Source organism: Triticum aestivum, chromosome 1A, assembly GCF_018294505.1.
Source record: "Triticum aestivum cultivar Chinese Spring chromosome 1A, IWGSC CS RefSeq v2.1, whole genome shotgun sequence".
Taxonomy (NCBI): Eukaryota; Viridiplantae; Streptophyta; class Magnoliopsida; order Poales; family Poaceae; genus Triticum; species Triticum aestivum.
The window spans coordinates 302,266,836-302,338,924 of record NC_057794.1 but is presented as its reverse complement, the minus strand read 5'-3'; the positions used below and the strand labels follow the sequence as shown (position 1 = coordinate 302,338,924).

At 46.9% G+C, this 72,089-nt stretch overlaps 1 protein-coding gene and 1 long non-coding RNA gene across 2 annotated transcripts; one reads left to right on the top strand and one right to left on the bottom strand.

The window, feature by feature from the left end:
• Positions 1-13,521: 13,521 nt before the first annotated feature.
• Positions 13,522-17,193, top strand: LOC123047112 (uncharacterized). Its single transcript, XR_006422795.1, has 4 exons — positions 13,522-14,095; positions 14,189-14,285; positions 14,705-16,453; positions 16,832-17,193. It is a non-coding gene; the product is annotated as an uncharacterized lncRNA (long non-coding RNA).
• Positions 17,194-36,763: 19,570 nt separating this feature from the next.
• On the bottom strand, positions 36,764-37,524 carry LOC123121375 (kiwellin-1-like). The gene has a single exon (XM_044541365.1). It carries the CDS (start codon positions 37,502-37,504, stop codon positions 36,932-36,934), a length of 573 nt encoding a protein of 190 aa, XP_044397300.1. The 5' UTR covers positions 37,505-37,524; the 3' UTR covers positions 36,764-36,931.
• Positions 37,525-72,089: the final 34,565 nt, after the last annotated feature.

Below are 72,089 nucleotides of genomic sequence, written 5' to 3'. Positions count from 1 at the left end.
TAAGTATTTGAAAATCCTACCGAGTGGTGAGCCAGCTTCCCACTCGGGGGCTTAGCTGCAGTCCAGTACTCGCCTAAGTACGAAACACATCTCAATCCTCAAGGATGACGAGGTGCAGGTCGACTGCCACCTTCTCCTTGGGAGCTTTGCCACAAATACAATGTGCGCTCCATCCCGCTCCGCAAGGACGATGAGGTGCAGGTCAACTGCCACATTCTCCTTGGGAGCTTCACCATAAATACAATGTGCGCTCCATCCCACTCCGCAAGGATGACGAGGTGCAGGTCTACTGCCACCTTCTCCTTGGGAGCTTCGCCACAAATACAATGTGCACTCCATCACCGACACGCAAGGACGATGAGGTGCAGGTCGACTGCTACCTTCTCCTTCGGAGCTGCGCCACAAATACAAAAGTTGTCTCGAGTGAAGAACGAGTTCCACTCGACGGAGGATTCATGAAGATATTCAACGATAAACCAAGTTCAGATAAATCCTAAAGGTTCCAGACCACAGATCGAAGTGCTCGGGCATTCAGACCGAAAGAGTTTAACGGTTACAAAAACCACTCGGCATTCCGAGGTAAATTTAAGGTTGGGCATAAAAGTTTGTTCACTCCACGGGAGGAGGACTGGCAGGCTCGACGAACTCGTCCAGGTCAACGCTGTCGGCGATCCGAGTGGCTGCAGCGATGAAAGTCTCCATAAAAGTTCAGAAGTCATGCTTCTGGGTGTTGGAGACCTTGATTGCTGCCAGTTTATCTTGTCGCACCTCCTTGCAGTGGACACGAACCAAAGACAGAGCCACATCAGCACCACATCGGGCAGAAGATTTCGTCCACTCCTGCACTCGATTAGGGATCTCGTTAAGTCGAGTCATCAGGGACTCAAGATCATTCTGGAGCGTGGCCTCTGGCCAAAGTGCCGTGTCGATCTGTGACATGGCGACCTTCAGTCGAGCCAAGTAGTCCACAACACCGTCGATGCGGGATTCCAGTCGGAGCAGATTCATGGCCGTTTCATCTTTCACGGGAGAATTGATTGGGTCCAAACCTGGCTCAATCCGCCCAGTCTCCTCCTCGAAGTTCTGGCAAAACTCTGCATTCACGGTCCAAGGATAAGTCAATTTTTGTATGCTGAGTCGACAAAAAACATCAGTCGGAACAAAATGTGTACCTTCAAGCTTGATGAACAACTTCTTGGCAAGGCTCCTCAGATAGCTCTCCAGATCATCCCTCCTGCGAGCGATGCCTTCCATCTTCTCGTACAGGTTGAGATTGTCCTTCTTCAAGCGCATGCACTCCTTGTTGGCTTCGTTCAGAGCAGATTTCATCTTGGTGTTCTCTTCTTCCAACTGGCCGACCGAAGCCAGTTCCTGTTCAGCCAGAGCGGTTCTGTCGTCAGCTTCCTTTTGAGCAGCAGCCAAATCCTAATCCTTCTTCGCCAGAGCTTCTCTCAGTTTTTCTGCGAAGAAACGGTGCTTGATTCAGAAAGAGCAGAAGGGTACTCAAGCCTAAGACAAACTAGTCGACAAGCTCGTCTTACCATTGGCGTCGTCCTTGGCCTTTTGCAGCTCCGTCTTGGCCAATTCCAAGTCAAGGTTCAGTTGGATCTGCTGTTTCTCCAAGTCAGCAAAGCGAGCTCCAAGATCACAAGATTTCTGCAATCGGGGAGGAGAAGTTATTTTACAGCGAAAAACGACAAAGACAATAAATACTAAGACTACGGTCGACTGCCCGCAGTCCACCATAGTCTCGGGGACTACACCCAGTGGGTGCACTTTGCGTACCCCCACCGGTTATGACCCACTCGACCAGCCCACCGGAGTCGTGTGCAAGGAGTAAAAAAAGAAGGAGAGAAAGAAGAACTCAAACCATAGAACTCAGATCACAGTCGACTGCCAGCAGTCGACCGCGGTCTCGGGGACTACACCCAGTGGGTGCACTTGGCGTGCCCCCACCGGTTCTGATCCCACTCGCCCAGACCGAGCAGAAGAGACAAACTACTAGTTCGGTTTGCACTCGACGCGGCCAGACCACATCGAGCGAAGAATCAAAATACAAAGACTACAGTCGACTGCCAGCAGTCCACCGTAGTCTCGGGGACTACACCCAGTGGGTGCACTCAGCGTGCCCCCACTAGTTCAAAAATTCAATCGACGCACCCAGTGGGTGTATAGATGCAAAGGTTTTCAGAAAAAGAGTCTTCAGATAGCATATCCTAACAGAACAAGCGGCAACCAACTAACTTGAACGTTGCTCTGAAGAGCCAAGCTGGCGTCGTAGGCGGCCTGACTGGCGTCCCGCACCATCTTCATCTTCTCCATCATAATGCCCGCCTGGCGTATGGCTTCCTTGGCAGCATTCACTTCGTCCTCTGGGACATGATGGGTCGCAAAAACTGAAGGTGGGTCGACAGGGGCCTGAGCAGTCGACGAAGAAGGCAAGGCACTCGACAACGGCACGGTGAAGGTAACAGAACCCCGATTGGCATCACCAGCGTCCTGAACGACTGGTTCCTCCCTCGGCGTCGACTGTGGCACCTTGCTTGCAGGAGCTCGCCTATTTTTCCTCGTCAAAGGCCTCTCGGGCTCTTCATCATCATCATCGGGGAGGTCAATAATGTTAGGAGCTGTTCAAAGTTCAATCGACAAAATCACATCACCCAATGGTACACATTGCAGTTGAGTCGACCAAATAAAGACAGAATGGCAGAAATCATACCCAGATTAGAAGTGACTGCATCCTCCATTACCTCATCATCGTCCCTGTAAGCTGAGGTCCCGGAAGTAGCAGCGCTGCCAGTTCCAAAGTTCGTCCGGTTAAAACAAGAAAAACAAACAGCACGGGGCGTCGAGTGAATATAAAGGGAAACACTCACGCAGAAGCGACGGGGATGTCAATCTTAATCTTCGGCAACGCCTTCCGAAGCTTCGGCTTTGCAACTTTGGGATGCTTTGACACTTTTTTAGTTGGAGTTGGCAAAGAGGTCCAAGGACGCTTTGAAGACTGACCAGCTTGAGCAATCGCCTTTTCACGGGCGCTCGGTCGTTCTTGGTCAAGCTTGGACCGCCTGTCCCTGCGAGGAGGCGACTCGACTTCTTCTTCGTCACTTGGGTCGTCGCTTTCTTCGTCCCCTTCACTGTCAGAGTCCCATTCGCCACTGTCGCCACCACTCGCCTCTCCTTCCGGGTCCTGCTCTTGCTCTCCGTTGGGCATTGAATACATTTCGATAATGGCCTGAAAGAAAGCAGGGAGAACAAAGTCTGTCGATGCATTATAGGCAGCTGCACGAGTGAATTCAGATTACAATCAAAAGCTCATAATCGGACCTTCTCTGGTACATGGGACTGATCGAATAGAGGAACTCTCCTGGCTCCCCTGGGGTTGTCCTTGTTTCTAGTCATGCCCGACAGCCACTTCTCTAGTGTGTCGTCATCGACCTCCTCCGGGTGAATCCGAGTGGAGTCGTCAAGACCTGAATACATCCACATCGGATGGTATCGGGCTTGAAGAGGCTGGATGCACCGCTGAAGGAAAACCTCCAAGAGATCCATACCGGTGACCCCGTCACGGATAAGCTGGACCACTCGTTCGACCAGCACCCTAACCTGCGCCTTCTCCTCCAGGAGTACCTTCAAAGAGGAGGGTTTCCTCACTCGGTCCATGGTAAAAGGAGGGAGGCCAGTCGACTGGCCTGGCGTCGACTGGTCTTTGCAGTAAAACCAGGTCGACTGCCATCCGCGAACTGAGTCGGGAAGAATCATGGCTGGAAAGGAACTTTTTCCTCTCATCTGAACACCAAGACCCCCACACATCTGAATCACTTGTGTTCTCTCATCACTCGGATTGGCCTTTTTCACCGTCTGAGAACGACAGGTGAAAATGTGCTTGAAAAGACCCCAGTGAGGCTGACAACCAAAGAAATTCTCGCACAAAGACACGAAAGCAGCAAGATACACGATTGTGTTGGGAGTGAAGTGATGGAGTTGTGCCCCAAAGAAATTCAAAAAAACCCCGAAAGAAAGGGTGAGGAGGCAAGGAAAATCCACGGTCGACGTGGGTGGCAAGGAGAACGCGCTCACCCTCCCAAGGTTGCGGCTCGGTCTCCTTCCCCGGAAGCCGCGCTGATCCATGGGGGATCAGCCCTCCTTCGGCTAGGTCGTGGTCTTCCTGGCGGATCACCGAGCGGATCCAGTCGCCCTGGATCCAGCCCTTCGGCAGGCCAGCTCGCGAGGAAGATCCACCCCGACTGGTCGCCTTCCCCTTCGCCTTTGCCGTCGCCTTCTTCGCCCGCTCAGAGCCGCCGTCTTCTCCTTCCCCATCGTCGCCGGCGAGACGCGTATGGAGCAGAGGCGCTGGGGCAAGAGCGAGCGCGACGAAGAAGCTTGAAGAGGAGAAGAGGGAATGGGAACGCGCTGTTCAAGAAACCCCCGCCAGACACCTTATATGAGGTCGCTTCCGAGTGGCTGACTGGTAGGCCCGGGCGGTCCTGTCAAATCCCGTAACAATTGCGCGCGTGATACGTGGCGAAAAAGGTGGCGCGGAGATCGAGGCGGCTCCGCCCTATCCCATCCGATTACTGCGGCCTCCCCCGTCCCGCGTGCTTCCCAAAATCCGAATCCCGTGAAATCTGCGGGCAGCAGAACAACCTGTCAGACGGAAGATCTCCTCCATGCCGTCACTCAGGGCCTTTCAAGTAAAGAAACTCACTCGACAAAAAACTAAGAATGGATCAAGGCGACTGAAAAGGAAGTTGCTGTCATCACTCAGGTTCATTGGTCCAAAACCAGATATGCTCATGGCATGAAAAATGAGTCGGGGAAATTCTCAACTCCTTCCCCACTCAAACCTCGATCCATTCGGGGGCTAATGATGAAGCTATGTACCTAGGGTAGGGTCATGGACCTGTCCCAACTGCCCTACCCAAGGACATCTCTAGAAGAAATCACCTTTCAATCGACTTGGAGGTGCTCCACTCGATAGACTCGAAGACACTCGACCAAGAAGCAATCGCTCGACCAAGACCAAACCACTCGACGGCCAGGAGACCTAAAGGCACTCCGCACGCTAACGGTCGGTTATTAAGTAGATTTTATGGTCATCATAGCACTTTATTAGGGGCGTTACCAGTAACACCCGACCTTAATGTATTTAAAACCCTGCACAACTGAGGACCGGAGGGGTCCGGCGAACTCTATATAAGCCACCCCCTCCTCAGTGTAAAGGGTTCGCACCCCTGTAATTCATACACGCATAATCCAGTCGACCGCCTCCGGGCTCCGAGACTTAGGGCTATTACTTCCTCCGAGAAGGGCCTGAACTCGTAAACCTCGTGTGCTTACAACTTCTCCATAGCTAAGATCTTGCCTCTCCATACCTACCCCCCTACATTACTGTCAGACTTAGAACCACGACACCTACCCTTGAGCAACTGTTGAATGAACCTTGTCCGAAACACGACACCCGCGAGAAGCCGGCCACCCACCTATGGAAGTACTGCACGATCATGAAGGCGTTTAAAAATTCAAACATGTTTGATGGGGGACACGGACTAGGTGGTGGTTCAGGTGGTGGCGGCTTTCATGGCCCGGGCGCTGGTTCAAGTGGAGGAGGTTTTCACAGTCAAGGTCATCCTGGTCACCAAGGCGGATATAATCAGCAACCCAGCCAAGGGAATCAGCAGCAGCAATCCGGTTATCAGAGCAACCCAAAGCAGTTGAGTAGTGGACAGTATCATGTATTTACTACCAGTTTATGCAAGAGGGACCAGAAGCTTCACAAGAGGGCCATCACAGACAATGGCACTAATCTGTCCCAAGGGGTTATGAAGAGTTTTGTCAGCGAGAGCACATCCGGCTTGATGTTTCTTCTGTAGCTCATCCTCAATCCAATGGTCAAGCTGAGAGAGCCAATCAGGAAATTTTGAAAGGGCTAAAACCCCGGCTTATGGTTCCTTTACAGCGAACGCCGGGTTGTTGGGTAGAGGAGTTACCCTCAGTGTTATGGAGCATCAATACTACACCCAATAGGTCTACGGGTTACACACCCTTCTTCATGGTTTATGGAGCAGAAGCAGTGTTGCCTAGTGACATCCGTCATGACTCGCCTCGTGTGGCGGCTTATGTTGAAGCTAACAATGAAAAAGCCAGATAGGATGCGCTTGACTTGTTGGATGAAGAAAGAGACTTAGCAGCAGCGCGGTCAGCAATTTATCAACAGGACATGTGTCGTTATCATAGCCGTCGGGTTAAGTCCAGGACTTTTCAGGAAGGCGACTTGGTGCTCCGGCTCATCCAGGATCTGTCAGATGCACACAAGCTATCCCCACCTTGGGAAGGACCCTTTGTGGTCAGTAAGAATTTAAACAACGGGTCATATTACCTCATTGACATTCGAGAGCACAAAGACTCACGTAAGTCGGAGGAAGAGACCCGCCAACCATGGAACATTGCTCAATTTCGGCCATACTGCACCTGAGCCACCGACTCTCATCATGTACATACGTTCACGTTGTATATACTATGATAAGAAATAAAGTAAGACCATCAGTCTCTTTTCTTTTCAAAGACTATACATCTTTATTATTTTTATTCACAAAATGACTATTAAGGAGCTGATCATATTTGAGTCAAGTTTAACCTTTTTGGTCCAGCTCATGATCGTATCCGAATCTAGCTGCAAATCTCATGGTCACTTGGGGGATTCCTGTTCAAACATAGGTCGTATTCGAACCAAAGAGAACATAGCTGTCGTAACCCTCTTGATCGGCTCAAGGCCAAACTCACTTGGGGGCTTCTTGATCGTATCTGAATCATAGCTTAACCCCTTTTGAGTCTGACTTGGATCTTATTCGAATCAGGGTCGTTAAAAACCTCTCAGGTCATTTGGGGGCTTCCTGTTCAAACATAGGTCATATTCGAACCAAAGAGAACATAGCTGTCGGTACCCTCTTGATCGGTGCAACGCCAAAGCCACTGGGGGCTATATGGTCGTATTCAAACCTTAGCTTAACCCCTTTGGTTCGGTTTATTGATCGTATTCGAATAAGAAACCCCCAATCTTTTGAATACAAAGTTAAAACTATGTTGCTTGTCCTTTAGCTTTTGTTGTTTCAATATTACAAATAAGATAGCCTGGCTTTCTTCACCAGCTCAACTATTAGACAACACAGCTACCCGGGTTATTCAAGCCGGTGGTTCAAGGATCCAAAGGTATGAGCTACTAAGATATGATGATCATTGGGTATTCAAGAAGTATTAACTTTTCATACATATTGAATTATCAATTTCATCACCCGGGTTATTTAAACCGGCCATCTAAGGATCAACAAGGACAAGGAACAGAGTTCAAACATTGTAGAGACAAACATTAAAACAATGCATACATTGACATCTGAAACACATATTCACATTTAAGTATTTTGTGCACGATAGCAAAAGCAAGCAGGTGGTGTTTTAACAGCTAAGCTATTACAAGGCTTCATAAGCCCATGAAGATGATCATTGTCCCTCCCTCGCCGGTTCACCATCTTGAGTTTGCTGGAAGTTGGGTTTTGACCAATCAAAGCCGTTCATGGTGACAAATTCGGCTTCGTCGTCAATCAGGCCGACCGGGTCAACCTCCGGGGCAAATGTATCTTCTCTCACTAGTGGGATCAAGTATGTTACTTTATATGAGGAAGGGGCCATCTTCTTATTCTCACTATCAAAACCCGGCTGATACTTGTCCACATTGGTGTCATCTCCAAGGCTAGTCGCCTGAGGCCGGACTTCACGGACGCAGGCTATAAAGTCATCCTGATCAAAAGGAGACCCGTCCTCCTTCACGGTAGGATAGCCCCTTGCCACATCCGTCGGATCTAGGTCTGGCGCCCAAGCCTTGGAGCAGCTTAGGGCAGTCAAAGCTCCGACTCGCGCGCAGGAGTGTTTTACTTCTTGGAACCTGGCAGGAAGGATGGACAACTTCTTCAGGACATCACTGATCCGGTTAGATCCTTGATTAGCAGGAGAGATGGCAGCCAGAGCCCGTTGTGCGCCGATATACAATTATGCAACTAAAGTGTATACTGCCTTCAGCTTAATCAACGGGTCTTGGTTCAGATTCTTACTTTGCGGACCTGCATATATTTTTAACAGAGTCAGTTGGCAGATTATACTCCGGTTTGGCAAAAAATATACGAAAGGTCAAATTAGGTAGCTTACCAAAGATAGCAGTGACACTCTAGGACACCCGGCCCTTTAAACCGTTCAGCTCTGTTGAAATTTCTTTTAGAACTGTTTCGGCTGTCTCAGCTCGTCGGGTCAGAAGTGTTTTCTCATTTTCCCAAGTCTTCTCTTTGGAAGCAAAGTTGGTCTTCAAATTTTCCGTTGCAGAAAGGCTTATTTGCAGTTTGGAGGTGGAAGATTTGATTTCTGACTCCTGACTCGCTAGTCGGGTCTTTGCGTCAGTCAATTGAGAGTTCAGTTCAGACAATGCATTCCGTGAAATGTTCAGATAAGTCAAGACTTGGTTTCAAATTCTGGTATCCAAATTCAAGATTCAAGTCCCAAGTACTTTACAAATAAACCACTTGACACTTGGGGGCTAATGTATGCCAAATAAAAGTTTTACGACTCTACCAACATATTTGAAGTCCCAAGTCCTTTAAAAGTAACAACACTTGGCACTTGGGGGCTAATGTACGCAGTTCAGCAAGTTTATCAAGGTTAAACCGGAGTGTTAAGTACTTTGAAGACGGTTTTAAATTCTAAAGTAGTGATTCATTAATGATCAAAATAAACCGGTCCTTGGGGACTATGGGTGAAGTTTTGTTCTATCAATATCAGGCAAAGATTCAGAGGTAAAAGTCTCGGCCTATATTTTAAGTCTACAGGTTATTCCGTTTCTCTCATAATCTGAAGACTTGGGGGCTGAAGGAATATTGGTAAACCGGAAACAACGTACCTCATACTTCAACTGAAGCTGCTTGACCATCTCGATCTCAGACTCATGACTGGAGTGTACATGACTGAGATAGCCGGATAAGATATCACTGGCATTGAGACGGTCATAGTTGGCAACATCAAAGCGAACCTTCTGCCTCTCCAATGCTTCTTGCTTTGCTGTGAACCGAGCCAACACCGTTGGGTTCCCCGGCTCAACAAAGCGGCTCCCAATAATTTTAACATCTTGAGCACGTGGAGACGGCGGGTCAGTTGAGCTTGACGGTCCAGCTATAGAAGGATTCATAGTGGCTTCATCAAGGGACGGCTCTGGAGGATTTGCTTCATTGACGATAGGCGGGTCTTCTGGGGCATCAGTTAATGGAAAGGCGGCCTAGCCGGGTCAGATGCTAGCACTGGCGGGTCTTTCGCCGGTTTTGTTGCCTTCACCTTCTTGGATTTAGCATGTCCGCTAAGGAAAAAATATTGCAGGATTGTCAGCATCAAGATACAATTGAGCAACCCGGAAGAAAAGAGGATTTCTGATTACCCAGGTGCAGTCTTGAAAGCCGGGAATTGTGTTTGTGATGAGTCGCCTAAGGAACGAGACACCTCCTGAAAGAATAAAAGAAAAGAGTTAAAAGAAATATGAGGAGCATGATTCATTAAAGCGAGTTAAAGATAGCAATAAGTAAACCTCGTTTAGACGTTTCCGAGGGGTTTGTTGAAGGACGACAACCGGTTCGTCTTCAATCCCAGCTTCACGGCGGCTTTCATGTTGCTGCTTTTTTCAAATGAAAGTTGGGATCCAAGTGAGATAAGGGGTTAGAAAACCTTACTTTACGGACCACTCGTCGAACTTTGTGTCTTGGTAAGGGCTCTGAGTCGGAGGAAATGATAGTTACCTCTGCTTCCCCGGCCTGACTGGCCCCAGTGTCATCCTGGTAAGGATCGGTGTCAATAAGATTGTTAAAAAATTGGCCAAGGGAATCAAGGGCTACCTCTGAGTCAGACGTGTCATCAAGTTTCATTAAATTTTCAACAATGGTTTTCTTCTTCTTCTTCGATCTCCAGGTCAATTTCTTGGCGTTCATGGTGGCGAGTTTCGCCTTCTTGGCAGCTTTGTGATCGTATTTCACTTTCCAAAAGTCAGAGTTGTCCTACAAAGACAAGAGGAAGGATCAGTAATAAACAAATACGGCTGGACAAAATACAAAGGAAAAAAGATCAGAATATCCTTACTTCTGGTACTGGGTTAAGTCTACAGAAGGGATCTAACCCAACAACACTGCAATCTTCATACTTCGCATTCACCAGAAGGTTTGACATTGCGACAATGTCCTCCTCGGTTAGTTGAACCAGGGTATGACGGAGAGAATCGTCCGGGTCTCCACCATATTCATACATCAATTTTGAACGACGGCCTAATGGAATAATCCTCCATGAGATCCAGCAGCGGGTTAGATCGACTCTGGTTAAACCGTTCCCCAACAAACCGTTGATTCTTTTGATAGATGGAAGCAGCTTCTTGCGTTTAGCAACGGTAAGTTTATCTGGCAGAGCGAACTTGGAGTCAAGACGATTGGGGCGGTAACCCGGCAGTGGCTTCTCGTTGGCAGGTGAGATGTCCTGATAGTAAAACCAAGTTTGGTTCCAGTCCTTTGGGTGACTTGGTAAAACTATAAGAGGGAAGACAGCACCCTGCCGGCGCTGAATTGAGATGCCTCCAAGCTCTAAGCTACGACCATTGGTGCACTCGTTCTGCTGGTTCAGATAGAAGTACTCTCTAAATAGTTCCACAGTCGGCTCTTGCTGAAGATATACCTCACAGAGCACTTGGAAGTTACAAATATTGGATATGGAATTGGGCCCGATATCCTGAGGATGGAGTTTGAAAAGGTGAAGAACTTCTCTAAAAAACTTTGAACCGGGCGGTGAGAAGCCCTGGTTCATGTGGTCAGTAAAGACGATCACTTTGCCGTCTTTTGGATTGGGTCATTCTTCTTCCGGGTCAGGAGCACGATAAGACATGATGTTTTTTGAGGGCAGAAACCCAATGAGGAAGAACTCTTTTAAACGCTCCTCGGTTATGGTTGAGGGGACCCAATTGCAGATGGTGGGTGTCTTTGACGGCATGACGTGCAAGGGACTGAAAGAGGAAAAATAACATGCTGGTTCAATTTACGGCAAAACTAACAGTTAAAGGTTGAAGTTGTAAAACAAGTAACAGCGGCTTAACTAAGGGCTAATGACATATAAGGAAAAGAAAGCCGAAGTGATAAGCCGCCATGACTACATACTTTCTCAGAAAGCAGATTCAGCTAAGTGTTGGCATAAACAAGTTTCACCAAGCTATCATAATTACTTTGGATCAAATGGCTGTCCCGAAAAGAAAAAATTCCAGACCTAAAAGTCCAATACAGATGAGTTCATCAGCTAACAAAGCATCTATACAGGAAAAAGGGATCTACTGCTATAAAAAATGAATGCAAAACAGCTACCGCAGCAGTTCTACACTATCTGACGATCAGAAAAGGGCATCGGAGGTGAAATCTATCAACAGTCTGTAATGGGCAGCGACGAACACCGACGGACTCGAGAAGCCATAATGCAGATCTAAGGCAGAGAAGGAAAGGGACTTACAGATGCAGAGCTACTACAGAGGTTCGTCGAGTTTCTCTGGCCAAATCAGGTCGATGCAGCGGCCTGAGGTGGAGAAGACGAGGAGATCTGCGGCGGCGGCGGTAGAGCTCGAGCGACAGCGAAACAGTGAGAGGAGGAAGACGACCGAAGGGGGAAAATGAAAAAGACCTAGGTCGTGCCTATTTATAAGGGAGTAAGCGAAAAGGCGGGCGTGAAAATCAAGGAGACCCGAATAATGATTATCCAACTAAATGGATGCCTCGATTCTCGGAAGGCATTAAAAAATAAAAGTTCCGTTGGAAGATGACGTCATGAAAGTTGTTTTGTATTTTCAAAAGATGACGTCACGGCGGGTTACAGAAGTTTTCAGACAGATGATGGATTCCATCTAAGTATTGAAGATTGACAAAGAACAAAGTTCAAAGTCAACCTAGGGCCTAATGTTGGGGATATTGCTACCAGTATGACCCGCCCAGGAGGGGCCGGGTCAGCCCTAATGGCGGATTACATAAGAAGCCCAATAAACATTCAAGATGATAGTTTACTAAACGTATAGAAGGCCCAAAGGCCTGGGGCTGGCTTAAGGCCTGATATTGTAAACCGCCGTATGTAAGGAAAGACTTGTAAAGAAAGGCATGTAAAGGAAGTCACCAAGCCGGACACGATTATGAGCCGGCCGGGACTCTGTAGGCCACCAGGCGTCATCCCGTGTAATAAGGGGACGACCCGGTGGCGGTTTAAGGGCAAGAAACAATAGATCGATAACGAAGCCGACGAGTTGAGCCTCTTGGAGATCGAAACCTCAGCAATACCAATCCCAACTAGACGTAGGCTTTTACCTTCATCGTAAGGGGCCGAACTAGTATAAAAACCCTCTCGTGTCCTTTGTCCCGATTAACCCCTTTAAACTTCCTAGTGCGATGGCCCTACGACTAACTCCTTGCTCTAGGACATCTGTCGTGACAATTCCATGACAGTTTGATATTCCTTTTCTTCGAAACCCTAAAACAGGCAAAAAACAGCAATTCTGGGTTGGGCCTTCGGTTAATAGGTTAGTCCAAAAAATAATATAAAAGTGGAAAATAAAGCCCAATAATGTCTAAAACAGTAGATAATATAGTATAGAGCAATCAAAAATTATAGATACGTTGGAGATGTATCAACAAGTTTATTATTTTTCCTGGAAACTTGGTCACATATAATGACACAATGCGAAGGTTTTCCAATTTTTTTGATTTTTTTTGAATTTTTTATGTCCGTTTCAAAATGCGGTCAAACGGCGGGCTTGACCGTTCCTAGCTAGTGGTTGAATCTTGGAAACTTTTGATATTTCTCTGATTAAATAGATACTTATGTACCTAGAAATGATTTTTGGAAAAAATAAAGAGCAAACTATGAGGCAGCTACAGTTCAAATTTGTCCTGCTTCCTACTGAATCAGCGGGAATTTGTCTTTTTCATCACAGGTGGATCAAAACTTTTGACACCCAACCATTTTGTCAATTGTGCATTAAACATGGCCTAGTATTTTAGAAAATTGATTTGGTCCAATTTTGTAACAAATATATGGTAGGTCCATCACACAAAAAACTCATTTCAGGCACTCGGAAAATGAAAAATGAATTTTTAGTCAACTACGACCAATTTTTCATTCAACTAGAAGCAATTGAGATGGTCATAACATCGTATGCGTATACTGCATTTTGATTGGTCCGTGGGCGTTTCACGCGGACCGTGCATGGAACACCGTCGGATGCTCGCGGATCCAACGGCAGTCCTCACCCCAAGCTCACCTAAGCTGAAACCCTAGTCCTCGTGAACATTTTCCATCCACCACCCCTCCCCCCGTCTCCATTCTTTCTCCCCTCGCTCTCTTCTCCGTCCGCGCACGCCTTCCCTCTCCTCCTCCCCTCCACGCTCCCTCCCATGGCGAACCCCGTCGCCTCCCCTCCCCGACCTTCCCACCCCGCTGCCTCAACCCCCCCACCACCAGGCCTCCACCACCAATCCTCCATGCCGCCCTTGCTCCCCCTGCCGCCGCCACCTCCATTGCCATCTCCCTCTCCCTCCCTCTCCCCGACCTCTGACCCAGCCAGCACCCATGGCACCAGCCAGAGCAGCCACCAGCTATGGCGACGGCGAAGCTAGAGGCTGTCGGATCCGGGATCAGGGCGGCGCATAGCCCCTCCTCCCGTGAGATCCTCTGCATCGAGCAGCTCCTCCACCCGCTGCACTGTCTCCCCATCTGGATCGAGCAGTTCCTCTTCACCCGCTCTACCGACCCCCTCCATCAGTCGTCGCTATGCAGTACACTTCCACCGCTTCCGCCACCTCCCAAGTCGTCGTCCTCCCGATCCCCTCCCCTCCCTTTCCTCTGCTCCGGACACACCGTCTCCGTCGAGCCGGGCGCCCCATCCACCTCTACGGGCGTCGGCGGCATCGGTGTATGAGCATACATGCGGATCATGGCCGGCACCATCCTCGGCAGCGGCCACGGCTTCTACGTCATGCACCGCATCGAGACCTCCTACAAGGTACGGCGACTCCCGTCGCACCAACCTGCTGCGATGTGTGGACCATTTTGTCGAAGCCGCGGTACTCACTCTCGCTTTTTTTGTCGTGTGCAGGCAAGGGTGGAGGAGAGGCTGTGTCGATGGCAAGCTGGAGTGCCTCTACCATGGCTGGCAGTTCGATGGCCAGGGCAAGTGCGTCAAGATCCCACAGGTCCCACCATCCCACACTTCTTTCTAATCAAGTTCTGAAATCGTGTTAGTTGTTTAGCTTCGCGAGGTTAACTGTCTACATCCGATCCATCATTCATACTCAAGTTGACTGTATGACATTGCATTAGCCTAGCTCTTATTTTTTTGGCTAGGAATAGAATTGACATGCATAGCTGATCTGATTGGAAAGGGATGGCAGTATATAGTTTCTATCGTGTAGTAGCATCGGCTCTTTATCTGGAAAAAGAATACTATCAAGTCTTTAGCTAGCTAGCTACTAGTACAAGTTGCAACCCAATAAGAACAGTAGCTTTCCTGCACATATCTAGCTAGCTAATGACACTAGTATTCAGAAACAACTTCACTTTGAAACTCTGAATCACTTCTCCCTGACAGACACAACATGCACACATCTTGCAGGTTAATGGAGCAATGATGTGGTGGTATAACATATCTGCGGCGGTTCTTCAAGCAGCTCTGCCAGTGGAGGATCGCGTCCAGGGTAGAGGGATCACAAGGACTGACAGGGAATGTGCCAACTTCCTTTGGCAAAATCTTGCTACCTTGCCATAGATGGCTACTACCTTATAGCCCAGTATTCTACTGCTTTCTTCTATAATTTTTCACCCTCCACTTCCTTAGGCAAAATTGAAAATTAAGTTGTAGCATTAATTAGGTACCGCTATAGTCTTTTTTAGACATTTCTGCCTCCTTTTTCCCCTGTTTGCGCGAAAGATCATGTGTCCTTTCCATTTGGAGTCTATGTACGAAACACCAATTATCCAGTCCATTTTTCACAAAAAGATTAGTGTTCTTATTTAGTCGTGATGTTTTGGTTTATGGAGTTGTTGATTATTTGGTCAGATTTCCTTAGTTGCTTTATGCATGAGAATAAGCTGATAAGAACAGAACATTGATACTTTGCATGCTATTAGTAAAATGATTTATTTTCTTTTGTCACCTTGTATGAATGAGTACCTCATTTTAACTAGCTGGAGAACGAAGCATTGTCATAGCTGAATTTGTGTTATCATTCTAATGAACTTGTTCGTTTTCTGAATGAAATGTTCATAATATATTGGCTCCACATTTTGACCTTACCTTCCATTCCCTTCCCTGATGTGCAGGAGCAGTTGCACGGCTGCAACATCACCAACTCGACTCGGATGCAGGGAGAGGAGACGCCTAGCTGTAGGGAAGCTGCAACTCTAGGTTAAGGCCTCCCTCTGCATCTCCTTGTTTTGGTTTCCTAGGCTTGGTCCCTGATTTGGTGCTGCTCCAAATTTGCTTACATGCTTGATTTCATTGTTTGCCAATTAAGTTGCTTGCTTGATGCCCCAAAATTCAGTAGAATTTTGTTTATCAATTGGTTTGGTTGGATTTCTCCCAAGTTAACTGAAGTTGTTACAAAATAGGTGGTTGTTGTCCAATTTGTTCAGTAGAATAAAAATTGATGGTTGGCATGTTTTGTTTGCTATCTTTCATCTCACCTTGTGTTGTCAAAGTTTATCTTCTCTTGTCAAGGTTTTCACTGTGGTAACTATTAATTTGGAAGATAAAGTGATGGCCAATTATATGTATATATCCACACAACAAATATACCGTGTTGTATTATGCTTATGCTACTTGTATCACCAGTGTTTTCTAACTCTAGCACCTATGTATTTCTTTACTGTCTTGCCTAACCCTGTATTGATATGTATGTTTGCTCAAAATTAAGTACAAGTTAGGCCGCCATGTTAAGGCTAACCTGAGAACACTTACTCTCTCTCTCTCTCTCTATGTCTTTATTAAGCTCGGCTAACGTTATAGATGTTGTCCTTCTTTCATCTGCAGGACAATATCATGCATATGTTTATTTGGTTTGATCTTTGTATGTGTTTATTCAGTACGAACTCTACATGACATGAAGTAATTATTTTCTGTGTTTTTCTCAACTTGTTTTCGTTGTTACTTGATACATACTTAGTTTGTAGTTAAAGTTGTGGGTTAACGATGGTGATTTTGTTCTACTTGAATGCATTGGTACCCTCCCCCCTCATCTAGCGCACGGATGCAACGGTGGCAAGAAGATCATGGCTGTGTGCATCATCAAGCACACCATGGCGATAATTCACCTCCTCACAGATGCTAACTCAATCCAAATCATCGCGATGCTATCATCCTTAGGTATCTCTCTTGGTTCCCTTTATTCTCTCGTGCATTTGTGATGTTAGTGATGTTAGCCTACGTACTCTGACTAGTAATATTTGATCTTGCATGTTGAATGGATGGCTGTGGTAGTAGAATGGTATTATTGTTTAGGTGCAATTTGGTGTAGTGAAGTTTTTTGCACGACTCGCACTTGTGCAATACAAATTCATATTTTTTTTCTCTGTTTTCTTGTATGAATGAGTATCTCATTTTAACTAGCTGGAGAACAAAAATCATGGTACTAGCAGAATTTGTGTCGTCATTCTAATATAAATAGCTGTCATTTTTTGAATGGTCTCTTCTTGCTATATTGCTCCAGTTTTCCTAATTCTTGTCTGTTGATTCATGTATCAGGGTGACCGTGGAAGGCATATCACTGTTCTGTTGGCCCAGTCCTGACAAGAGTAGGTGCCTACTTTGTGATTGTTATCGAAGGAGCTCCATGCTGAAGAACATAGCTTGTAATTGTATCTAGTTATTACACATGTGGAGCTTGTAACTGCGATTGCCATACTTGTAGAGCTTGTAGCTACTTATTACACTTGTAGAGCTTCTGGAGAATGTTTGGAGTATCACGTGTAGAGCTTGTATATGTTAGAGCTTATTATGTGTAGAGCTTGTAAAGTATATGTTATTTGTACAATAGGAGCTTTGTACTGAATCTGGCTGATAATATTTGGAGTATTATGTGTGTGTTTTGTTTGTGCCAATTTAAATACTGGTTATTTATTTACTGTTAAATTGAAATATGAATAATATGAACTTGCTAGCTGGGACCCACGTACCTGAACTTGACATCTGGGACCCATTTGACTAATGGACCCTTTTATATTACAAAAAACTAAAAAAAACTAAAACTTTCTAGCAGAAAAGGCCACGGCCCAAAAAATGAGAAGGCTTAATTGTTGGGCTTGGCCCATCTACCTAGCCAAAATTAATATGAGAAAAAAAACACAAATGGGCTGAATTTTTGGGCTTGGCCCATGTAAAACACCGAATTGGACCGGGCTGATTCTTATCCACGTCAGCTTGTCATGTTGGATTCCTACGTGGCCTGGGGAGGTCGCTAGTGACCAAAAATTTGGTCGTGGAACCAATGACCTTTTACATATCACAAAGAAGGTTCCTAATTTTAGTTTACGACCGCCAGCTTTTGACCATCTGTTTTTTGTCACAAAAAGGTCGCAAATGAAAAACAATGACCTTTCAACGACTAATAGTGATGGTCACAAGTTGACATATTTCTTGTAGTGCTAGACTTGAAGACTCCATTGTATGATGGTTGCAGTCCCGAGGTGACCCACTGGAGTTTCATGCTCTAACTTCTAAAGACGAAGGCAAAAAACAAATGGACCAACGCAAGGCTCGATGAGCATTTGAAGTATCTATAGAAAGTTCTTCTCGTGGGGAACCAGTGTCCTACTAGTGTTGAGGATGCCATGGAAATCGTGTGTCCTCTTGATGTCTCGCACATTAGATACCACACATGCATCAACGATTGCATCATTTATCGGAACGAGCATGCGGACAAAACTAGTTGTCCAGTGTGCAATGCTTCTTGATACAAGAGGGCTGGAAAGAAAGCTCCTCTGAAAGTTGTATGGTACTTTCCGATCACTCCCCATATGTAGCGGTATTTTGTAGATCCTAAGGAAGCAAAGCTCATGCGCTAGCACGCGGAGAGGATGAAGCCAGACGATGGAGATGATCCGAAGCTGAGACACCTCACATACGTTAGCCAGTGGAGAGCATTAAACGCCGAATATCGATATTTCGCACATGATCCAAGGAACATCGTGCTTGGCGCAAGTGCTGATGGCATGAATCTGTTTCGCAACCAGAACACCAACCATAGCACATGGCCCATGTTTGTATGGATGTACAACCTCCCCCTTGAAGTGCATGAAGACCAAGTACATACACGTAAGTATGCTGATTCAAGGGCTGAAACAACCGGGAGAAATGATATTAATCTGTATCTCGGACTACTGAAAGAGCAGCTACACACGTTATGGATAGCACCGGTCAAGACATGGGATGCCAGCGCAGGAGGGTATTTCGATATGAGAGTCACGCTGATCATGATACTGCATGACTTTCTTGGTTATGGATATGTCTCGAGACAGGTGTGCCACGGATATTGCAGATGCACCAGGTGCAGGATGAAGCAACATCTCAGCAGCTACCGAAAGATGGTGAGTCTTCAAAAATCGTGTACATGCGACATCAAAGATGGCTTGAGAAGGATGGCCTATGGAGAAAGCGTGGAGATCTATTTAATGGTAAGGCCGAGCATCGAGGACCTCCACATAATAGGAGCGACATCAAAATCGATGAGTTGTTGAAATGGAAAGAGTGCCTCATTCCCGAAAAGAATAAAAAGGCATCGGAGCAGCTGCTGAAGGTATGAAAAACGAGGTCTATTTTCCGAAACTTGGAGTACTGGCCCAAACTCAACACGCATCATAGCCTTGATAGCATGGTTTTGGAACTTAACAGTTTCAGTTGGTAGTTAAAACACTTGAGATGGTTCTGTAACTTTAAAGTTTTAGTTAAGTTAATTGAATTTTTTGGACAATTTTAGTTAATTAAATAAATGATAGATATAGTTAACGATGGCTAGTTAACTTGGGCACATCATGGTCATTAAATCATGGTCATTTTCAGACTGAGATTTTCAGACATGTACATCATGGTCATTTTTAGACTAAGATCTTTAGTCATTTTCAAACTGAGATAACCAACTTTGGCACACAAAAAAATGCATATGAAAAATCTATACTTAACGATGGACAAAATTTGAGTTAAAAAGTAATTTGCTTACTATGACAAAGCTTGAAAAGTTCAAACATGACATAATATAAAATAGGTCATAGCTAGGATTTTTTTTCTCAAATTTGTGTGTGTACAATTGTTTCAGTGAGAATATGTGATAATATAATATATTTGGACAGTATATCAAGTTTGAAATTTTCTATATTAAAAAGAACTTTACTCTGCTGATGTGATGATGATGCTGCTTTGAATGCTCATGTGGTGCAATGTAGATCACCGACGAGCCACTCGACGACGCCCGTAAGATAATCGACGACGCCCGCATCCTCGACAACTATCTAGTGAGTAAAGATGGTCTATTTGGACATGTGATATGTGGACTAGCGTTGTGTAGTACTAGTGTTGTCACACATTGATATTTGGACATGTGATAATGTGGATATTTGGAAATATGATGGATATGTCTTCTACTTGTGTATGTGCTTGCCCAAGTGCTATCTTGGCCTTCGTTGTTTGCAGGGAAACTCCGATGGCCTATGCTTTGCTGGCATATTCATTCATTTCCATTTGGAAAATTTTAAGGTCTCGACATGTCCTATTTTTAGCAAAGGTCATGCCAAAAATTTTCATGAATTTTGGCATGACTTGTGCTAGAAAGTAGGACATATCGAGTGCCCGGGATTTGCTGCAATGTGAATGAAACGACATTCCGGCAAAACATAGGCCATTTTTATGTCATTATTCATTTTATTAGTTCTATAATTAAACAAGCAAATTGAACCTTAGAAAACATGACGCACAACGACGAAGTCGGGGGTTCTTGTGCAAATAGAAAAGTTTAGCATCCAGTGCGTGAATTATTTCTCTTTCCTGGAACGTGATACATTGCTGAAACTTTTATACAGTACTGCTATGCAAAGTTTTTACGATGTAGTAATTTATTAGAATTTTTGTAGTTATAGAAGTATGGCTAAAAATTCTGACATTACATATTATTCTGTTTTAGACATATTCTGTTTTTATTGCATAGTGTGCTTGTTTTGATGTTTCTATGGATTGTATCGGGAGGTATAAGTAATGGAGACGATAGAATACAGTAGGTATTATGCAAGAACAGTTATGAATTTATTTATGATAGTACTTAAGCTAATGATTATTTTTATTATACTAATGGATCTCATGAGGTTTTGTTGATTTTTGTGTGATTGAAGTTTTCATGTTTTGGGTGAGATGACGATGGATGAAAGAATAAGAAGTAACAAGACCCTATGCTTGGGGATGCCCAAGGCACCCCAAGATAATATTCAAGAAATATCCAAGCATCTAAGCTTGGGGATGCGCCGGAAGGCATCCCCTCTTTCGTCTCCAATCGTTTGGTAATATCACTTGGAGCTATATTTTTATTCATCACATGATATGCGTTTTGCTTGGAGCATCGTGTATTATAGTTTTATTTTTTGCTTGTTTCCACAATCATTGTTTCCTGTTCACCAATTATGAGAGGAACACACCTTCATCACAATTTATAGAATGCTCATTGAACTTCACTTATATCTTTTGAGTTGAGGCAATTGCTCATGTGCTTCACTTATATCTTTAGAGCACGATGATACTTATATTTTATAGAAATCAATTGCACTCCCATGCTTCACTTATATCTTTTTCAGAGTTGAATAGATAGTGGTAATTTGCATGAGTTATATATTTGGTCCAAAAATGATAGGTATACAAGGGTGATATAATAAAAACTAGCATGTAGATAACTAAATATAATGCATTTATAAACGATATTGAGGTTATGATATGAAGGTTTACTAGGGGATAATCATCAGTTAGTAAAAATATTGATGCTAAGGTTCGTGATGTCCTATTCATTAAAGTGTTGGTCATGTCATGACATCCATGATAAATTTCATTCAGTTCTGACATTTTAGGCATTTTGAGGGGTTTTCCACGTGAAAAGGCCCTAAAACACTAGGCGAACATGACGCAACATGTGTTTGGTTTCTAAAGTCCTTCAAATTTTGCATGGAGGCACGCCATGAGTATGCCCACGTGCTGGCAAAATTTGGTGTCATTTCATGAATGGCAAGAAGCACACCATGTTCAAAGGTGGTGGTTCTGGTAGGCCGACATGGCAAGGCTGGATGCACTTTTTCACATCACTAAAGTGGACCCAATTTTTTCCACACACTGGCATCACCATGCCAATCATCCATGATAAATTTCATTGAGTTTTGACATTTTATTCATTTTCTAGGGTTTTCCCGGTGAAAAACCATAAAACACTAGCCGAGCGTAACACAACGTGCATTCAGTGTCCGAATTCCTTCAAATTTTGCATGGAGGCCTCCATGAGCATGCCCACATGCTTGCAAAATTTGGTGTCATTTCATGCATGGCAAAGACGCACAACATGTTCAAAGGTGGTTGCTCGGGTAGGCCAGTGGGGCAAGTCTGGATGCACTTTTTCTCACATCAGTAAAATGAACCCAAATTTTTCCACGCACTAGAATCACCATGCCAAGCATCCATGATAAATTCACCGAGTTCTGACATTTTATGCATTTTGAGGGGTTTTCCAGGTGAAAAGCCATAAAACACTAACCGAACGTGACACAATGTGTGTTCGGTTTCTGAGTTCCCTCAAATTTTGCATGGAGGCCTGCAATGAGTATGCCCACGTGCTGGCAAAATTTGGTGTCATTTCATGCATGGCAAGAAGCGCACCATGCTCAAAGGTGGTGGTTTGGGTAGACCGGTAAGTTAAGTCTGGATGCACTTTTTTCCACAACAATAAAATGGACCCAAATTTTTTCTACAGACTAGCATCACCATGCCAAGCATCCATGATATATTTCATTTAGTTTTGACAGTTTATGCATTTTCTCGGGTTTTCCGAGTGAAAAAACCCTAAAATTCTAGCCGAACGTGACACGAAGTGCGGTGTTAGAATTCCTTCAATTTTTCCATGGAGGCCTGCCAGGAGCATGCCCACATGCTGAAAAAAATATGGTGTCTTTTAAAGCATGGCAAGAAGCACATGATGTTTCAAAGGTGGTGGTTCTTGTAGGCCCGCAGGGCAAGGCTGGATGCACTTTTATTTCACATCAATAAAATGGACCCAATTTTTTCACACACAAGCATCACCATTCCAAGTATCCTTGATAAGTTTCATTGAGTTCTGACATTTTATACATTTTCTAGGGTTTTCATGGCGAAAAAACCATAAAACACTAGCCGAACGTGACGCAACATGCATTCAGTGTGCGAATTTCTTCAAATTTTGCATGGAAGCTTGCCCACATTGTCGGTGTACTAAAGTTTGGGTACTTTAGTACCCTAGACTTGTGCATAGGCAGTGGCAGCCTTTCCCGAGGGCAAGGCTTGCTGGAGGATAATTCATATCAAACTCAAGACTAATAGATGAAGAGATAAAGAAGACATGCAAGCCAACAATCACAAGCACTGAAGGTCAAGCTTGGAGTTGCCGGCAAGATTCCTGGCCACCAAGGTAATGAAGACCTGGTAAGCTCCGAGCCCGACAAGATCTGACTACCTTGCCACCGCTCTACCTTAGTGACTAGCTTGTCACTTGTCGTATGGGTGTCGAGCGGGCGGGTAGTTAGGTGAGTCTTGTCTGGGCACGTGGCAGATCACTGCCGAAGAGTACAACATTAATGACACCCGTCCCAGGAGCGTGTCAAGGAAATATGAGGTAGATGGGCAAATAGCACAGAACGAGAGACGATCCATGCCGCGGAGCTCCATCAAGGTGACACCCGACGACGCAATTAATGTGTTTGTCCTAACCTGTCAAAGTTAGGTATTTGACACTGTAGCAACTATTTACCTTATGTAAAGACCATTTTGTCACCGTGGTAGCCCATTCTCTATAAAAGGAGGCCCATGGCTGCCTTTACAAGGGTCGACACTTTGCCCAATTACACATGTAGCTGCACTTGTACTTTTGCACAAACATCAAATACACAAAAGTAGGAGTAGGGTTTTACGCTTCACAGTGGCCTAAACCTGGGTAAACTACTGTGTTGATTGCTAGATCTGCTTTTTGTGCTTGATGATCCCTCTAGTCGAACCGCAAAGGTATCACCATGATCCCATAGATGGTCATACGCATGAGATATATGCTGGCCAAATTTTGTGTCATTTCATGCATGGCAAGAAGCACACCATGTTCAAAGATGGTGGTTCGGTAGGCCGGTGGGACGCGACAAGTCTGGATGCACTTTTATTCACATCAATGAAATTAACCCAAATTTTTTCCACACACTAGCATTACCATGCCAAGCATCCATGATAAATTTCACTGAGTTCTGACATTTTATGCATTTTCTAGGGTTTTCCCATGAAAAAGCTCTAAAACACTAGCCGAACATGACGCAACATGTGTTCGGTGTCCGAATTCCTTCAAATTGGCATGGAAAGCCTGCGATGAGCATTCCCACATGCTGGCAAAATTTGGTGTCATTTCATACATGGCAAGAAGCACACCATGTTCAAAGGTGGTGGTTCGGGTAGGCCGGTAAGGCAAGTCTGGATGCACTTTTTCACATCAATAAAAATGGATCCAATTTTTTTGCACGCACTAGCATCACGATGCCAAGCATACATGGTAAATTTTATTGATTTATGACATTTTATGCATTTTAGGGTTTTCCCGGCGAAAAAACCCAAAAACACTAACCGAACGTGACGCAACGTGTGTTCGGGCTCCGAATTCCTTCAAATTTTGTATGGAGGCCTACCATTAGCATGCCCACATGCTGGCAAAATTTGGTGTCATCCCATGCATGTCAATAGGCACATCATGTTCAAAGGTGATGGTTCTTGTAGGCCGGTAGGGCAAGTCTTGATGCACTTTTTTCACATCAATAAAACGGACCCAAATTTTTTCCACACACTAGCATTACCATGCCAAGTATCCATGATAAATTTCATTGAGTTATGACGTTTGATGCATTTTTAGGGTTTTCTCGGTGAAAACCCTCAAAAATAGTAGCCGAATGTGACGCGTGTCTCTAGTGTTCGGATTCCTTCAAATTTTGTATGGAGGCTTGCCATGAGCATGGCAAAATTTAGTGTCATTTCATGCATGTCAAGAAGCACATCATGTTCAAAGGTGATGGTTCGGGTACGCCGGTAGGGCAAGCTTTTGTTATTTGCATTTCTGTCATTATAAATCAACATGAACATTTCTTATATCCGAATTATTTCCTAAAATTTGTCAACAATTTCGGAATTTCAAATTGTGTATGAAAATTCTATAAACCTAAAGCCTTTTTCCAAATTTGTTAATAAATTCCCAAATATTGATCTTGTACAGAAATTGCAAACCACATACTATTTTTAAAAATTATCAACATTTTTGAAACACAAATATTTATTAAATATATGAACAATTTTTTTTTAAAATGGGAATATTTTTGAAATTCCAGACCATTTTTATAATTTGTTTTAAATATTTGAATACAATTATATTTTTTGGTATTCCAAAAATATTTCAAATTTTAAAACAGGTTTTAAAATAAATAATAAAGTTCAAAAAGAAAAGGTTGAAATTAATGAAAAAACATAAAAAATGAACAAATAGAATAGAAAAAATACGCCCAGGCCTTGCCCAACCGGGCGACGGCATTATTTCCATTGGGGGACTATTAGGCCGGCCCAAACATTCGCCGATTTGAAAAAAGTTCATCCATTTTGAAAAAGAATGTTTATGAAATCAAAAAAATTATGGGCTTTTATAAAACATTTGTAAAAGTTGAAATAGTTCCTGGATACCGAAAAAAGTTCATGACTTTGAAAACAAAATTTGCGAATTTAAGAAAATGTTCACTAATTTAAATGGAAAAAAGTTCGGGTGGGGCGTTCAGGTTGGCGGGAAGGTTCCATCTCAGAGTACCTCTTTTCTACATCATTCAAATGGACCAAATTTTTTCTAGAGCCTTGTATCACCATTCCAAGGCACCATGCCAAGTTTTTGTCATTTCGACAATTCTGCATTTTCAAATAATGTTTGTGCTTTCAAAATCTATTTGGAATTTAAGAAATAATCCTGTATTCAAATTTTTACTATAAAAACAAAAAATACTCGTGGAAATTCAGAATAAATTGTTTTAGTTTTTTTTCGTATTTTTTTATTTTTGCTTGAAATTTCAAATTTCAGTGTATTTAAAAAAATGTTCGTGTTCAAAATTTTCTCCGCTCTTTTTAAAATATATTTGTGTTATCATTCTGAGGTATTTTAAAAGGCACGAACAATTTTTTGACATATCTGAACTTTTTTTAAAATGTGAATATTTGTACTTTATGAACAACATTTTAAAAAGGAACTTTTTTAAAAAAATTGAAAAAAATATAATAAGGGTGAGCATTTTCTTAAAAAAGGAAGAAAACTAATAGACAAACGAAAAATATATCTTTACCTAATAATAAAGGTAGGATTGCTTCCGGCTGTCGTTCGTGGAATTGCCCCTAGAGTTCGTATGAATTACCCCCCCTATGCCATGGGTAAGTGGGAAAATGATTCTTTTTCTCTTTATAAGTTGGCCGTTGCTTTTGATTCAACACGCAGCGATCCCCATGTATGACAAGTGCCTGGCCACCCCAACTGGTTGGAGGCTTGCTCTTCCACCCTGGAGACCCAGTTCAATCTCACATTAGTCCCTTATTTCTCCTCCTTTTCTCTCTTTGGAGAGGTGGGCATAGGATATTGGGCACACCGTCTCGCCAGCTGACTGATTGGGTCGGCCCAACGCGGCCTTCAACACTTATTTTTTTCACTTTTTTACATTCGTTTTTTTATTTTGCTTTATTTTGATATACTCTGAATCTTTCAATTATAAGAATCATTTATATGCAAACTTTGAAAAAATGTTAATCATGCATTTAAAAATGTCAACCTTGTATAGAAAAACAGTTTCCATCATATACAAAAAATATACAGTGCGTATGGAAAAATAATAATATAATTTTCATCTTTTTTTGAAATTCTTTTGTCATGCATTTAAAAAAATTAAATGTGCATCGGTTTTTTTACGTATAAGAAAATTGTATACAAATACAATGTGTTAACAAAGTAGACATAAAAATATAAGTTTTCAAATCATGTATTTGGACAATGTCAAGCTTGTATATAAAAATGTGCCTGATGTATATAAAAAATGTAGCATGTGTATAGATATGTAGACATCAAAACTAAATATGTTCTGAAAAGTGTTGACCGAGAAATTGAGAAATATTAAACGTGTATATATTACAGTGTTGCTTTTTTTGCGGGATATATTACAATGTTGTTGATACAAGCTGTACGTAAACCAATGCCTTAACTTTGATTTTTCATATTGTTTTAAATTGTTTTCATAATGAATTTTTAGAATATCAATGTTGATATGCAACCTTAAACATTTGGTATGCACGTCCTTACAAATTGATTGTTTTCGATGAAGTTTCTAATATGTTTGCAACCAAATTAAGACTTCACTTGGATTACAAATACAAACACATATATCAGCAAGACAAAAATAATGCTCTTATGCATATGCAATCATTAATTAATAGAGTGTACTTTGCTATTTTCATCGTAATGAAAATATTTATTGCACATCACCGAGGAGGAACGACAACAAATGCGTAAAGAGATACCTACAACTAGGTATCATGTTGTTTTCATCTGGCGTCATGCAAGATTTCAAGAGATTTATCGATGTCTCGAGAGTATGTATGAGAGGTATTTTTTTCTTCCATTGCAACGCACGGGCATGTTTGCTAGTAGTGATAAAAGAACCGATTCAACAATGGGCTTGCCCAGTCGCGAAGTGAAGTAGAAGAAAAAAGAAGTAAAGACGCACACGCATTAGGATGTCCTAATTGGTTAGTGTGGTCCACCTTAGACCAAGAGGCCTTGAGTTCGATTCATGCGCAGGCTGCGTATCGGCACGGGTGAAATGACCATTCTACCCTTTATTATGAGACGGTATATAGAGATTTCAGCCGTCAATGTGTTTAGGGGGTGTTTGATTCAGAAGTCCTAGAACTTTTTCTAGTCATAGAGACTAATCAAAAAAGACTCTCTAGTAGAGTCTTTTTCTAGTCCCTGTAGAAAAAGTTCCTCCTGTTTGGTTTCTAGGGACTTTTTAAGGATTTTTTCTAGTATCTGGGACTAAAAAGTCTCTGAACCAAACACCCCCTTAGAAGGGTACATCAAAGCAAAAGTTTTATTCCTAATACGAGAGTAGTATGATTATACTCCTAGTACAATTACAGCATAGTATGATTATATCATATATTCCCACAATAGAAAACAGCGATAGTAAACTTAGACTGACACCGACACGTACACACGCGTGGATATTAGTAGTGCAAGATAAATCCGCACTACCATCCACAGAGGTAGTAGTTTTATTCTGCAACGAAGTAACTACTCGACAAGCTCGCACTACCCATCGAGATTGACAACGACACTCGCACTTCAAACGTATACATACGTACGTACCCAGGTCCAGGAAGCAGCTAGAGACCTTTTCCACGCACACCGTACGTGACTGGCTTCGTGCAACCTGGAACCCATGGCCGGCGGATATGGCCTCAGGCGTCGGACCATGTCACCGGCACCTCGCCGATGTTGCTGTCGAGCCCGAGCGCCTTCCACACGGCCTCGGAGGTGTCCACGATGTTGGTCTTGCAGCCGTGGTTGGAGTCGCACTCGTCCACCACCTTGGCCTGCACGGTGCGCCCGTTGTGCTTGCTGGTGATGCGGATCATCTTGCCGCACCGGCGTCCGCCCGCGTACCAGCGCGTCGACAGCGCCACGATCATGTCGCCGTTGCTGTGGTACTTGCCGTCGCACTCCGACGGCCCGCCGCCGTCCTGGCCCTTCTGGAAGCCGTTCACCGTCATCACGCCTGGGGTGCCGCCGCCGCCGCCGCCGCTGCGGCCCGGCGAGGTGCAGTGGGGCTTCTTGTGCTTGTGCAGCATGCCCGGCACGGAGTCGTCCTCGCTGGCGCACGGGTCCGGCTTGGCGTGGTGCCGGGCCACCGCGCACGTCGACACCTGCAGCAGGATTACAAGGATGGCCACGCCCACGACTACAAGCTTGGTGTTTGCCATTGCTAAACCTCCTGCCTGCTCAAGTATTTGCTAGCCTAGCTTTGCACTTGACTTGGCCTGCGTACTTGGTTCTGATCACGCTGCTTCCAAGAGTATATATAGGCGCACGTACGAGAACCAGCTGCAGGCTAAGCACGGGATGCACCGTACTTTGTCACACGTGTGCTGGCAGCATTTGTGTGGTTCCTGACCTTCCGGGCAAGAGCCTCCTTTTTTTCAGATGAGTACAAGGAATTTTACTGAGTATGATACTCTCTCGGTGTGCTCGATACAGACCCGAAATGGCTGCGTTAAAAGACAACTGAATTGTAGAGATGAGTTCGTTTGGATTACGTGGTGTCGCTAATGTTACAGCGGGAATAACCGAGGACAGAACGCAGCAGGTCGCTCTTGGCAGAGAGATCGTACCAAATTTTACATCTCCCGGCAAAGGAAATTCCAAAGACCCAAGCGGATTAATCGTGATGTACTACGATATGACTGGATAAGAGTAGGTGTATCGTATCTCGTTGGTGAGTCCAATGCGTAACTGTTGTTTAATAACGGTTAACGGAGATGATAACTTTCCCCGCAAAAAGGAAAAACCGAGATGATAACTTGGCTGACGTTTCCCAGAAAAGTTTTTCCAGCAAACGCAGTTTTTTTGTTGTTGCGAGAAGCAAACGCTGTTTTAACCGTTCGATCTTGCTGCCCGGATCAGGGCGGAACTCTGGTGCCCGGTCATCTTCTCGAAATCGTTCGAGCAGTCACCACTTAAAGCATCTCCAACGGCCACACAAAAATATCGCGCCTAATAAAAGTTATAGCGCGTCACTTTAGCATTTTTAATACGTCGGGATCAACATTGCTTTAGTAGACGACCAAGGACACGTGTCCAAAAAACAGACAGTGCAAATTGTGAAGCGCACACAATCCGGAGCCCAAAATATGATGCACGCGATAGCGTTTTTCAGCGCGCGCCCAAAACTTTTTAGCGCTACAGCATCTGCTGGAGCTGTTCGGCGCCTCAAAAAAACAATTTTTTAGTGCGCAGAGCTCTTTTTGGGCGTCTGTTGGAGATGCTCTTAGCGAATGAGCTCCTCATTCAACACGCTCGCTATTCCCCTTATCCCCTCTCTTATCTCGTTCGCTCTCATCATCCATGTCCAGAGTGAGAGAGGGAGATGACGGGATGCTCGATGGTGATGGCCATGACGGCAAGGATGAGGTGGAGCCATAGCAGCAGGGAGAACTGGGGATGTGGGAGATGGTGGTGGCAGTGAACTGGTCGGCGACAACGTCCCTGTCTACCATTGTGAGCGTAGTGTCGCGCGGTGCGGCGTGGCGCAGCATGCAACAGCGCGTCCATGGAGCTCGTGCCAGAGCCAACCTCCCGCTCCTCCCGGAGCTGCCTCATGTCGCTTGGATCCCCACCGATGCCCCGCCATCGCCTTCCGTCGGATGTTGCGTCGGTGAGCCCTACACCGCCTCCTCCTTCCCTCCTCTCCTCCCCCGCTCTCTCTCTCTCTCTCTCTCTCTCTCTCACCCGTCCCGTTGTCGTTGATGATGATGGATCTATGGTAAAAGTGATTCTAGGGTCGTCGAGTTGTGGAGCGATGACTCTAAGGACAAGTTATTCTAGGGTCATCGAGTCGTTGACGATTATGAATCTAGGGTCATTGAGTCATCGTCGATAATGAATTTAGGGTAAAAGTGATTCTAAGATCAGCAAGTCATCGACTACTATGAATCTAGGGTAAACATGATTCTAAGATCATCAAGTCGTCAACAACGACGAATCTAGGGTCAAATTGATTCTAGGATCATCTAGTCGTCGATGATGACGGATCTAATGTCAAAGTGATTCTATGGTCATCGACTCGTTGACGATGATGAACTTAGGGTAAAATCTAGGGTCATTGAGTCGTCAACAACGATGAATCTAGGGTAAAAGTGATTCTAGGGTCATCGAGTCATTGACAATGATGAATCTAGGGTAAACGTTCTAGGTTCACTGAGTTTCGACGGCGATGAATCTAGGCTATAAGCGATTGTAGGGTCATCAAGTCGTCGACGATGATGAATCTAGATTAAAAGTGATTGTAGGGTCATCAAGTCATCAATGATGATGAATCTAGGGTAAACAAGATTCTAGGGTCATCGAGTCGTCGATGACGATGAATCTAGGGTAAAAGTGGTTGTAGGGTCATCGAGTCATCAACGACGAGGAATATGAATCCAGGGTCATCACATCATATAACATCACTTTCGTGCTCTAATATATAATAGAAACTAGCACCACAGTTTCATCAAAGTGTAAACAAATACCTCAAAAATATATAACACAAACTTTCAAACCCTCTTGTATCATAGTTTCATGAGAGCATAGCACAAATATATGTAGATAGCATAGTGTGATCACATCATAGGTAACATATTACATAACATCAGTCCACAATCATATAGTTCAGGATAGGATCAGTCTCAGCAACATAGTAGATAGCATAATCTCATAAACATAGTCTTAAGGTAGATATCAACATGGATATAGATAGGGTAAAATGTCACGATCCAACTAACTCTCAGCCACTCAGCTGAATGACATCAGCCTTAGCACAAACCCCAGATTTTCTTCAGCTTGCCCCTATGAAGTCTGCCCAATGTTAGTAGGTCAACAATTGCATACTCCAACTTCTTCATATCCTTTTTAGCTCATCCCTCCCCTGATTCCGCTCATAATTATTAATGGCTCTATTTTACACCTATTTTAAAGCTCATTTGTTGCTTAATAAGTCCATATATCATGTCCCATTGAGCCAATTGCATGCCAATTACGCATGATTTCCAGCTTGCACTCTTTTCACTGCGAGCATTGCATAGTTTTATTTTTTATTAGTTTTCTTTGTTTTGGTACGTCTATAGGTGTTTATGACCATCCATGGACCTAGCAAGATGAAAGGTAAAATGTTGGGATCAAATACAACGAATATACCAGCACCAGATAAAGGTTGTTTATGGGTTTTGCAAAAAAAAGATTTCCCAACAAGCCCAAATTGAAGATCCAATACCACAGGTGTATCAGGGTCATTCATCATAATCAAACAAGCCAGGGAACGTAAAAATCAGAGTTCTTATGAGAAAATGGCGATCAAAATACAAAACTCCATGTGCGCGGTTCAGAGAAGAAGGTGGTGTGTAGTACGACCTTGCATGGTCGTACCGCCGCTTGTACCAGGTGTCAGGAGCTGCGGAAACAACTCCAATCCTCATGATTCTTTGTGGATTCCATCCCCTTTTGTTCTCAAGACTTCCTTGGAAAACAAGTGAGGTATTGGGAGAGGATTAGACTCATCTAGAGCCCTTGGAATAAAGGAGAGAAGCTACATCCATGGAGGAGGCACAAGGAGGTCTCATGTATATACACCTCCAACCCTAGCCATCGGCTATGAGCGAACGCCATCTCCATCATCTCCTGTGCTGCTCCAAGATCAACTCCACCATAGAAGAAGGGCCTATCAAGAAGAAGGAAGAATAGGCTTCGCCAATTCTACATCGGCCTTCGGGACAGTGGCATCTCCGGTGACGCCGCCATGTTCTTCTCCTTCCCCAACTTAGCGTTGACTTGTATAGTGTCTGTCCCTTTTATGTTTAGCCCTTTCATGTTTGAGTAGTTGTACTAGTTTTATGTGATATGGATGAACCCTTGCATGATTAGAACTGGATTCCTATAAAAGATTTGATATTCTCTTTTGATGTGCCGAATTAATTATTCCTTTTGATGTTGTGTAAGACCGGTCACTCCGCATTTTCCCATTTGGAATTGAGAGATTTAGTACCTTTTGTGATGGTGGGTTGAGGACGTATTTAGTGACAATACGTATCTCCCTCCTTCTCTAATGATGTCTTGCAAGTGCACATGATTTAGTTGTACCATTTTCGAAGTAAGAGTATCAATCCCATAGGGAGCACATAAATTAGGTGTTGCCTCATGTAGTGAATTATGGATTTGTACCTACAAGTAATTGTAGACTCCGGACAAAGTGAGGCAGAGATAAATCGTTGTTTTGGTGCAGAGCAAAAAATAAAATAAAAGTAAATAACATAAAAGTAATAAGAAAACAACACCTTTAGTAACCAGTGGAATTGACAGAGGACTAAGGCATTCTCAGGGAGTCCAGATTCTCATTGGTATGTTTGTAATGCAACCTCTGCATTGGCATAGTATAGTATGGATACTTGAGCCACTCTTGACGATTATGCTGGACGGAGCCGGGTATAGTACACGTTCTATTTTAGATAGACTTCGTTCCACGAATGCGAGCACCATATAGCCTCCCCTGCAGGTTATGATTATGATAATTAAGGGTTACCTCATTGATGCATCATCTCTAATGGTTCATACTTTTTAATAAATGTTCATTTTCCCAATAAATGTTCACGTTTTCAAAAAATGTTTAATTTTTGGAAAACATGCTTGTTTTTTAAATGAACATGTTTTTAAAATATGTTTCGAATTCAAAATGTGCATGTTTCCAAAAATTGTTCTCAAAATTTTAATGTGTTCCGGACAGTAATAGATTCTCATGCTCGCTTCGTTGGCGTCAAATAGGAGCTCTCTTTAGTGGGTGCTGAAATATCACTAATGTCTGTCGCTCTACAGTGAGACACACATAACCTAAGGATGTATACAATCAGAGACCTCAAAAATCCCTAAACATCCGGGCAGACAACCCGGTCACAAAATCGCCAACTAACTGGACCTTCCAAAGCTCAAAGCTACACCATCTGTGAGGCAGATTTGGGGTCGCCTGGACGCCGTCGGGAGCCTCTGGCACATCGGATCCGACAGGTCAGACCTACCACAATCTACTCCAAACTAACCATGTCCACCAAATCAATCGCCCTCCTCCAACATGCGTCCACCCTTTCACGTGTCTGAGCCATTGCCTTGCTCCACCCATGCTCCCCGTCTGCGCCATCGTCCTAGATGTCGACGCAGAGTATCCCATTTCCCACCACCACCATGGACAATGTCTCAGCGGAGGCCGTCGTGGGGTCCCGACCGTCGACTCTTGCAAGGCAGAGAACGTGGCCTGAAGTGATCAGTGTGCCCGGTAGCGCGTACGAGAAGCCGTGGAGAAGGCCGGTGACATGGACTAGGGCAAGTCCGATCTGGAGGTCGCCTCCACACCGTCTACCGTGACCGTGAGAAGGAACAAGTCGTCTTCCTAGCTCATAGGAGGATCTACAGGGTTGGACCGAGGGCAATTGGCCCGATAACCTTGGCCCAAGCCCTTGTACACACACACACACACACACACACACACACACACACACACACACACACACACACACACACACACACACACACACACACACACATATATATATATATAGGCCAAGAAGGAAGAAGGACCCCAGCCAAAAAAAATGCCCTGAGTCCACAGCCCCATGTTCAGTGTAAACCCTTCCCACTACTTTGTGCAAGCCCAAAAAGTAGTAGCAGAATTCCATGGGTAGCTCGATCATCTTCCTCCAAAAACGTTTTGTCGCCCTCTGTTCGCTTCATCGCCTGAACCGCTGCCAAAATTCCTCACTCCTCTCCTCCATAAAAAATTGATGCTTCCATCTGTAGAACCGATCTGTAAGTGGTATTAAAGTTTATTTATTCATTTAATTGGTATGAAGACCAATAGATTTAATATCTTAAATTTGCATCCTCCTATTATATTAGGGTTTGTTTGATGTGTTGATTTTTCTTATAATTTCTTGAAGATCTGGGTGGGTAATCACATGGATTAGGCCTCGAGTAGCATCCACATGATAATATGTCAAGAAAAATAGGGGTAGCCGCTTGTAACCAGAGCTTATTTTGTTACGATACATTGGTAACTATAATTTATTATTTAAGTGAGCTTACAAAAAAAATATTGTGGACATCTTAGATAAAAGGTCACATCCCCATGGATTTTTAGTCATATATTATTGCTACTTCGTTTTCGAGGGGATACATTAATGCTACTTATTTGTGTTGACACCGGCAACCTTTTTTTCTTGCTTCGCGCTTGGCCCAACCTCTCTATTCTGGCCTTCCAATAGGTGGGCATACCTAATGGCTGACAGCGTTGGGAACACAGTGTACACCTCGCCACAACTACAACGGGAGCGGACAACGTCGGGAAATTCCGACAATGGGCATGCCTAGTTGTTGTCGACGAACTGGCAAACCAGAACAATGCACATTCTTGCCCCATAACCATTGTATCGCTTGTCAACGTTCAAGGCTTTGGCAAGGATTGATGTTATATGATGGACGTGCATGACTTTGCATGAATTTGAAGGTTTACATATGAGGGGGGAGGGGGGGTGTGGAGGCGAACAAATGAGGGGTGATTGGGCATTGTCTGCGGACATTTAGGGTTTCAAACTAGACAAGTCTGTTTGGGGCTGCTCTAAGCTTAGGGTTTACATGAGACCGAAGAAAAACATCCATCGTCAAAATCTGCTCGGTTCCCTCGCCTCCAGCCACCACTTGGCAATGTGAGGTATGAAGGGCACCTCAGATACCCGTACATCTTTCAACATAAGTACATTTATCCTCAACAACAACAACCTTTTGGCGATGGGCGCCATGTCATTGAAACTAAAACTCATCTGGTTCTTCCCCTATTGTGATGATGCTTTACTGAGCACGCCACAGACCCAGAGTTATGTTTCCTTGCAAAACTGATTTTGTTGAGTAAGATTTGTGTCCTTGCAGACCCGATTCTTGGATCTGTCAAGCTTTTGTCAATGTGTGCCTTGGTGCTTTTTTTTATTCGGTTTTGTTTGAAACTAGAGTATTTCCTTTTACCACGACTTCGGTATTTTACTCCATAAATAAATAAATAATCTATCTCCGAGACCGATGAAAAGGGACACTTCAACAAAAAGAAATTCTCCATACATAGTAAAACTACCATATGCCTTGGAAGTGGTATGAGGTGCTTGGAAAATGGTTGAAGTAATTGAATAGGAGGATCACTATGACTGTAGCCCTTGGGGCTTAGGGTTTGGCATTATGGTAAAAATCTTGTGTTATGGTAAAGATCTTGTTGGTCAAAAACCTACACTTCTAGAGGATCATCTTAAGTCTGTTCATCGCTCATGGTTTCCTATCTTTTGGATGGACGAATCAATGGTCTATTTTAAAACTTTATTGGTAATCAAGCTCGTGTATTTGTACGAGTGGCTGTGTACTGTTGTTCCGGTCTAATTGCAGTGTCTTTGTTGAAGCCTTGGGAGAATTTTGTTTTCCAAAATATATTAGCACGTAGAAGGTATATTTGTTGTAACTCTTAGTTTAGAACTTGCTTTGTAATTAAGTCTTTGATCCAAAGCAATGTACATGTATTGGTTATTGTGCTTGAATAAGGTTGCAAGTATTTGTAAAAAAATGGATGTTGAAATATTTATGATGTAGCCACGTTGCGGTGCCATTTTATATTATTTTTATGCACTAACTATTTACTTAGCCACCAGGGCAGGCCTAGGCAAGCCATAGGTCACATACTTGCTACAATACTCAACAATACTTACTCCGTCCGATAATGTAGTACATATAGATTTTTGGAAAAGTCAAGCCTCATAAATTTTGACCAAGTTTGCGGAGAAAAATATTTACATTTAAAATGCCAAACATAAACCCTTAAATTAATCATAAGATGTAGTTTCTTATTTTATATTTTTTGTATTGTAGATATAAATAATTTTCCATATAAACTTGATGAAAATTTCTAAAGTTTGACTTTTAAAAAATTCTATACGGTCTACATTATGGAACGAAGAGAGTATAAATTTTGCTACAGTACATGAAAGAACTCACACTATTTGGGGCAGCCACGGATGGAGTTAGGAATTTAGCGAGCAAATTCATTAAACCCACACCGAGTAGTCCTTTGTAAGTTTGGGGGTGGTCTCGGGCGAAGTCCGAATGTAAATAATCATGTAACTGTGGACTTGTGGATTCGGGGCTCTTTCTCCTTTTTTCTTTAATGAATGATATGCACACTCGTGCGTATTCAAGAAAAAAATTCATTAAATCCACATACTATTTGGGGCTAGTTTGAGACCTTTTTACAGCATGGAGGGAGCCATGCCCCATCCCGGCCCCTGCTGGCTCCGTCTCTGGATGTAGCTAGAGAGAGCATAAAAGTGGCTCCTAGATTTGGGCGAGACTCAGGCACGAACAGAATCAGTATTATGTTCGCGAAATTTGTGAAATCTTGGTTGGATTTGAGTGATTTTTAATTTAATTTGGTTCCTTGGGCTGAAATGAAGACGATAAGCGAAACTATCGAATTACAGTATTGGTGGCCGAAAACTGAATGAACTGATGTTTGTAATAACCGTGAACAGCGAGAACATTACATATATTGATCGGCAAGGATTTACACAGTTGCATGCATGCATGGGCATGCTTAGTTATTCTTCTGACATACTAATACGTGATGAAATGCACGGACGACAGTGATATAGCACGGATGACGGATCCGAGTGCGTGTGTCGCGTTTGGCAGCTCGTGTACCTAGGTCACGTGTCTGACCACGTGACCGGCACCACCCCGTCGTCCGTGTCGAGCCCGAGCGCCTTCCACACGGCCGGCGACCCGTCGACGATGTTGTTCGCGCACGGGGGCTCGAAGTTGTGCTCCTCGTCGCAGCCATGCTTCGAGTCGCACTCGTCCACCACCGTGGCCGTGGCGGTCCTCCCGTTGGCGGCCCGGATCACGATACGCTTCCCGCACCGCCCCCCGCCGGAGAACCACCCGGTCGACAGCGCCACGACCATCTGGGAGTCTGGGTGGAACTTCTCGTCGCACTCGGACCTCCCTCCGCCGTCCCCGCCGTCGGCGAAGCTGTTGAGCGTGAGCGAGGCGCGGGTCCTTCCCGTGACGCGTGGGGAGCACGCGAACGTTCTGTAGCGCTGCCCGTCTTCGCAGCACTCGGAGTCGTTCTCCGTGCTACAGCTGCCGGACTCGCCGGCGATGGTGCCGCTCGGCTGGCATGTCTGGAGTAGAGCGCGGTGTGGGAAGCTGGTGGCGAGGGCTAGGGGAAGGGTCGTGAGCACGAGGAGGAGCGCGTAGGACGCGGGACGAGTAGCCATGCTTGGTTCACTTTGTCCTAGTGCTGTGCTGCTGTGCGGCTGTTCTGTGTGTGGGCGCAAACTTATATAGCCACGGGCTAGAGACGGCGGGGTAAGCAACTTGAGGGTTTTGAAGGGTAAGTTGACTGTTCAATCGTCTCCCTGCTAGCTGAACTTTCAGTCTGTCCATGTGCATGTACACATTTGCAGTCAGGAAGGAGCGCTACATTATCCATTTGTGTACTCAAATTTCATTCTTTTTTTAAGAATTAAAAAAGATTGGTATGACATTTTTTAACACAGCACAGATGCGGATGCTCATACATACACAACAACGTATAGTCATATCTATGAACACACACACGAATATCTTATCCCTATGAACTCTTTTGAAAGACTGAGCCGGTACATCATCTTAAGATTCATGAAGTCGCCACAGACGTCTTGATAGTCGACGGGAACATCTCCTCCCACTGAGCGCACATCATCAAAAAGTCTGAAATAAATTCAGAAAAATCAGCAATCTCAAGTCTAAAAATTAAACTTTATTAGGCTGGAAGCACTGTCCTCCTAACTATCCAATCACAGTGCCGCAAAATAAAAACTGTCCAATCACAGATTAATTCAATTTACATAATAGGTATGACTTGAAACTGCAGAGACAATACAATTTGTTTGAATAGATTTTATTTATTTATTTTGAAACAAAGAAGGTGGCTAACTGCCGACCTTATATTTCGAAATAGGCCAAGGCCTGATGAAAGTTACAAATACAAGCAAGGCTTGTCCAGTGCACTTGGGTGCAAAGGCACAGCAGTGTTTCACGCAATCTAGATAACATTACTCCTCGAAACTAATTATGACTAGAGAAAAATGATGGGATATCTATGCTTTACCAAAAAAAACTTTCGCCCCGCTTTATATATAAAGTAAATATCATTAATAACCCGGTATAAACGCATGCCAACACAACACACACATCCAAGACAGGATACAAAGATGCTGAGCGCAACAACATCACCCTTACTACTACAAGAGCAACTGGAGATCTCGGCCGTGAACACGCCACCGTCAAGAGGTGAAGCCGCATATGGCGAACTGTGTGCTCCAAGGCGGCGCCTTCAGGAAGGGAACGACACCGGAGCGCCGTCACCGCCCGACACGAGGGTCAGGGTTTTCCCTGAAGCAACACGACGGGCAATGAAGGCCGCGACGACGCCTTCAAGAAGGGAATGATTCGCCGCCGCCGATCCGTCCGAAGATAGAGCAGGTTTTCACCCAGGCCGACAATCACCACCACCGAACGCCACACCCCGGCAACCATGCCACCCACACGCCCATGGTTACCAGGCAGCACCAAGCCACGAGCTCTGCACATGAGCATCGCGCTCCCACCACCAGGGCCGCCGCCTTGGCATCCAAGACCTTGATACCACCTCACCTGAGACCAGCCGCAACTCCAACCAAAGAGACGAGTGGAAAGACCCTGTCTTTCGCACCCCTGGGCGACCCCCAGCGCCGAGACCCAAGAGGCCGGCCGAGACTGGCCTCCATCGTCATGTCCTGCTGCACCGGGCGCGAGACGGGCTTAGTCCTGCTGCCGGGCGCGAGACAAGGTAGGTCCTGCTGCCGGGCGCGAGACGAGCTCGGTCCCGCTGCCGGGCGCGAGACGAGATCAGTCTCGCAGCACCGGGCGCGAGACAGGCGATGGACCGCAGCTGGGAGAGGGCCAGCCCTTTGACGAAGGTAGCGTCCGAACGCCGAGGAGAGGAATCAAAGGCCAAAACAGGCCGCTTCCCGACGGGCCGACGCCGGAGATGTTCGGCCGCTGCCGTGAAACGACCCAAACCACCGCCATGAGGCACCAGCACGCCGTGGCAGCCCACATCCATGCTGGGACCCCGAGGGGCAGCTCTGAGCTGCCCTACAGCGGTTGTGGTGCGCCGCCGAGGTCGCAGCCCGCACCCGCGCCGCCCGTCTGCGCCAGATCCCAAACCGAGAACCGCCGCCGCCACGAACACGCCAGCCACTGCGTAGCCTGCACCCCAGCCCTGCCGCCACCTCTCGCACCGCGCCGGAGCAGACCGGAGTCAGGTCCGGCCGGACCTGACCAAGAACACCCCACCGCAACCAACGGAAGAAAGCCCACCTCCCGCGCCGCCTGGATCCCGCGAACACAGCGCGCTCCACCGCCCCCGTGCAGCCCTCCGCACCATCAGGAGACGCCCAGCACCGCTGCCAGTCGCCGCCACAGCGCCGCCGCGCCGTCCCACACCACGACGCGCCCCGGCCTGATTGGATCTGCCAGCGGCAACCCCACCACGCGAGGGGGAGAAATCGACCCGCCGCCGCCTAGTCCGGTCAGGCTTTGCCCGCCGGCGCGAGCAGGCGGTGACGAGGAGGGAGGATGAGAAGGAGGGCTGCTGGTAGGAGGCGGCTAGGGTTCCTTCCCTGCCGCCCACGGGAGCGACAGAGGGAGGAGCGGGGAGGAGTTCACTTCACATCCTTAGAGCATCTCTAGTGGCTTGTGCAAATGATGGTCTATACCAAATTTAGACTACCACATGCCAAAAAACGTCTTCAGTGGCTTGTCTATTGCGTCGTCTAAAATTTAGACAATGTCCAAACTAGCTACCCGTCGTCCACATTTGGACAACCAAGCCACAATGTCTAAACCAAAAATGTTGGCTCATGAGCTCAGCCATTCACCAATTCGGAGCAATTGGAGGACGTCGGCAGGGAGGCGGCCGCGCCGGCGCTGGACACGGAGGTCGTTGCGCCTGGACCGCCGCCTCATCAGGGTTGAACCTGTTGCTATTGTTTATTTCTCGTAAATTATATAGGGTGCTGCTAGTGTTGAACCTAAAATAATTTCGCGGCTGGTTTATTTTCTCTTTTATATGTCTTGCGGATGAAAAAAATAAATGAGAACAACTCAGAAATGACCAACATAAGATTTTTAGAAAATATAGCTGCTATAAGATACTATTAAAATATATGAAAGAGAATATAGACATCATGTATATAGACAATCCGCTGGAAAACTTAGGTTGTCTAAAAGAAAATCTTTTTACACCATTGTGTATATGTAGATATAAACTATCAAATTTAGACAAGCCACTAGGGATGCTCTTACTATTTGTTTTGCATCATACCTGTGCTTTTGAGGGGAAATGATGGGATAAGTGAAAGGCTCTGTACTTTGAATATCTTCCGGACAAATGAAGGCCCAAAGGCCGGAGGTAGGCCCTGATCACGTGATGAACACGACGAAATAGGCGGGGTCCGTAGCGGATTTTCATTTAGCAACATGTTATGTGTGGCCCGTGTATGAGACAAAAGCCGACCGGGCCTAAGTAGAAAACTGAATCGTAAAAAATGTCCATACATAGACATGCCTGTACGAACCGAAATATCTTATGTGAGGAAGCCGGCCGGCCAGTCCACATTAAGGCAGCGCTCTCTGTGATGTGACAACTAAAAGTTCTATATGCAGGATCTTGCCCTAGCATAGGATCTATATACAGACTATATTGTTGTTGCGTGCGACTGTAATACAGTTGTGGAGAAAATTAAGAAAGGGTCAGAAGGAAAATACAGCAATATCATCAAGGAGATTCAGGCCCAGGCGAGACTATTTGTTCAATGTGACTTCATCTTTGAAGGTCGATAAAGGAATGTTGATGCTCATAATTTAGTAAAATTTTGTACTTCTTTAGTTCAAAGGTGCCACATGTGGCTGGGAGTACTCCATGATCCCTTCGTTATTCCTGTAAACCAAAACAATAATCAATAAAGTCGAGTTTACCACTAAAAAATCAAAAAGATGTAAACGTCTCAAAAAAGAAAGAAAGATGTAAACGTCTCAACAAAAAAACTATAAGATGTAAAGGGAAAATTGCGCGGTACCGGTATCCGCCAACTATACGCTCTAGCCAATCAGTTAGTGCCATGTAACATCGTATATTCTCTTCTCATGTTGTTTTTTCTTTCTATGTTTAAAGAATATTGGTATTTGAGAAGCTAGCCCCCACAACTGTATTCTACGTGCATGTATGATAGCAATGTGGCATAACACTCTCTCTCTTCTCTCACATAATAAATTCAACCGTTTCTTTCACTTTGTCTAATTTAAAACATTCATATAATTTAAACTATATATTAGTTTTTGAAACCTTTTTTATATTTAAACTCCTGCGTGAAAACCTTTAAAATGAGATCAATCTTGGATATTTTGTAATCGTGTTTAAGTTCGAATGCATATTTCAAATATTGAAAATAATCAATTTCACAATGACACATACAATTTCACTTTCTGTAGTTACTATTTCACAATTCAGAACATATATTTCACTTTTCACCGGTTTGTTTCATAAAAATTAAATCTATTTCACTTGCACATTTTTCAAAAAGATATTTCACTCTTTTGAAATAAACTGTTACACACTTCCAAATAATCAGTTTCACAATGATACATTTTCACTTTATAGAGTGACTCTTTTACAATTAAGAACCTACATTTCACTTTTCACTAGCTTGTTTTACAAAAATCACATCTATTTCAATTACACATTGCTGAAATAACATATTTCACTCTTTTGAAATAAATTGATACACATTTATAAAAAGTCAGTTTCATAAAAACCATATCTATTTCAATTGCACATTTTCAAAAATCTATTTCACATTTAAAATATAATCAGTTTCACAATGATACATTACAATTTCACTTTGTGTGGTTACTATTTAATACTTTCAAAACCTACATTGCAATTACATTTTGTATGATACATTTAAATGTCACATCTATTTCAATTGCACATTTTTAGTGTGTGTGAAACAAGTTTTTTTTCACGTATCTGAGATATAATTGGGTTAAATAGATTTCTAATGAAATGGGGGTTGTTTCACATATTTCTAGTGAAAAAGGTTTGTTTCACAATTTTTCTAGTAAAATAGGTTTGTTCAACATATGAAATGTGAAACATTGAAAATTAAACATGCCGCAAATGTGTCCAATATTGGACTAGTTCTAAAGGTATTGGTGTGAGGAGTTCAAATATATAAATTATTTCAAAAACAAACTGTCGGATTTCGGGTTCCGGCAGACCCTTGAGGTTCGAACACTGGGGTGCGTGCGGAGATTTCGCCTCCTACCTTCCTGCACCCCTCCGCCACGCTAGGATCAAAGCTATGAAAAGAACAACACAAGGGACACAGGATTTATACTGGTTCGGGCCACCGTTGTGGTGTAATACCCTACTCCAGTGTGTGGTGTGGTGGATTGCCTCTTGGGCTGATGATGGTGAAGAGTACAAGGAAGAACAGCCTCGCGAGGGTCTGTTCTTGGCTGGGGCGATGAACTGCTGGGAGGAGTTCAGCCACCTTTTTCTATCTCACTCCCTCTCTCTGCTTACCACCTCTCTACTTGTCGAGCCCTTGGAGGAGACTGAGCCGAACCTTAGAGGAGACTGAGCCCAACCCTTAGCTACGTGGGTGGCCGGTCCTATTTATAGTGGCCCTGGTCCTCTCCCCAAATATTGAGCGGGAAGGGAGCCAACAATGGCGGGCTAATTTGAAAGGGGACAGCAAGTATCAACTATCCTGACAAAAATAGTCTTCGCCTGCGCAAAGCTCTGGTGATGACGCTGTCTTGGGCTCCATGGTGACCTCCGTCTCGTAGTCCTCCTGGTCTTGGTCTCGTTGCACCGAAATGGCAACCTTTGCCTGATGCCTCGGTACTCCGCGGCTGCGCTTGCCCCCTTTGCACCAAAGAGGAAAGGAGGACGCTGCGCGGGCTGGCACCCGCCTGGCACCCTGAGTCGTCATGGCTTGCGTCACGGGCACCTCGCGAGGTACCCCGCCTTGATCTCCCCGCCTCCTCGTGAGCAAGCCTGACGAGGCCGTGCCTGAGGAAGCTCCGTGTCGTCCGCCCCGCGAGGCTTGGTCCCTCGCGAGGGTCTTGAGTTTGTGTTGGTGAAGATGGGCCGTGCTGCCCCCCCCCTTGAGCCACGCCGCAGGCCGCAGGAAGGCAAGTCTGGGGACCCCCGTTCCCAGAACGCCGACAGTAGCCCCCGGGCCCAAGGCGCGCCCGGACTTGGCCGTGCAGGGAGGCGAAAGGGCAAGAGCGAAGCGCCGTGGGCCCTAACAGCCTGCGGCCTTGGGCGCTGCGTGGCGGTTGACTGGACGTGGGCGTCTCCACTTCCCCACGGCGCCTCGGCAACTGCACGGATTGGACAAGTCCCTGCATGCAAAGCGGGTCATAATTACCTGCGATCGTGGGGGCCGTTGGTTGGCCATCGCCAGCCATAAGTATGGACCGGCGCGCGCCCTTCCAGTTCATCCCTCCTTGCTTCTCCTTCTTCCCGATCCTTGCCCCGTCTTGCTGCGATGGCTCCGATCCGCCGGTTCTCGTCGGCAGAGAAGGGAAAGGCTCCCCGAGAGGGACCAGACCCACTTCTGCCGAAGAAACGGCATGTCCACCATGGCCCGGACGAGGGGGCCCTTCAGGTGGTGTCGAGGCCTTGGGGCGAGCGGGCGCCGCCGGGGTTCCCGCTTCCATTGTACGCCCACGTCGAGGGCCCCGAAGGAGCTGATGCTGACCGCCACGGGCGGCGCCGCCGCCGGCGCCGACGGGTCACGAAGGTGTGGGTCGTCCCCCCTGGGGTCCACACCGAGGGCTCCTCCCAAGAGTTCGTGCTCCATGTCGCCATTCCTCTTTAGTCTTGGATCTGTCTTTCTCCCTTCTTCGCCTCCGTCATCCCGCAGGGGGAGCCCCTGGAGCTCTGGCTGCAGCACGCCGGCTGCAGCACCCTCGCGACCGAGGGAGAGGTCGCGGTCGTCGCCCCGGGCGAGGTCTACATGACCCGGGGCTGGAGAGAGATTGCCCGGGTTTGCAGGACAAGGGGCATCTTCGCGATCCACTTGGACTACAACGGGGCTTCGGTGATGCTCCTCAAGGTCTTCGACGCGGACGGGCGCCGGGTGAAGTGCTGCCCCGGTGAAGACGGCGAGGGCCCTGCTGTGACAAGGACAAGGCTCGCCAATCGCTCCCTTGGTGGCTCCTCAGGTGGTGGAGACGTCGGAGGCTCCAACGACTCCGGCGAGCCCTTCGCGACTCCGGAGACGAGCGACGACAGCTACGAGCCCCCGAGCCGGCGCCGCTCCCGGAGCAGGGCAGGCTCGTCAGGCCGCCGCCGATTCTGATCTGGATGGGGTTGGTGTTGGTACTTGGCGGCCCACTGTTGATGATGGCGTCTTTTGTAGCGATGCGCGTAGTTTGCGTCTCTTTAGGATCTGTTTCCTGCGAGGAACCAAAGGCGCGCCCCGTGGGGGCTTGTAAGGTGCCTGTGATCCTGTTTGTTAATATAACCCTTGCCGTAGATTTACGCGAGTTGCTCATCCCGTCTTAGCTCGGTCCTCCCTTTCGAACCTCACGAGGGCTTGGTGTCTGCGCCGACAGGTCCCAGTCCCAAGGCGGCTTCAGCCGTCGCTGGTATGCCAGGTCGCGATGTCGTGGTCATGGCTAGGAGGTGAGCGACCCGGAGTCCGGTAAGAGCCCCTGAGTCGCGATGCTCAGGAGGTCCCCTTTGGCGCCCAAGCAGCCGTCGTTCGGTGAGAAAGGGGAGCGACGTCGCTAACATGGGATAGCATTAGGTGCAGGGATGGTGCCACGATAGCTGGCGCTTCCGGGCGATAACTTATCTCGAGGATCAGGGGCCGCTCTCTGGTGTGTGGCCGGGTCCGTGCATCGGCAGGTGCGAGGTTGCTCGGTGAAGTCCTCGCGTGTCTCTCCCCTCTCGCCTTTGCTCCCCTTTCTGCTCTACGTCCTCGGGTCCCGACCCTCGAGCGAGTCTCAGCCGTCGCTGGTATGCCAGGTCGCGATGCCGTGGTCAAGGACAGAGGGTGAGGGCTGGAGAGCCAGTAAGAGCCCTGAGTCGCGATGCTCAGGTACCCTCCTTTAACGTGCAAGCGGTTCGCCCGGACGAGAGCGAAGGAGACACAACAAGGGCCTCGCCTGACGCGGCTCCTTCAGGAGGTCCTGCAGGTCCATCATAGAAAAAGCAAGGGGTTGCCATAACAATTGACGGTCAGCCGTTGGTTGCTTCCGAAGGGTAGTGAGGCACTGAAGGCTTGACGAGGTGACGCTATGCGGGGCTGCCGCGGCTAGAGCTCAGCCATCCAGGTTCGTCGGTGTTGCAGGGACGGACCCATGCGCAAGCGTCGTGCCGTTTGGGAGCAGCTTCGTTAGTTGGCATCAGCTGAGCATGCAACTAGGTAAAGCACATTAGCCGCGAAGGAGTGGATTCGTTCAAGTAGATGCGGAGATCACTGGGTCAGGCCCGAGCGACTTGGGGATCATGCAGCCCGAGGGGCGCCCCCAACAAGGTAAGCTAACGACACAGAATAAAAGGGATACACGCCGCAGGGACGGACCCACGCGGCCTGGGAATAATGCAGCCCTGGGGGCGCTCCCAGCTGGAAGTGAAACTTGAAAGATGTCACCTGATGACGCTGAAGACGAAAGGGTGTTGGTGTAGCCGGCTCGGTGGGCTGCGGGAGCCGATCCTCATGAGCCCCCAGGCCCAGGGGCCTCGGGAGGCTCCGGAGGCGCTGGCGGTTCCTCGCGGGCCATCTTCATCTCCGCCAGGGCTGCGGAGCACCTGGCCTCTTGCGCCTCCGTGATGCCCCTCATGAGGCGCTGGTACGCGTCAGCCGCGCTCGGCAAGCCGTAAGGCATGCGAACATAGCTATTGGGTGGAGCTCCGCAGCGCCCCACTCGCGAGGGCCAGAGGCGCCCCAGGGAGGCAACTTGGTTGAGCCCTGGTACGTCGACGCAGACGCGCAGCCCACCATCCTCGCCTGGATGGGGAGCCACTGCTAGTAGGCGGCGGGCGCCTCTCATGACTCTGGACTCCTGTAGCTCCTGAATGTCCTTGCTGACGAACTCCTGTGGGTCTGGATCTCCTTGCCTTGCTCCTTCTTGACGGAAACGTGCTTCGAAACACGCCTCCATGTGGTGCCCCAGCGCCTCCCTCGTGACCCTTGCTAGGTCGGTGGCCCTCCAGGGGAGAGCCCCCGAGCCCTGCCTGAGGAGGGCGCCAAGCGCGCTTTCCTATGCGATGGAAGGAGGTTCCCCCTGGGCAGGCACGGGCCCAGAGGGGCCTACCTCCTGAGGGGCCAGGCTGGACGATGTCTTCTTCTTCTTCTTGGGGGCGGCCTCGGGAAGCCTCCTGCTTCCGTGATCCGGGTCCTCCAGTGATGCGGCCTGAAAGGCTCGTTCCAGGGAACACACTGCGTCCTTCTCTTCACAGGGCACCGTGATGACTCCGCCGCTTCCTGGCATCTTGAGGACGTTGTAGCCGTGATGAGTCACGGCCATGAACTTGGCCAGCGCTGGGTACCCGAGGATGGCGTTGTATGGCAGGCGGATGTGAGCGACGTCGAAGTCGATGAGCTCGGTGCAGTAGTTGTCGCGTGCCCCGAAGGTGACGGGGAGGCGGACCTGCCCGATCGGGACCGTGGAGCCGTTGGTGATACCGGAGAAGGGCTTGGTTGGCTGAAGCTAGCTGCAGGGCACTTGGAGGTTGTTGAACGTCTCACTGGACAGGACGTTGACCCCTGCCCCGCCATCGTTGAGGGTCTTGGTGACCACCACGTTGCTGATGATTGGGGAACAAAGCATCGGGAGGACTCCGGCTGTAGCCGCACACTTGAGTTGATCTGCTGAGCTGAAGGTGATGGCACACGCCGACCACCTGAGAGGACGCGTGGCTTCGAGCCTAGGGAGGGTTGCATTCACTTCGCGGGCGAACTGCTTGAAGATGCGCTGAGAGGCTGGGGCCTGAGCTCCGCCCAGGATGCAGGCGATCGCGCGAGGCTCCTGGAAGCCCCCAGCCTCCCCGTCCTGATGGCGGTCCTCGTTCCTCGTCGGCTGCGGCGGCAGCGGTGGGAGGCCTGCGTTGCCTTGCGGGTGATCCTTGCGTGGCTGATCCCTCCAGCCTCCCTTGCAAGGTGGGTCTTGCCAGCGATCCTCACGAGGTTGGTCGCGCCATCCCTGGCTTGGGCCACAGTCTTCCCAGCGCGCTGCGTTCCTTCCTCCTCCTCGGCCGTATCCCCGGTCAACACAGTCAGGGCAACGGCCGATCCTTCCTTCACGCACGGCTCGGAGTTCTTGGCATTCGCTGGTGTTGTGGGTGTGGAGGTCGTGGTACACGCAGTACCGGCTGCCCTTGGGAGGTTTGGGCTGATCTCTGCCCCGCTTGGTGTCTGGTTCTGCCACGAGCACGGCAGCCCCCTTGCGCTTCACTTCCTTGGCCTTGAGCTTCTTCTCTTCTGGGTCTGCGGCAGGCAGCTCAAGGAGGGAGAGACGCCCTTCCTCAGCCCTGGCGCACTTGTTCGCCAAGTTGAACAGCTCCAAAGAAGTGCACAGGTCTTCATGCATCGCCAGCTCCTCCTTCATCTTGACGTCGCGCACGCCGTCGGAGAAGGCTGAGATGATGGCCTCTTCAGTCACCTTGGGAATCTTGAGGCATGCGTTGTTGAAGCGCTGGGTGTACTTCTGCAGGGTCTCCCCGGGTTGTTGCCTGATGCGGCGCATGTCGCTCATGGCAGGTGGCCGGTCGCGAGTACCTTGGAAGTTGGCGATGAAGCGGGTGCGCATCTCTTCCCAGGAGGAGATTGTGCCTGGAGCCAGGTTCAGGAGCCAGGTGCGGGCCCCGTCCTTGAGCGCCATGGGAAACCAGTTCTCCATGACCTTCTCGTCTCCGTTGGCAGCTTCGATGCCCAGCTCGTAGAGCTGGAGGAACTCCGCAGGGTCGGCCGTGCCGTCGTAGCGAGGAGGCAGGTCCGGCTTGAACTTGCCCGGCCACGCGACGCTGCGCAGTTCGGTGGTGTAGGCGCGGCAGCCTGCCGTGGCCACAAGAGGCCTTGGGTGATGGAGAGCCTGGTCCTGCATGTCCCCACACGCCGGAGCAGGAGGATGGTCGCGACGTGCCGGAGCAGGGAGTGCCCGGGCAGCTTCTGGCGGGCGAGGGACTTCTTGGCAGCTCTGCTCTTGCCGCGCTGGCACCTGACGGAGCGGGTTCCGCCCAGGGGCCACGCATCTTGGAGCCATGGCGTCTTCTTGAGGGGGAGGCGGCCGGGGCACCGCCAGAGCCTCGTCGCCCGCGCGGGGCGGGGTGCGGTGCAGCGAAGCGGACGGCGCGGAGGAGCCCCCTGCGGCGCGGATGAGCTCGGCGACGCGGTCGAGCCATTCTTCATAGACGTTGTCGACGGGACGGTAGCGCAGGAGCTCGTTTGCCGCGATGAGTGCAGCCCGAGCCTCCATGGGCGTGCATAGCGCGCGGGACGAAGATCTAGCCGGGGCGAGTGAGGGAGTCGCGGTGCGGCCTTCTTGGCGCACGGATGAATGCTGAGACGATGCTTGCTGCTCGTCCCCCGCCGGGCCGGTGGCGGTGTTGACGGCGGGTGATGGGGAACAGCGAGGATGCCCGCCAACAGGGGCTGTCTAGGCGACGCGGGAAGCGAGGGCGGCCCGGCGCTCTGCGCGGGCCCGACGTGCGTCAGACATGAGTGTAATGGTCGGAGGAGAGCGGAGCGGCGGAAGACGAATTCCGGCGGACCCCTACCTGGTGCGCCAAATGTCAGATTTTGGGTTCCGGCATACCCTTGAGGTTCGAACACTGGGGTGCGCGTGGAGATTTCGCCTCCTACCTTCCTACACCCTTCTGCCACGCTAGGATCAAAGCTATGAAAAGAACAACACACGGGACACAGGGTTTATACTGGTTCGGGCCACCGTTGTGGTGTAATACCCTACTCCAGTGTGTGGTTTGGTGGATTGCCTCTTGGGCTGGTGATGGTGAAGAGTACAAGGAAGAACAACCTCGCGAGGGTCTGTTCTTGGCTGGGGCGATGAACTGCTGGGAGGAGTTCAGCCACCTTTCTCTATCTCACTCCCTCTCTCTGCTTACCACCTCTCTACTTGTCGAGCCCTTGGAGGAGACTGAGCCGAACCTTAGAGGAGACTGAGCCCAACCCTTAGCTACGTGGGTGGCGGTCCTATTTATAGTGGCCCTGGTCCTCTCCTCAAATATTAAGCGGGAAGGGAGCCAACAATGGCGGGCTAATTTGAAAGGGGACAACAAGTATCAACTATCCTGACAAAAGTAGTCTTCGCCTGCGCAAAGCTCTGGTGATGACGCCGTCTTGGGCTCCATGGTGACCTTCGTCTTGTAGTCCTCCTGGTCTTGGTCTCGTTGCACCGAAATGGCAACCTTTACCTAATGCCTCGGTACTCCGCGGCTGCGCTTGCCCCCTTTGCACCAAAGAGGAAAGGAGGATGCTGCGCGGGCTGGTACCCGCCTGGCACCCTGAGTCGTCATGGCTTGCGTCACGGGCACCTCGTGAGGTACCCCGCCTTGATCTCTCCGCCTCCTCGTGAGCCAGCCTGACGAGGCCGTGCCCGAGGAAGCTCCGTGTCGTCCGCCCCGTGAGGCTTGGCCCCTCGCGAGGGTCTTGAGTTTGTGTTGGTGAAGATGGGCCGTGCTGCCCCCCCCCCCCTTGAGCCACGCCGCAGGCCGCAGGCAGGCAATTCTGGGGACCCCCGTTCCCAGAACGCCGACACAAACTTATATTTCAAATGACATTAACGATTTAATTTAGTCAAGATGTAATAAAATGATGGATTTACACTACTGCAGGATGCTGCTAACACGACACTACGATCAGAGACCCTTCGAAAAAACTGTGTGTGATGCAATAATCGCAAACGATGGTGTAAAAAACCGTAAAAAATGTGCAAAACGTTTACGATTGAGGATGCATCAAACACGATTCAGATTTTAGTTACGTGTGCGATGCAGGGCATACATTTCAGTTCAATTAACTGTTTGCGATGAGGAGGAACAAAAGAAACGGGCAGCCAGATAAAGGTGTGTGTGATATACAGCATACGGTTCACTCGGACAAACTGTTTGTGATTAGGCACAAATCCTGTGCTGTGAATTTTCCCTCGACTTAAAGGGGAAGACCATAACTCTCACTTTGCATCGGGTGTTCTATCTAAAATGTTTGCGATCAAGAGCTGCAGAAATCCTGCTCGGCACATTTTCTCTTGGCTTCCTGGGGAAGCTGTCGGCTTGCATACGGGTGTTCTAACTAAAACGTTTGTGATCAAGAGCTGCACAAATCCTGCTAGGCACATTTTCCCTTGGCTTCCTGGGGAAGTTGTCGGTTTTGCATACGGATGTTCTAACTAAAATGTTTGCGATGAGTGTTTTATATTTAAAAACAATATTAAACTGCGGCTTGGGCATCATTAATGGAGAAGATGCGCACAAGGCGGGCGGCCATGAAAGTCAAAGGGCTCGCTTTCCGGTGAGCCTGCGCGGCGTACAACTCGCATGCTTCCCGGTGAGCCTCCGCATTGGAGTATAGCTCTCACGCCTCTTGTTTAGTCACCTGTCCGCACGGCACCTCCTAGCCATTAAAAGAGTGAGGCGTGGCGTCACGTGAATGGTTAATAGAACACACACAATTTAAATTATACAAAACGTTCGAGATGTTACAGTGGCAACTATTTGTTTCAAAATGCCTTTGTTGGTTGTTATTCGAGTGCGACTTTTCTCAAAATGGACACAAAAAATACCACATCATGTCGGGTGCCATTTCATTATAGCATGCCAAGTTTCATGAATTTCAGACGAGTTTTGGATTTACTATAATTTAAAATAAAGCATCTCAACGTTTTGCCGGCAATCAACAGTGCCCTGATGTTTGAAATTCATTCTCATTTCTTGCATGAGACCTAAGCATGCACCAAAGGACACAAATTTTATTTTTAACTAATTTATATGCACTGGAGCATGTGCATCTAGTTCAAATTTGAATTATGCACATAAAATGCCTAGAAAACATAGTTAATGTATAAAAATGTCCAAACGAACCCTAAAAAATTCCAAAATTAAACACAACACTCCTGTTATTCTATGTTGATACTAGAAATTTTTGGAAAGCAATAAGAGGCAACGGATATCATTTCGTCCCCAAAGGTGGCACATTCCCAACCGAAACCATCACGCTTGTTGTGAGAATCTCTGGTTTGTGAGAAGATTATACCCAAACCTGCCGCAAATGGGATAAAACTTTTACCGTGGCAAGTTGATGCCGCTCCATGATAGCATGCCAAGTTTCATAAATTTCAGACGAGTTTTGAATTTACTAGAATTTAAAAACCAACTATCTCAATGTTTGTGACCGAGTGACGGTGGCAGGGTGTTTGAAATTCATTCACATTTCTTGCATGGGACCTAAGCATGCACCGAAGGACACAAATTTGATTTTTCAACCAATTTATATGCACTGGAGCATGTGCATGTAGTTCAAATTTGAATTATACACATAAAATGCTTGGAAAACCCAGTTAATGTATAAAAATGTCCAAACGAATCCCGAAAAATTCCAAAATTAAACACAACACTCCTGGTGTTCTATATTGACACTAGAATTTTTTTGAAAGCAATAAAAGGCAACAAATATCGTTTCGTCCCCAAAGATGGCACGTTCCCTACCGAAACATCACGCTTGTTGTGAGAAGTTCTGATTTGTGAGAAGCTTATACCCAAACCTGCCCCAAATGGGACAAAAATTTTACCACAACATGTTGATGCCGCTTCATGATAGCATGCCAAGTTTCATGAATTTTAGACGAGTTCTGAATTTACTAGAATTTTAAAACCAAGTATCTCAATGTTTGCAGCCGAGTGACGGTGACAGGGTGTTTGAAATTCATTCCCATTTCTTGCATGGGATTTAAGCATGCACCGAAGGACACAAATTTGATTTTTCAACCACTTTATATGCACTGGAGCATGTTCTTGTAGTTCAAATTTGAATTATGCATATAAAATGCCTGGAAAACCCAGTTAATGTATAAAAATGTCCAAATGAACCCTAGAAAATTTCAAAATTAAACACAACACTCCTGTTGTCCTATGTTGACACTAGAAATATTTTGAAAGCAATAAGAGGCAACGGATATCGTTTCGTCCCCAAAGGTGGCATGTTCCCTAGCGAAACCATCACACTTGTTGTGAGAAGCTCTGGTTTGGGAGAAGGTTATACCCAAACCTGTCCCGAATGGGACAAATTTTTTACCACGGCATGTTGCTACCGCTCCATGATAGCATGCCAAGATTCATGAATTTCAAACGAGTTTTGGATTTACTAAAATTTAAAAACTAGCTACCTCAATGTTTGCGGCCGAGTGACGGTGGCAGGGTGTTTGACATTCATTCCCATTTCTTGCATGGGACCTAAGCATACAACCAAGGACACATATATGATTTTCAACCCGTTTATATGCACTAGAGCATGTGCATGTAGTTCAAATTTGAATTATGCACTTGAAATGCTTACAAAACCAAGTTAATGTATAAAAACGTCCAAATGAACCCTAAATAATTCCAATTTTTTAACGACACACCTATAGTTGCATGCTCACTGCAGATAAAAGTTCTAGCAATTCAAACACCATCCTTTGCAGTTGTGACCCCGCTACGTAATTCAAATCAAGAGGAAAAATCAAGTAGATCGCACATAGTTTATTATCACCAACCGTGTGAGATACATCACAAAATATCTCGGAGCACCGTCGAAGTGTCAAGCACACTAGCCTGCTCCTCAAATATCATTTCACTCTTCAAGCATCGTCGGTGAAAGATGGGGACATGGACCCGCGTCGTGATGGCAACTTTGGCGGCCCACTCCGGCGAGAGCGCAGTCGCAGCCGCCAGGCATGTGCGAACGAGCTTCGTGAGGGTGATCGCAATCTGTGTCCGGGTGGCTAAGGCAGCCCAAACGGCCATTGTTGCTTCTCGGACGGCGGTAGCAGTATCTGCCTATGTATAACAAGTGGCAAGAGCGGCACAACAGTTGTCCATTCCGTAGCGGCGGCCTTAGCCCTGATGGAGGCCGCCCACGACCATGTTGAGGCTGTCCATGCCCAGCTCATGGCGATCACCGCACAAATCGAACGAAGCTTCTCCAACAACGGTCGGCAACCCACGACCGAAGAGTTGGCAATCGCCGAGAGAGTTCGAGCAGCCGTCCGTTCCTGCGCGGCATACCTTGCCACGACGGAGCCCGCCAAAGCCCAGATCACGGCCGCCCACGTCCAGCTCGTGGCGGCCTATTCCAAAGATATGGCGAACACGGATGGCGAGGTTCTTACCGAGTATGGTGCAATTGATACCATGGAGCCCCATCCCCATGAGACTGTCGGGCGCGAGCTGGACATGGAGGTGGCGGCGGAGATCGACGAGCACCAGCCGTAGTAGTACTCTTTGTTTTGTTTAATTAAGTGCGCCGGTCTTTAATATGTTAGAGTAATGTTTAGGTCAGCTAGCTCTGTTTAATGGCTGAACTTGCTTGATTAAGAAGTGTGGGTGTGCTGTAGTCTCATTTGTGTACCCAAAATTATGCAATGATGTGGATGACCACTGTAACCAGGGAAATTCGAACAAAAAATTTTGACGTTCAAACTCATCACACATGGGTTAAACTATCTGAATCCTTTGTGATGTTCACATATCATCACTACTAGGGAAAACCTTATACACAGAATCTTAGCAGCAGCGCGGTCTAAAAACAGACGCTACTGCTAATTAGCAGCAACGAGCTTTAGAAAAGAGCGCTGCTAATGACTGAGTAGCAGTAGCGCTCTAGGTGAAAAGAGCGCTACTACTATAATTGCCACGGTGTTGCCTCCAGGAAAGATATAGTAGTAGCGCCCTTCCCGTGGACGCGCTAGTGCTAAAGAACTTAGTAGCAGCGGTTTTGCTCAAAACTCGCTGCTGCTAAGTATGAGCGCAACTAATTAAGTTTAGTCCCATACTGCTAAGCGAACAAGGTGTTTACCACCTTAAATATGTTGCTTCTCAACCTATCTCGAGCACTTGGTCTTCATTGAACTATATGTGTATGATTTGTGGTTGCAATATGAATCCTCACCTGTACCTATACAGGTACAGTGAGGATTCATGTTGACTATTTAGATTATGCACAAAAAGATCAATGATGACCAATGTATATTTTTGATGTTTTTACTAAACAAAAGAAATAACTGCTTCCATTAGCAGTAGCGGTTTTCCCCAAAACGCGCTGTAGATAAGTTAGCTATAGCGCGTCTTCTATACGTGCCCTACTGCTAGTTCGAGTTAACCACCCCCTGCATCAAAATTTCGCTAAGTCCTCCTTTCCCCCCACCGGCCTGTTCCCCTACTCCCTGTCGCCGCTGCCCGAGCCCGAGCGCGCCTGCGCCCTCACCGCCGCCGCCGCCGCCGCCGCCCGCCCTCAACCTCACCGCCGCCGCTCTCTTCCACACTGTCGCCGCCCTCGATCTCACTGCTGCCACCCTCGACCGAGCCCGCCGCCCAGGACCGCCGCCCTCCCGATCCCGAGCCCGCCCTCGCTGCCCCTCCGTCGCCGAGCACCTCCACGCCACCATCTCTCCCTCTGTAAGCCCCCCACCCCTCCCCAACCCCCTCTCTCTTTGCTTAGTTAGTAGATGATTTTAGTAGTAGTAGATGTTAATTCATAGATAATGATTTTTAGAAGTAGTGGATATTAATTACTAGTAGTGATGGTAAACTAGTTGTATAATTAGAAGTAGTACATGTTAATTAGTAGTAGATGTAGTAGTTAGATGTTAATTTGTAGTAGTAGATGTGCTAGTTTCTTTCTATTTATAGTAAGTTTATATTTAGTAAGAACAAGTTGAATTAATAGAACTAGTTTAGTTTTAGTTGAACTAGTATAGTAAGTAAATTAATAACTACTTGAACTACTTCATTTTTGGAAAGAACTAGTTTTTTTCTTTTTATACTAAGTTTATATTTAGTAAGAACTAGTTGAATTAATAGAACTAGTTAAATTAATAGAACTAGTTGAACATGCCATATTTGGTGTTATTTTTTAGTTTAAGCAATTATTTCATGTTTTGGTTACACCTCCGAGTGGCCTATGTTTTGCCGGAGTGTTGATTAATTTCCGTTCCGGCAAATTTCAGGCGCTCGATATGTCCTTTTTTAGCAAAGGTCATGCCAAATTTTTCCGTGAATTCTGGCATGACTTGTGCTAGAATATGTACAAGTTTAATCTTTGAATTATGAACGTAGGAAATGTCATACTCGGACGATGACAGTCTCCCGGGGGAGTGCAATTGGTGCCACGATGATCGAGGTATGTGCGACAGGTTCGTTCAACTGGATGAAGATCGACGCTTCAGCATTAAGCTCGAGGAGACCTTCGATGTTGAAACGGTACGCAATAACGACAAGTGTTTTTTTCGTAATTAAGCATGACTTCAACTATTTCAACGTCTAATTTTCATCTTTTACAATTCGACTAGCTTATCCCATGCCATGCAAGACGCTATGTCTTGGAGAGGATGGGTTTTGAAGACCATGAAAATTTTCAAACAAACAAAAATACACCTAAGGACCCATCATGATATCGATTTTGAAGTAAATATGTACAATTCTCAGAGCGTAACCCATTTTGGTTGCCAAAATTGGGAAGCACTTTGCAAAATGTATGGTTTTTATGAGGGTATGATTGTCAGCATGGATCTTGGTGATCCTGACATCGAGCAAGACAATATGGACATTTGGGTCCTTGTTAATACGCTTCCGATTCTACCGCAATGTGAGTTTATCAAACATAGTTATCAACTAATTTATATTGTTTATTTCAAAATAGTTGACAACTTATTTCCATTGACAGCTTATTTTGAATCTTCAAAGAATGTGCAGAAGATGGTAGACAAAACCCACTACACTGATGGCTCCGAATTAACTTATAAGGAGAAAAATCATCTGATTGCTTATTGTACTTTTTTTGAGAATTACAATACCTATTATTGAACTCCTCCAAATTATGGTGAATACGTGCCACTAGTGCACGTGTTGAACCACGATAACTTCTATGGAGATACCCTGGTAAGATATTTTACTATTACGACATCCGTGCATCTTTTGCATACTTCTAAAACTAGTACATCATTGCTAACTACGAAGTTATTACTATGTTTTTCAACAGAAAATCCCGATGGATTGTGTGCCTCATCTGATGTATTACAATGGTCACCTTGAAGTTCTGAACCTACAGCCAGGTCATCCTACGGATCTCACCTGTGCATATCGAATTTGTGAAACCGGTGAACACATGCTAATCAAAGAGTGGAAAAAAATGTTTGGACATTCGTAAGGAGGTTCTTGGAAGCAACATTAAGCAAAAGGCAAGAATTGGAGACAGGATAATCTGCATTCTCCATAATGGAGAGCGAGGGGCTATCTTGTTTTTTGCTATTTTATCTTAGAGAATATAGTAGGTCCTAAGAGAATGTAGTAGGTCCTATGAGGTACAATATGTTTATTATGTGATACAATGTGTTAGAGTTGAAGATGTGAGGAGTACTTGTGATTACGACTAGTGACCAATGATATGATGACGATGATAAGTTGTTAATGATATGATATGATGATGATATTTATTATATCATTGGGTGAAAGAACCACGGATTAGTTTCAAGTGGATGTTCGTCCACTTGAAACTAGTCCACACGGTTCTTTCACCCCGTGATGTAATAACTCATTATGATGTAAAAACAATTTGTAAATTCCTGTTGTATGAAAATTTGTGTAAAGGTGTACGAATACAACATGAAATAAAAAATAAATAAAATACGAAATAATAGTAGAAGCGCATGCAGAGAGAAGCGCTACTACTAATTACCAACAGCGCTCCTCCTGGAACTCGCTGCTACTAAGTCGATTTAGCCGTAGCATGGGTGGAGGCACACTACTGTTATTCGTTAGCTGTAGCGCCTTATCAGTAGCGCACCACCCCGCGCTACTGATAGGTCTAAAACCCGCGCTGCCGCTAGCCTTTTCCCTAGTAGTGCATACACAGTTATGAATAAGGGATCGTGTCTGATGACACTTTGCGCGCCAGTTTTTTCACTGAAGCGATTCCAAAATTTCGGCTTCCGCGCAAATATCTACCTCCCCGCCCCCTCCCCTTACAAAAAGCAACATTTCCCCTGTTTCCGCCTTTCTTTCCAAGTTGAAACCTTCACTCCTTGCTTGCAGCGTCGCCTCCTCGCCGGCGACCCTCCTTCACGCTGCTCGGCCCCGCCTATCCAGGCAGGTAATCCACACCCGACCCCCATCCTCCTCCTCCTTCCACAACCCACATGGCCCTACCGTCGGCGCGACACATTGCACTCAAATCACCGACCCCTCCACCAAATAAGTGTAGCCCTAAGCCATGGTGCGCGCAGTATAGCCAGGATCTCAATGAGCATTTGGCAGCGGAGAAGCAAATCGCGGCCGCATGCGCGGATGAGGTCGTGATGGCTGCCATTTGTGTCGACCCCCAGATCTTGGAGGAGCACCTCGCCGTCGAGGCCACCGTCGACGCCTTGTGCACCGACGACGCGACGCGGTTAGCTGTTTGGTTCAATTCTGCAATGCGATGTTAAATTGTTGTGGGTGCATTCTGTTATTATATACCATGTGAGAAATAAATGAAATTTGGCTGTACTAAATACATGAGAAACAAATACAATTGCTATATTTCCAAGTTGTTAAGCATGCTTGGTTTGGTTAACTGTATGATCTTCTATTAGAAGTATGTTATATTGTGCAATGTGGTGCTCAGTTAACGTTTGGTTCATTTATTGCGGTGTTTAGTAAACTGTTTTGTTTGGTTCAATTCTGCAATGCGATGTTCAATTGTAGTGGGTGCATTCTGTTATTGTATACCATGTGAGGAATAAATTGAATTTGGCAGTACTAAATACATGAGAAACAAATACAATTGCTATATTTCCAAGTTGTTAAGCATGCTTGATTTGGTTAACTGTCTGATCTTCTATTAGGAGTATGTTATATTGTGCAATGTGGTGCTCAGTTAATGTTTGGTTCATTTGTTGTGGTGTTTAGTTAACTGCTTGGTTCAATTCTGCAATGCGATGTCCAATTGTCGTGGGTATAATTTTGTATTGTTGTGCATGTGAGGAATAAATCAAATTTGGCTGCACTTAATACATGAGAAACATATATAAGTGCTATATTTCCTAATTCTTAATCATGCTTGGTTTGGATAAATGGGGTTTCCATGTGGCTTGAATTAATGTGATGAATCTGCAATGTGCTTATTTTTCATCAACATATTTTACTGATAGCATGCGAACCCTTACTTAACCTGATGACTAACTACCTTATATGTGTTGCAGGGAAACAATGGGAAGCACTGAGGTTTACAATCGAGGTTAGCACATGCATGGTCCGTTCTCTAATAACACATTATTGTGCAATTGCAGGAATCATTCTAATATTTAGGTTTTTAACAATTTGGTCTTGCACATGTAGGTCCTGCTGTCAGAGGTTTTGACCCACTGCTTGACCCATTTTGCATATGGGGAAATGAGGTGTCCATGAATATCAGTCAAGTCAAGAAACTCAGAAAGATTGTTAGGATAAAGAAATTAGCGACAAAAAACAACAAGATCTTTGTCTGCACAATGAAGAACACATCAGTTCACTATAGGATGGTACTAACTATTATACCTTGTCTTTTTATTCCTTTGCCCCATTTCCAATATAGAGAAGATATTTATGCACATTCTTGTTTTCAGGCCTTTCCAAAGCAGTTCACTGATGATGACCTCTCAAACCACCTGTATGGTCAGGAGGCGAGGAAGGTATTCATACAACACCCATGGTTCAATATTGAAGTGTTCCTGAAGAGGACGAAGGATGGACGGTCAATCATCCACATGCACCGGCCTAAAGTTACAAAGACCTTCAACATCAACGAAGGCTCAGAATTCGCCTTCTGCTTCAGCAGTTTTCCAGATGAAATACATCTGTCTATGTACCATCTATGATGCTAATTTCAAAAGGTTATAGATGTTGCGTGTGAAAATTGGTGCTAGTGTAGTTATGTAATGGGGTAGCTGAGTGCTGAAGCTATATGATGTTGTACCCTGATGTATTTCAATTATGAAAATGAAATATATTGCGTGCTTAATATGAAATATCAATTAGATTAATAAATGGATTATTGATAATCGGATAATTAGCCTACTAATTGAGTTTTTCTATTGCAAACGGTTATTGAGAAAACACCGTGTGTGATGCATCCAATAACGCACACAGTTTTTAGGAATAAACCGTGTTAGATTAATGAACAATCACACACGACATCCTCTTGAAATCTGTTTGCGTTAGGCCACCTGGCGCAAACATTTACCACATAAAAACTGTGTGTGATGGACAACCTTTGCCACACAGTTTCTTCTATCCACCGTGTGTGATGCATTCAATAACGCAAACGATAAAATTGTTAATATCGTGTGCAATGACAACGCTATCACAAACGATTTAACGGGGAAAATTGTTTGTGATGTACCTGTGAACAGAAACGTTTTCCTTGGAGCGACTGTGTGGGATGTACATATGAACGAAAACGTTTAGCAGGGATTGACTGTGTGGGATGTACTTGCGACCGGAAAAATTTTCGCCTGTATAATTGTATTTTTAGCTCTACTATATGTATTTTCGTATTTGAGCGTTCGCCGGTCGCACACGACCTCATTTTGCCAAGCGTGTGTGCCAGGAGGGAATCTCCATGACGATTTCTGGGTCATGTGGGAAGGACCCCCTGATACGTCTCCGTCGTATCTACTTTTCCAAACACTTATGCCCTTATTTTGGACTCTAACTTGCATGATTTGAATGGAACTAACCCGGACTGACGCTGTTTTCAGCAGAATTGCCATGGTGTTTTTTTTTGCAGAAATAAAAGTTCTCGAAATGACCTGAAAATCAACGGAGAATTATTTTGGAATATATAAAAAATACCGGAAGGAAGATCCACGTCAGGGGGGCCTCCACCTGTCCACGAGGGCGGGGGGCGCGCCCTACCCCCCTGGGCGCGTCCCCTACCTCGTGGGCCCCCTGATGCTCCACCGACCTCAACACTGACTCCATATATTCACTTTCGGGGAGAAAAAAAACTAGAGAGAAGGATTCATCGCGTTTTACGATACGGAGCCGCAGCCGATCCCTAAACTCTCTCGGGAGGGTTGATCTGGAGTCCGTTTGGGGCTCCGGAGAGGGGAATCCGTTGCCATCGTCATCATCAACCATCCTCCATCACCAATTTCATCATGCTCACCGTCGTGCGTGAGTAATTCCATCGTAGGCTTGCTAGACGGTGATGGGTTGGATGAGATTTATCATGTAATCGAGTTAGTTTTGTTAGGGTTTGATCCCTAGTATCCACTATGTTCGGAGATTGATGTTGCTATGACTTTGCTATGCTTAATGCTTGTCACTAGGGCTCGAGTGCCATGATTTCAGATCTGAACCTATTATGTTTTCATCAATATATGAGAGTTCTTGATCCTATCTTGCAAGTCTATAGTCACCTACTATGTGTTATGATCCGGCAACCCTGAAGTGACAATAATTGGGACCACTCCCGGTGATGACCGTAGTTTGAGGAGTTAATGTATTCACTATGTGTTAATGCTTTGGTCCGGTACTCTATTAAAAGGAGGCCTTAATATCCCTTAGTTTCCAATAGGACCCTGCTGCCACGGGAGGGTAGGACAAAAGATGTCATGCAAGTTCTTTTCCATAAGCACATATGACTATTTTCAGAATACATGCCTACATTACATTGATGAATTGGAGCTAATTGTGTGTCACCCTAGGTTATGACTGTTACATGATCGATCGCATCTGGCATAATTCGCTATCACCAATCCATTGCCTACGAGCTTTCCATATATTGTTCTTCGCTTATTTACTTTTCAGTTGCTATTGTTATCATCACTAGAAAACACCAAAAATATTACTTTTGCTATCGTTACCTTCTATCATCATTACCACAACTATCATATTACTTTGCTACTAAACACTTTGCTGCAGATATTAAGTTTCCAGGCACTACTGGAATCAGGATCTTTGCCGTCAGCTAGCTCTTTGCCGTCTGCTAGCTGACGGCAAAGAAGGTCTTTGCCATCAGCTTACAGAAAGCCGACGGCAAAAAAACCAACGACAAAGAGAGTGTTTGCCGTCAGCCTGCTCTTTGCCGTCAGCTAGCTGACAACATAGAATCTTTGCCGTCTGCTAGCAGACGGCAAAGTGGATGGGTGACCCACTAAGGAAAATGACCTAACGGATATATTTTTTGCCGTTTGCTAGCAGACGGCGAAGAGTTAAAAAGCGGACGACAAAGAAAATAATCTAACGTATCTAACGGCTGCCCCCGCCCCCGGCAGACGACAAAGAATAAACGCATGCCATGGACATGGATCGATGACTTGGCACACACCCACCCACGACCCACACAGCCTCGGGCCCCACCCACAATGCACACACACCCACGCCCAACCCACACACACACACCCACGTCACGTTGGATCCCATATATCTCGTCTTCCTTGATCCCCTTTCTCCACCCCGCGCCGCTGCCAGATTCCGGCGATCCCCGCGGTTCCCCACCACCTAGCTCTCCTCCCCGAGGTCACCTCTCCCCGCTCACCATCTCCACTGACCGGTTTCTCTCCTCGCCCAGGAGAGCCACGCCCAGGCACTTGTGGTGGTGCGCTGCGAGGAGGCCCCAGCGGCGTCAAGCTGCTGTTGCTGCGGGCACAGCAACGTCGACGTGGTCAGGATGGTCGTAGCCCTTCAAGATTCTCAATGGCGGCGTCTCGGCACTGATGGTGGAGTCGACGACGAGCATCGGCGGGTACATGGCGTCGGGGTACCGGAGGGTGGCTGGCGTGCAGCTCTACATCAACCACCTCAAGCCCGCCCACCTCGGCGACCGCATCGAGGCCAAGGCGAACCCCATCCGGTACCTCGACCCCTACGCGTACTTGGACAAGGTATGTGTGCCGCTACCACCACCGCCGGCGGCGGCATGTCCCCAAGTGACTCCGTGAGGTTCTGATTGGTTCGGGGTCTGGGTTTTGGTGTGCAGGACCAGCTGCTGGACGCGGTGCATTGGATCCGGCAGGCGGTGGGGCTTGCCTACGGCCTGCTCTGGGGCGCCGTCCCCCTCGTCGACGCCTTCTGGATCGCCCTGTCAGTCCCTCCCTCCCTCCATCCTCAAATCCCCAACCTTCTTCTTTCCCTTCAGACATAGGCATAGATTCAGGTTCATTGTTAACTAAATTCGTAAGCTCATCTCACACTGAATTTGGGACCTCTTTCCCATCATGTAGTATAGTACTACCAAGTCAGCCACACATGAATTAGTAGATGAGTCTAGCGATTCTGTTAACTGAATTATTTTAGAAACCCGCTTTGTTTGGCCTTTCATTGATCACCGCGACAGGTCAGAGGAGGTGAAGTGAGTGTTAGATTCGCTGCGAATTGGAGTTTCGTTAGCCTCGTCTCTAAGCACTCGTCACCAGCTCAAGAACATGCATCATAGTGGTTATGCGCTTTCTCTGGTATTAGATGTGACATGAGCTGTTCAATCAGCTCTTTGTTTGGTGTGGTTGTCGGTGTAAAAACCGGCGGATCTCGGGTAGGGGGTCCCGAACTGTGCGTCTAGGCCGGATGGTAACAGGAGGCAGGGGACACAATGTTTTACCCAGGTTCGGGCCCTCTTGATGGAGGTAAAACCCTATGTCCTGCTTGATTAATATTGATGATATGGGTAGTACAAGAGTAGATCTACCACGAGATTAGAGAGGCTAAACCCTAGAAGCTAGCCTATGGTATGATTGTATGTTGTAGTTGTTGTGTCCTACAGACTAAAACCCTTCGGTTTATATAAACACCGGAGAGGGTTAGGGTTACACAAGTTCGGTTACAAAGGAGGAGATACACATATCTGTATTGCCTAGCTTGCCTTCCACGCCAACTAGAGTCCCATCCGGACATGAGACGAAGTCTTAAATCTTATGCCTTCATAGTCTAACAGTCCGGCCAATGGATATAGTCTGGCTGTCCGGAGACCCCCTAATCTAGGACTCCCACAGTAGCCCCTGAACCAGGCTTTCAATGACAATGAGCCCGGCGCGCAGTATTGTCTTCGGCATTGCAAGGCGGGTTCCTCCTCCGAATATAACATGGAAGAATTTGAATATAAGGATAGTGTCCGACCCTGCAAAATAAGTTCCACATACCAACGTAGAGAGAATAATATTTCCACAAATCCAATTTGTCGACTTGTTTTTGGCAACGCGATATTACGTCACGGCCCGGTGATTATTTGAACCGTTTCTTTTAACTAGCCCCGCACATAACGCGAGGCAGTTTTTTGACACGTCTTGTCAAAGCAGAGAGCGTGTCCCCTTATCACGGGATTCTCATCAATACGGGTGTGGGTAACCCAGCCGTGCCATTGATTACGGCTCTTGGGGAACAAGCGAGTTTTACCAGGCTAGTGGGGACGCATAGTTTTGTCCGCCCATATAAAGGGATAAGGATTCACCTTTTCATCCACGCCTTCTTCCTCCTTTGCCCATCCACCTTCGCATACTCGAGATCCAACGCCCAAGCCTACATCCTTCCCCTCAACCTTCTCCAATCATGTCCGGAGCGGGAGGCAAATGGATGGCTTCCTCCGTTACGGAGGGACACATCAAGAAGCTGCGTGGAGCCGGATACTTGGCCGCGAATATCGTGCACCGGCTGCCCGCCGCGGGGCAGATCGTTCCTACCCTTGAACCTCACGAGAGGGTAGTTTTCCTCCACCACTTCCTCCGCGGACTGGGGTTTCCCCTCCATCCATTCGTCTATGGTCTCATGTTCTACTACGGGCTGGACTTCCATGATCTGGCCCCGAACTTCATCCTCAACATTTCGGCGTTTATCGTCATGTGTGAGGCTTTCCTCCGCATCCACCCCCACTTCGGCCTGTGGTTAAAGACCTTCAATATCAAGCCGAAGATAGTGGGCGGCCGACAAGCAGAGTGCGGCGGAGCCATGGTGGGCAAGACGCCCAATGTCACCTGGCTCGAGGGCTCCTTCGTGGAGACAATAAAGGGGTGTCAATCAGGGTGGTTCTACATCACCGAGCCGCGTGACCCTACATGGGTGGCGGCCCCTGAGTTCCAATCTGGCTTCCCCACACGGCTCACCTCCTGGCAAGAGAAGGGCCTGTCCTGGGGTAGTCCAGGAGAGCTGACCGGACTCCAAACATGTATTCAAAACAAGGTAAACAAGAAGCTCAAGCTTGTCAACGTAGTACAGGTCATGCTCCACCGCCGGATCCTCCCATGCCAACAACGGGACTTCAACTTGTGGGAGTTCAACCCGGCGCAACACCGAACTCTAAACAGGCTCTTCGACACAACTCACGAAGATGCCTACAGGGTGCTGTTCAAGAGCGTCGAGGTCCCCCTCCCATTACTGAGGATCGCGGATTCAGCGCGAAGCGCCAAGCCAGTGCGGTAAGCTGCTTTACCTCTCACAGGATACTTATTTTTTATAGATTGACTCCATGCGGGATCTAAACTCCCGGGCCTTTGACAAGACTGGCAGGAGACGGCCGGATAGATCGACTGTCCGGCTCATTTGCTCGAAGGCCCAGCAAACGCTCTTCTGGCAAAGATGCTGACTCCGGCTCCTTATACGGTGCCGGAGAAGACCAAGACGGCCAAGGGAACCCAAAAGAGTTCCCGACGCCAGGTGTCGTCGGACTCACCATCCGAGGAATCGACGGTGCAATCCTCCCCCGAAGACGAGGAGGCTGAAGATGATGCTCCCCCTCAAGACGGGGGAGACAAGAAAAGGAAGGCCGCCCCCACTGGGGAGGCCGAAGGGTCCAAGAAGGGGAGAACTCTCCTTCCGAACTACTCTACCACTACCGCCGATGGCGACGACGAGTGGTTGCCTAGGGCCAAGCCCCTGGGGAAGTCGTAAGTATTCGGATACCAGAGTAAGTCATAGTATTCCCTTGTCATACTACTTCACCTAACGCCGAAATACGATTATGCAGGCCGCCTGTAACGCCCTCGATGCGGCTATATCTCCTACGTGTCGGGGCACAACTTAGAGGCATAACCACATTGAAAGCAATGTCGCAAGTAAGGTAATCTTCACAACAACCCATGTAAATAGATAATAGGGAAAAAAGGTACATAGTTGGCTTACACTCGCCACGTCACACAAATACATGAATAACATAACAATCATCCAATACACTCATGGTCCGACTACGACACCAAAATAAAAGATCAACCCCAACATGCGACACGGTCCCGATCGCCCCAACTGGGCACCACTACTGATCATCAGGGAAAGACACATAGTAACGGCGTGAGTCTTCGTCTAACTCCCACTTGAGCTCAAGCGCATCATCTGGAACGGAATTATCGGGCCCTGCATCTGGTTTGGAAGTAATCTGTGAGTCACGGGGACTCAGCAATCTCGCACCCTCGCGATCAAGACTATTTAAGCTTATAGGTAAGGCAAGGTAATATGTGGAGCTGCAGCAAGCGACTAGCATATATGGTGGCTAACCTGTTCGCAAAAGAGAGCGAGAAGAGAAGGCAAAGCACAAACGAAGAACTATAGAACAACCTGCGGCAAACATTACTCCAACACCGTGTTCACTTCCCGGACTCCGCCGAGAAGAGACCATCACGGTAACACACGTGGTTGATTCATTTTAATTAAGTTAAGGTTCATGTTATCTACAACCGGACATTAACAAATTCCCATCTGCCCATAACCGCAGGCACGGCTTTCAAAAGTTCAAATCCCTGCAGGGGAGTCCCAACTTAGCCCATCACAAGCTCTCACGGTCAACGAAGGATATACCTTCTCCTGAGACATTCCAATCAGACTCGGTATCCCGGTTCTACAAGACAACTTCGACAATGGTAAAACAAGTCCAGCAACAACGCCCGAATGTGCCAATAAATCCCGATAGGAGCTGCACATATCTCGTTCTCAGGGCACACTCAGATTGTCCAAACTTCCGGTAGGCCAGCCCAGAGTTGCCCCTGGTGGCCACCGGCGGCTGACGAGGTGGACCAACACTCAGAGGAGCACTGGCCCGGGGGGGGGGGGTTAAATAAGATAAACCTTGGGCTTCGGAAACCCAAGGGAAAAAAGAGGCTAGGTGGAAAATGGTAAAACCAAGGTTGGGCATTGCTGGAGGAGTTTTATTCAAGGCGAACTGTCAAGGGGTTCCCATTATCACCCAACCGCGTAAGGAACGCAAAATCCGGGAACATAACACCGATATGATGGAAACTAGGGCGCCAAGAATGGAATAAAACACTAGGCAAAAGGCCGAGCCTTCCACCCTTTACCAAGTATATAGATGCATTAAAATAACAAGATAATATAATGATATCCCAACAAATAAACAATGTTCCAACAAGGAACGATCTCCAATCTTCACCTGCAACTAGCAACGCTATAAGAGGGGCTGAGCAAAGCGGTAACATAGCCAATCAACAGTTTGCTAGGACATGGTGGGTTAGAGGTTTGACATGGCAATTTGGGAGTCATGATAAGCAAGTGGTTGGCATCGTAGCATAGGTATAGCAAAAGAGCGAGCATCTAGCAAGCAAAGATAGAAGTGATTTCGAGGGTATGATCATCTTGCCTGCAAAGTTGTCAGAGTTGACTTGATCCTCGTAATCAAACTCAACGGGCTCCTCGTTAGCGAACTTGTCTCCCGGCTCTACCCAAACAAGACAAACAAGCAAAAGGAACACAATCAACCACGTGCAAAGCTCGAACAACATGATGCAAACTTGGTATGCTATGCGGGAAGCGGTATGTGATGCATATGCAAGATTTGACAAGGAATGATTGAACCTGGCCTCAACTTGGAAATCCAAGAGTGATACTGGAAAGGTGAGGTGATTTCGGTTGAAATCGATATAAAGATCGTCGGAATCGGATGCACGGTTTGGAAATGGCAAGCAAAACAAATATGGCACCGGTCTGCGATAAACAGCAAGTAGCCATCTAAATGCATCAAGATAAATATGCTACAACACTCAAACATGACAACAAAATACGTGGCAGGGATCCATTCATAATTCTTGACAAAATATGAACACTGAGCTACAACCAATTCATCCACTAACAGGTTCAAACTAGCATGGCAAAAGTGCAAAAGATAAACAGGTTTCAGACTTAGTGAAATTAACACAAGTCTAGAATTTAACATCAGGTAGCACACTTTGGAGCATGAAAACTATATGCTACATGAACTTAACATGGAAAAGCAAGGCATGACATGAAGCTACTCAAAGCACTTAACAAAAGTCCCTTAGTGACCTTGAGCCAAAACGGATCAGAAAATATAATCGCAAGCATATGAACATGGCAAAAACATAATCAGATTACAGGCTTAGTGAAAAACTGGAGCATGCAAATCTGTTAACGAGTAGGCATGTTTACGAGCTCGATGCACTCACTACAGAGCATGGCATGACAAACTAAGCATACACCCATCAAGAATACATATCATAGAAGCTAGGCATGGCAATAACAACAACATAGCATTCAGGATCAATAACAACATCCTCGGCAAAATCGCTAACAAGTCAACAATCTGCCAAGAATCATGAAATAGCAAAAGTAGAGCTCGATTGACTCAAGCTAGGATGCTCCATAATTGCAAACAAAGACATGGATGGATAGAGCACCACAATGTTAACAAATCATCCTTACTGATCATCCTCAAAAGAGGCACGAATCACTAGGAAACAATATGAACATTTGGCATATTGATAAAATTAGCTCAAGGACTTCGTGAAATTCTAAGTCCCTGAAATCAGCATTAACGAATGCACTACTTTGCAAGCTTGTGCTAGTCACCACACATATCACAAAAATACATGGTGAGCACCTCTGTAAAGATGGCATGGCATATAACAAAACACATGTAGAGCTCAGGAGCATATCATGCACACGTTAATCATGGCAAAAAAGACAAATAGCTATTTGATGCAGTAGATCTGACAATTATCTCAAATAGCTTTCTTCCAACAGCATTTCAGGCATCAAGATGAGCTCAAATGAAAATGATGCAATGAGATGAAATGATGTACTCTCCGAGACGAACATTTTGATATGCTACACGCCCAAAACGGAGTTACAGATGCGGAGTTACAGCATGATGAAGTTGCAAGAAAAATTACTAGAGAGAGGGAAAAAGTCAACCCTCTAGGGTTTACTATAGCTCGGGTCTGGATCTGATCCGACGTGCACGCAGTTCGAGGATGGCCAGAAGTCATTGTAGCGTTGGAGTCGTCGGGGTTCGTCACCGGACTTGGCGAGGCACGCCGGCCGGAGTAGGGCGTAGGAGGAGGCCGGCCGGGGCGAGGAGATGAGGAGGACGCCGGAGGAGCGGTGAGGGGCGGCGCGGCCGCGGTGGAGCTCGGCTCCGGCCGACGAGGGGCGAGGCGGCCGCCGGCGATGGCGCGCTGCGACGCGGTGGCTCGGGACACCGGAGATGGAGGCGAGGGGCGGCGTGGGCGGCGAGGCGCCTCGGCCCGGAACGGCGGCGGGGAGGGCCGGAGATGGGCTCTCGGGCCTGCGACGGTGAAGTGGGCGCGCCCGCCACATGGCACGCTGCGGTTGGGGCGGCGGCGATGTCCGGCGCGTCCAGACGTGTCCGGCGCGCTGAGGACGAAAGGTCTAGGGTTTGGGGTAGGATTTGATCCAGATTTTCGAGGGAGAGTGCCTTTTTATACATAGGAGGAGCTAGGAGAGTCCAAATGAGGTGCGGTTTTCGGCCACGCGATCGTGATCAAATTCTCTAGATGATGGAGAGGGTTTTGGTGGGTTTTGGGCCAAATTGGAAGGGTGTTGGGCTGCAACACACACGAGGCCTTCTCGGTCCCTTGGTTAACCGTTGGAGTACCAAACGAAGTCCAAATGGCACCAAACTTGACAGGCGGTCTACCGGTAGTAAACCAAGGCCGCATGGCAAGTCTTGGTCCAATCCGGAAATGTTTAACCCCCACACACGAAAAGAGGTAGAAAGGACCACCGGAGGAGATAGGAGCGCCCGAATGGAAAACGGACAACGGGGAAAATGCTCAGATGCATGAGACGAACACGTATGCAAATGCAATGCACATGATGACATGATATGAGATGCATGACAACGGCAGCAACACAGGGAGACAAAAACCCGAACCTGAGGAAATAAAATAACTTAGCGCCGGAAACGGCAAGAGTTGGAGTACATATAAGGTAAATTACATCCGGGTATTACACCGCCCCGAGCCCGTAACGATGTATCATCAGACGGCTCCCTTAGTTCGTCGGATATGGATAGCGATCCAGTTCCGACCGCCACCTCCCCCCATCCTACGGACGACGCCGAGGTGCTATCTCACGAGGCACCGGATCGGGGGGAGACAGTCCCGGAGGCGCCTCAAAGCGGCCTCCCGGACTCTGGGAGCTGAGGCGACAAGGCCCCTGAGAGCTCCGAGTTCGACCCTCCGCCAAACACCGCACCAGAACCTCCAGCGGTTCCGGACTCGGGCAGGCGGCCTCCTTCTAAGAGGGGCGAGATGCCTGTACCGGTGACCTCTGTCCATCTAGAGGCGCCGGACAATCTGCTGGAAGTGCTTCGCAGCGCTTCCATTGACGAGGAGCACCGCACCATTATGGTTGCGGTGATCCAGAAGGTTCAGTCCACCAAGAGCGGATTGACTGAAGCCTGTGCCAGCCTTCTGACAGGCTTTGAGGTAAGTGTTTAAAATATGGGAGAAATATTACCGCATAGACAGTAGCCCCTGATGCTCTGTTCGGTGTTCACAAAGAAAAGCCGAACAGAGGATCAAATAATTTCGCAGGAGTCTAATATGAGTATGTCAATATGCGTATGCAGGCTTCGCTGTTGGCGTCTGCCGCATTGACTGCGGAGGTCGCTGTACTGAAGCAAGACCTCGAGGGGTCCAAGAAGGAGCTCAGCCTTGCCAAGAGGCAGCTCGAGGAGAACAAGGGTAAGTAATACCCTGTCTATAGATATGTATATACATAAAAGAAGACGCGATTGCAAATTGACAGGATCATCGTATATTTTCCAGGGGCCACGACCGAGGTGGCAACCCTGAAGCAAGCGCTAACCAAGGCCGAAGATAAAGCGGCCAAGGAGCGCACCGAGCGAGAAAAGCAAGAGGCTCGTGTCGACGAGGTGCAGCAAGAGCTCCAGGCTCTCGTGACGAAGCATGAGGCGTTGGAGCTTGACTCGAAGACCCAAGAGTCTGAGCTTGCCGCGGCCCTCGAGAGCGCAAAAAGTGCCAAGGCCGAAGCCCAAAAGGCCCTCCAGGAGATCGACGCAATGAAGAAGATAGCGGCGGGTAAGGCATTCTATATGCAAAGCAAGCATGTAAAAGTAAATTACCGATTACTTACCCGAATCCGGAGCTCTCCAGGAGCATTCGCAGATTTGCCCCACAGCGTGTCCGATGCCGCGCAATTTTACCAGGCCGAGGATGGAAGCTCAACGGAGAAGATGTTCTAGTCTCAGTATACTGAGGCCGAACACCCGGTGCCAATGAGTGACCAACTGAAGCAGATGGTCGAGCTACATAAGGCGGCCGAACAGGCCATGAAGGGCTTTATAGTCCGGCTGTGGCCCGACGACGCCCTTCCGAACAGCTTCTTCAGCCCGGTGAGGCGGCTTGTGGATGCCTGCCCACGGCTGGAGGTCGTCAAGCGATCCGTCTGCATTGAAGGTGCACACCGGGCTTTTGCCCGTGTGAAATTGCAGTGGGTCAAGCTAGACGCCGTGAAGCTAATCAAGGAAGGGCCGCCGGAGGGCAAGGAGCACCGCCACCCCGAGATGTACTATGAGGGTGTTCTGTCGGGTGCCCGTCTCATAGTGGACGAGTGTTCAAAAGATGTAATATTTGAGTGAGACTTGCTCGTTTTATCCTGTATTTATGAAAACTTGTTTCATATGCGCTATGCAACGCTTGTGTGAATTTAAAATATTACCTTCTATTTGGCCATTTATCCAATCTGAGAGATGGCTAGTCCTCGGCTTCTGCCCCCATGCCACGAGTGCTGGGGTGTTCGGGATAAACCTGAGCACTCTTGTTCCCATGTTTGGGTCCTTCGAGGGAGGTGCTCAGCACAACGAACAAGGCAACCAGACTAATAATGCTTTATCACTCTCACTTAGCCATAGAATTCTATAATTTTAAATTTCGTTGAAGCCCCTGGTATTCGGAAGGCCGAATTCGGGGCGCGATACACGCCTTTAAGCCGGACAGGGCCGGCCCCTCGCCCTAAGTGGCATAAGTCTTTAGGGACTCGAAAACCTCGCCGAACAGCGACCAGTCTCTCGCCTTATCATGACAGTCAGTTTTAGCTTTCTCTACTGAGGTGCTAAGCCTGGTAGAACCGGGGCACAATCGTAGTAGTTCTCCTAGCGCTACCTTAGCCGATAGAGCGGAACGTAAGGTACCAGAACATAGGAGCCGGGCAAACCCAACATTTGACCAAAGACATGATTCGGAGCTGATGCATATAATGCTATAAGTTCGGGGTGCCGCACTTGTGAAAGTGTTCGGACTTTTCAC

What these genes read in the sequence shown, in the direction of transcription:
- LOC123121375 (XM_044541365.1), bottom strand. Translation starts at nt 37,504, where the DNA reads ATGGCTACTCGTCCCGCGTCCTACGCGCTCCTCCTCGTGCTCACGACC.